This window comes from Rhipicephalus sanguineus, chromosome 5 (assembly GCF_013339695.2).
Source record: "Rhipicephalus sanguineus isolate Rsan-2018 chromosome 5, BIME_Rsan_1.4, whole genome shotgun sequence".
Taxonomy (NCBI): domain Eukaryota; kingdom Metazoa; phylum Arthropoda; class Arachnida; order Ixodida; family Ixodidae; genus Rhipicephalus; species Rhipicephalus sanguineus.
In genome coordinates, this window is record NC_051180.1 from 104,819,191 (window position 1) to 104,891,279 (window position 72,089).

The window sequence follows — 72,089 nt, forward strand, 5'->3', positions numbered from 1 at the left end:
AGCTACAAATGGCCAAGGAGCCAAGAAAGAGAACGAAAGAGAGTTACTTTCTCTATTACAGCGAAGCTGAATATGCCGAGGCAAAAGGGATGTCCGTATGCAGGGTGTGCCTAGCGCAGATGTGTACTACAGAAATTGGAAAGCCCCACAACCCACCACTGCTCCACTAAAGATGAAGAAATGTCGAGGGCAAGAACCTACGTGCCACAGTATTTGGGTAAATCCCACTACTCACCACTGGTTCACTAAAGCGTCGCGAATAGGAGAATGCGGCTAAACTATACGAATGCTGTTCAGATGGCTCCTCAATATCGTGCACGAAACGCCAGACGCACGTGGCAAGACAAACGAGACGACGCATGTCGCGGCAAAAAGACGCATGCTGCTCACGTGGAAAACTTTCAAGGAGCATACGTCACGTTCAAAAGTGAATTTCCGTACCGTTCCTTACCTCTCATGAAGGTTATGTGCCTTCATCAAAATTCAGTTACGCCGGCAGAATTCTCTGTTTTAACGCGATAGCGTTAAAGAGCTCGTACCGCAGAAATTGCGCTGTCGGCGTCGGGGCCGTTGGTTGTGAGCGAAAAATCATCATCATGTCCGTGACCGAAAAATCGAAAAAGCTGCAAATAAAATAAGTAATAAAAATGTTGGGTCCGAATGAGAATCGAACCCAGGCCGTCTGCGTGGCAAGCAGGTGTTCTACCACAGAGCCACGCCTCTGCTTGGAGCTGCACTGAAAGTAACTTTCATGCTTCCCAAAAATACGCGTCCTGTATACAGGTGTCACAGTACGAGATGTAATATGGCAGTAATATTGCGTGGTACAAGTGTACATTGCCATAGGGCGTCACACCATGCCAATATCATAACGACTTCGTGGTTTAAAGACAGCCACCCATTACAAAAGGCGCACACATTAGTGCGCGTATTCCCTTAAGACCACGTAGTGGGTGCATCGCAACTTCGAAGAAGTTTCTCGCGCATAATTGCTCCTGGTTTAAAGCATGCTACCCATTACATAAGGCACACGCCTTAGTGGGCGCATTCTGTTAAACCCTCGTAGTGTTCGAACTGCGCAGTAGGAACAGAATATCGCTATCGCGTTCAGCTCTTAAAGGCGAAGCTTAAGCGTCCCCCAATTTTTAATGCAATAGCAGCTATATGCACACTCCCGGCTGATTTTTTCCGTCGCCGTCATGCCCCGGATATGTATATGTATTTATATATAAATAAAACCAACAAAGAAAATTAAATCAGAAGAAAAAATTTGCGAAGTACGCCACCGGGATTCGAATCTGCGACCCCTCGCTCGGCCACGCGCCACCAGTTGTACAGAATAATAACGGTGAGCTATTTATATATACCGTTTAACTCTGGCGGTATTCAGATCTCAGGGGCGCTTCCGCGTGTGCAGTGTCACCCGCGAGATTGCCCGCAGGGTGCGCTTTAAAGCAATGATAGATTTTTGCTTCTGTTTGAAAACTGCCCTTGAGAGTCGCAATAAAAAGTGACCCATTTCTGTACCCACATGTGATGTGCAACGTCTGGTAAACAATGCGTCGAACGCCACCCCGCGGCAGGAGAGTCGGAAGGGCCACTCCACGCGCCGCAGTTTTCAAGAAAACAAAATCACACCATCTCCGCTAAAGGGGACCATGAGGCGATGCGAAGCAGCGTTTCGGCATGTCGAGCCCGCGTTTCAGAGGGGAAGAGAAGAGGGGGAGGAGAGAGGGAAGGGGAGAGGGGAAGGGAAGTGGTGAGGAAGAAAGTGGAAGAGGGGAAGGACAGAGGGGAGAGGGGAAGTAGAGAGGGGAAGGGGTAGAGGGGGAAAGTGGGAGAGGAGGTGTGTGGAGAGGGTTCACGCATGCGCAGTAGGGGTGGTCACGCCGCACACCACCACCGGATTGAACCCCGCCATAAGATGCTTCGCATCTAAAAAATATCTAACAGAGTTGGGTTGTAGCGCGCCGCTCAAAGACGAATAAGTAACTGGGACAGTTGTTCGCGCTCGTCTTGTGTATACCTGTGCGTTCTCTTCAAGCGTCCTTCGTTGTGTTTAGCAGCGCAGCACGCTCCAAGTGTCGAGCTGTTACCGTTGTTAGTTCGTGGTCATCCTGTGCGTGTTCTTTTCGTGAGTGGTTTGCTGTGGATGGGCGTAATGCCAGTATCGAGCTACTTGGTGTTCTTCTTGTGACTTTGTAATTTGTTGCTATCGAATTCATTGCTTCGCCTTTGCGTCGAAACTGTGACTTTTTCATTAAAGAGCTTTTCTCTCTCCCTCTTTTCACTGTCCCCTTCTGTGCCCTGTAGTCATCCACCTTCAAAGAGTGGAATGGCTCCGTGATAAAACCAGTGATGAACACCTTAGCCGCCCATTAGAGCTTCGCTGGTTGACCAATGACATCACTGGTAGGGCGTCAAATTGCTGTAGACAATGGTTATGGTAGTACTGATGCTGACGATATACTGAGAACCGCGAACCGCGGCACCGCGAGAACCGCGGCACCGCGGGGCAACTGGCCTCCCCAGTGACACGGACCAACCACTGACACTGGCAAAACAGTGATATATATACTTCGCGACGCGAGGCAGAACCTTTCCTCTTCATTCAAATTTTCGCGGTTTTATGACGTCACATGTGGTGTTTCTTCTCGCGTCACGTGACTATGCCGCATGTGACGGTAACCGGAAGTTCCGCTGCTGCGCTGTTCAGGATATGGAAACACGCCGCAATGCATGGTGCCTTCCGGTATGAAGTGCAAATTGATAAGATCCCCCCGCGTATTGTATGTTCTACCGCGGGTAAAAGCGCACGAGCGGGGGCGACAAACGCGGCCGAAGCAGAGATCAAACGAGCCGGCCCATTTCCGTCGTTCGCAGGGTGCATGCGATAACATCACCTCGCTCGGGAGGCCTGCCGTCGAAGCAGACAGGAAACTTCCCGCCCGTCTTTAACGACCACGAAAACACACGAGGTAGGGGGCAGGGGGGGGTGTCACGCGAGCAGCCACGTTGAACTTTGAATCTAAGGACGCGATTGCTGGCGCGCGCGCTATCTTGAAAGCCATCACAGCGGGTGGCTCGTACAGCCTTCTACGTGCTGCAAGCCTGTTTCACGTGCAGCGATTTTGCTCCAAGAGCGGAGCGGCTGCCGTCGCGGGAGCCCAAAAACAGGTTTTAAGGGCGACCAAAGAACGCTGCGATCTCCTTCGCTCCATATGGAAAAATTCGCTCGCGGCAGAGCGTCTAGAGCGTCTGCCCAAGGTCAACCAATGGGGGAGCAGCGACGCGGGGAGCACGTGACTGTAGGGATGGAGACGAGAGCAGCCGCACACGCCGGGGGGAACTCGCTCCGACTCGGTTTCCTAGCAGACGATATTCGCTGTGTAGAAAGCGCCGTTCTTTTCCTTGTTGTTCTCTACTGCGCTTCCATCAAAGCAGACAAATCGTTTGCACGTGTCATTTTGTTATTTTGTATTTTAGGGGCGAAGCTCCTTAAAGCGGCACCCGTTCGTCCCTCGTAGTCGTAGTGCGTAACCAGTCGTAACGCTAGTACCAGATCTTGACCTCCAAGGTGGAGCCGGTGGGAGATTTTTCCTGTGCGTTGTCGAACAATAAAAAATTCGCAGCGTGCGCGTTAACTAAAAGCCGAATACTTCTGTCTCTCATTCCCCATTAGCAGCCATTGGCATGTTCCAGTAGGAAACGTTAGTAGAAGTAGAAGTGTAAGTGTTAGCTAAAAGCCGACTTCTTCTGTCTCTCATTCCCATTAGCAGCCATTGTTTACCTCCAAGGTAGTGCCTGGTGAGATTTCTCCTGTGCGTGATTAAACAATAAAAATTTTGTTCATAACGCCGTTGATTGATGAAATAAACCAACGAAAGACGCCAGATGTTTTCTAAAAGCAATACGAAAGAACGCCAGATGTTTCTAAAGCAAAACGAGAAGACGCCAGCTGCTCAACGAAAGACGCCAGATGTTTTCTAAAGCAATTGTTTTCTAAACAATGAAAATTCACAGCGTACATGTAAAATTAAAGTGAGCTGCAAGTCGTCATAACTCATCGAACCTTCAGTATAAACGCGCCCGATCTCACGTCGGTGATGATGTACTGGGCAGAATTCACGGAAGATTCACGGTTTACCGATGAACCTCCGCAGCTTCGCCCACTCATCATCATTCACTCCGTGGATATGCTGTGATTTTTTTTCCTGTGCATTGTTGAACAATAAAACATTCGCAGCGTGCGCGTTAACTAAAAGCGAATTCTTCTGTCTCTCATTCCCCATTGGCAGCCATTGGCATGTTCCAGTAGGAAACGTTAGTAGAACTAGAAGTGTAAGTGTTAGCTAAAAGCCGACTTCTTCTGTCTGTCATTCCCATTAGCAGCCATTGTTTACCTCCAAGGTAGTGCCTGGTGAGATTTCTCCTGTGCGTGAATAAACAATAAAAATTTTGTTCAAAACGCCGTTGATTGATGAAATAAACCAACAAAAGACGCCAGATGTTTTCTAAAAGCAATACGAAAGAACGCCAGATCTTTCTAAAGCAAAACGAAAAGACGCCAGCTGCTTAACGAAAGACACCAGTTGTTTTCTAAAGCAATGGTTTTCTAAACAATGAAAATTCACAGCGTACATGTAAAATTAAAGTGAGCTGCAAGTCGTCATAACTCTCATCGAACCTTTAGTATAAACGCGCCCGATCTCACGTCGGTGATGATGTACTGGGCAGAATTCACGAAAGATTCACGGTTTACCGATGAACCTCCGCAGCTTCGCCCACTCATCATCATTCACTCCGTGGATATGCTGTGATTTTTTCAATCCTCCATGCCGGGAATTGGACCTTCACCCACGTGCATAGCAGCACCACACTCCTGTTGCTAGAGGCAATAACGGCGGCCATGCGTGAAACAATGAAATGCAACAGTGAATTCTAAAAATACAGGGCGTGCGAACACGGACACAAGACAAAAATCAGGAGACCACAAACGCCGACTAACAACTGAATAAATGCACAACGGCGGAAAAGAAAGAAGGCACGAAAACTTATCTGCGCACGCCCATGCAATAGGCGAACCTATCAATCCGGCACGCGTGGGGACCTACGCGAAAGATAAATGTTAAGGCATTTGATTTCATCTTTATGCAAGTTAATCGACGATTAATGATTGAGGCATGGCATATCGAGAATAGTGGTAGCGCATGCGTGAGCCAACCGTCGATTAACTTGCATAAAGATGAAATCAAATGCCTTAACAGTTATTTTCGCGTAGGCCCCCATGCGTGCCGGATTGATAGGTTCGCCTATTGCATGGGCATGCGCAGATAAGTTTTCGTGCCTTCTTTCTTTGCCGCCGTTGTGAATCTATTGAGTTGTTAGTTGGCGTTTCTGGTGTCCTGATTTCTTTCTTGTGTCCGTGTGTCCCTGTCATTTAAGAATGAATACTTACCAACTAGCTCAGCTCTCTGTTATTCTAAGCAACAGAGAAGAGTGGCAACGTCAGATAACGAGTGACATCGACAAATGATGAGATTGTCATATCAGAAACGGCTGACGGTTGACAAGCCGATGATCGAGAGAGTATCAATTATTGATTCGAAAACGGGCGCATACAAATGCGCGTGCGGCCGACGCATCTTCGTGGGCCGCATTTCTGTACACTCGCCGGCGCCGGGTTTTTCGAGTACGATGCCGCCGCCGGCGAAGTCTGTAACTCATAGAAGCTTCAATCCAATAGAACATACAGGCAGCTTAAATAAACCAGGAGAGACATCGTCAAGCTGTCGGTCTTGTTTATTCTTGTGGCCGTCGGGTAGCTCTTTTGGCTCCGGCATTTGACGCGACTCCTCGGCTGTTTCCGTGCGTCTTTTTACCTGCTTGCTTATCACTTTTTTGTGCCTCACCCTTTTGTGTCTCGCGCGTGTCAGTTATCGATCCAAGCCTTCCTGCTTCTCCGATGTCCACACTGCGTAAAGAAGGTCTCAGACAGTCGGGGAAGCAAACGGAAGCGGCAGTGTCACCGCCGGAAGAACCGTCTTGAGCAAGGTCGCGCATACTCGACCGGCGAAAGAGGGTCCCGGCGAGCCGCTGTCACATGCCATGATGGGCTTCGAAGCTGCATCGGACAGCGGGGTAAGCTGCAGGGAGAGCCTCGCACCGTCGTCGCTGCCTTGTTTGGCCGCGCAAATCGCTTTTGTCAACAGCAGCTGGCGTGTACGTGCGCGTTGACCTCGCAGCCTGAGCTTCTTGGTTTCAGCACAGCGTTGACCTACAGCGGTGGGCTCTATTCGGTCGCCTACTCGTGAGAACGTTGCGAACTTGTACATAAAAGTACTTAAGGAGCGTACACACGCCTTACTTTGTTACGGCTGTTCTTGCAGAGGAAGGTGCGACTGTCACTGTGCAGTAAATGTTCACTCTAGGGATACCCTTGGGCTGAGAATTCTAGATGTATGCATATATTTACCTGCGCTTTCACTCTATCGGTTAGTCTCAAAGATATCTGGGGAAAATTGTGTTTGAAATGTCAGCTTTTGGCGTAAGCTGGTCTTTGCGAGAAACCTCACTCCACATGCCTATCAGCTTTTATCTGGCTGCTCCTAAACTTATTCACGATTGAGAATCCATTAGACTTGACCTGAAAACATTATAGTCTACCTAAGTATTCTCACTGCAGCAAACATACGCCGCCAAGCAAAGTAAACAAAAAATAACCTTTCTTTCATCCTTACGCATTCGGTCGTTCGCTTACATTGATAATCAATGTCAGTAGTTTATTTAGAAGCGTCTCGTAGTGTAGCTGCGCACGTGCATAGTATTTCACGCCATGTGTTTGCATGTCGCTGTTGTGGGGTTTAACACAATTCGCATGAATTGCTTCGGCAGGCATAGGCAAAAAACGCCAGGCCTGCGCGGATAGCGCAGCACAGTCACAGCGAAAGCTGGAAGAGCGGCATTTCTAGAGCACATTAAAAATTCTCTTGTGGCTACTAATACAAGTACACTAGCAACGTAACCACTACGCCACAAATCATAATTTTTGTGAAGTTGGGAAGCACCCACCACGACATTATTCGTCATTCTGCGGAGAAGCGAGGTACCATCTCTCCCGCCACGCTTTATAACATACGTTAACGTGAAAAAGAGTGAGAGAGAGAGCGAATTAACTTTATTGAGACCCTGAGGAAATGGATCATGGGAGCCCTATGGGTTTCCTTGACAACCAATAGAAGTGCGCTGTGAGGAACCCACTACGCTATAAACCATCATAATGTTTGTGAAGAAGGGAAGCAGCCACTATGCAATTTTTTGTCATTCTGTGGAGAACCGTGGTACCCGCTAAATACCTGCAAGACATTATGTTCACTTTGTTGATACTGTGGCTGATGACGATGAAGAATTAATTGCAGATCCCTTTGTAATGGGTTGGAAGCATTCAACAACCATCTCGTTGCACAATTCGCGTTGTGTGACGCCTGGTTACAGAATTCGCGTTGTGCGACTCCTGGTTGTTATTTTACTCTTCTACCACACTACATTACATATGTTGAAGGGACACTAAAGAGAAACAATGAATTGGTTTATATTGATAAAGTGTGCTCGCAGAACTCTTGTGTAGTTTATTTCACCACCATAGGTTTATTATTTGAGGAGAAAACCAAGTTCAAAGTTTCATTTTTAAATTTCGCGCCGAACTTTGTAATTCGTGACTCAAAAGACTTCAAAGAGCATTTAACGTATTTTGGCGCCACTGGCTCGACGAAATTTCCACAAACTCGTTATGTCAAGTCTCTGGCCCCTCAGAGGACAATGTACTTCGATTTAACCGATTAGGAACTACTAGGCCCAAGCAGGCGCCGTCAAAAATATGTGACGTCACGGCAAATGGTGCGGGAATTCCGAGGTGGCGTCGCCACCTGTATTTTCTTTTTGCGCGTTTTCTCGCTTATTAAGCGTCTTCACGCAGAAAGCGTGGTGTTTTTGGTATCGTGGAAGACTACTTTACTAATGCGAGAAAAATCGTTTTGCTCTTTATTGTCCCTTTAATGGGGTTCCTTCCCGACATCAAGCCTGTGAAGGTTCTTTTTGCAATGCATTTTCAATCAGAGGCATGGCTCTGAGGTAGATAGAACACTGGGCTCCCACGCAGAGGGCGAAGGTTCGAACCTCCTTCCATCCCTGATATTTTTTGTGTTTCGTTTTTTTTTTTCTTATTTCGAGCGATAGTGGTTACGGACGCCGGCGGCGGCGGCGGACAACTGCGGCGCCAAAAACGGCCCTCGTTGTGATCTCATAACAGCTTTCGCTGTAAAACACAGGTACTGTGCTTTGGCTATGTCCGCACGCCTCCTGAGAGCACACCAGTATGCGCGAAGTGTGGTGAACTGAAACAGCTGTATGTTTGCGCCCTCTCTGTGCATTGGCCTGAGGTCAGTTCGAGGGAACTAATTATTGAGCCGTCGTACGATAATTAAGCGACGAGAAGACGGGAATGCGGAAGTGTGAGGTGAGGCAGCGTAGTTCGGGCAAGTGACTATAAGAGCGGTAAACAAACTCTCACTCGCCGTCGACTGAAGACGTTACGCGAGATAACCCTTGTCGAGTGCTGAGGAATAGCATTAGACGGGCGTCCTAACGAGCACCGAATGACAACGCCTGTTTTGGCTGCCTTCTCACACAGTCGGGTAATGGATGGTCTTCCCTCGTTGGTACGCGGCGGTGGATTGCGCGACACACGCACCTTGAAGCCCGTAATCGGCAAAACAGAGACGACGTGCAATTAGAAGCAACAAAGCTAATGAAATCAAAGATAAACACGAAAGCCACGACAGTGTGATAGAAAAAAAGATCGCTGATGAATTATAGACTAAGTCTTACGGTGTCCAGAATAACCACGTTGCCATGATTAGCGTTAGCTCAAGTTAAGAAGTGAGTCCCTTGTTTTCGCTATGTAACCATGGTATCAAATCCTTCAAGACGTGCTTATGGAAAAAGGTAGAAAATGAGCTGCAATCGATTTATCTGATAAGATATGGTGGGTGAAGCTACTTCTGAAATATTACGGCCTTTTAATCACAAGAGCTTTCTACGAGAAGATTGGAAGATTGACTGCGTGCTAATAACTTGCAGAAAAGGAGGTGTTTAGGAGCTGAATGTTAAAAGCTGATTCAGCTTTCGTATTCAATAAAGAAAATGAATCACACTAAGGCAACTGACCATAGAAAGGAGCCTACAGTCGAGCTGAACTAACTGGGAGGGTAGGCTGTCTCCAGAGAACTGTATGAAATAATCAATCGAATCCATGTGAACCACCATATAGGTGAAACGCAGCATGCAACTAAATATGGCCTTCAGCTTAGAGAAATGCGATCAATAGGCGCCAATAGTCATGGAGTCATTGTATCGTCAATAAGCAGAGCAAACGTGATTAAATATGTCCAGATATACACAGTGTTGCGTTCCGCTCCCAGGAACTCGGTCGGGACGGGCGCACTCGCTCCCCAGTGGCGGTGTTACGTGACACCAGCTTCGCGGGCTCCGTCCGAGATTTATCGGCGTTTCGGCCCGGGGTGCCTGCACGCCATTTCCTCGCACCCCGCGAGATTGAGACCGCCGCGTCGGTCGTGAAACTGACGGTGCAGACCACGGCTCTTTCTCCGAATGGTTACGGAGAAGTGTTTGCCTGTCCTCGCGCCTCTTCCTGTCGACCGAGTGCCGCTGTGTTCGGGCCCTTTGATCTCAGGGGCTGGCGTCTGGAAGCCGCAGCCTGGTCTCGTGGTCGTCATCGTCTTGGAGGGGGAGAGCGTCGACGAGACGAGGAGAGTCGACCTCCGGCAGCCAAGGAGAGAAGCTGCTCGGAAAATCGCTTGGATACTCAATCGGGCCTGGGGCCCTTTGTTTCTAATCGCGTAGTTTAATAAAGACCCTTATATAACCTTTAGCGGAGTCTGCAGTCTGATAAATCCCCAACAACAGATAATACATCGACGACAAGTATAACGAGCAGCCACAAGTTTGGACGTGTGCAAATGTTCGCTGTTGAATGTTCAAACATTTCGGCACCCATTCCGCTGAAATCTCGCGCATGTGTAGGATATTGGTGCCAATGAAACCGACATACACCCGGAAGATTCCCAGGAATTGAGCTATATCTTTTTCTGCAGGTATTCGCCTACCATCAAGAATCAGCTTTTAGACAGCATAGCTTGTTCCCGGATCCCTCGAGGTTGTTGGGCGGCCACTGCGTGGTTGAAATTCAATGGAAAAATGTCATGTCTTCAAAGGAGAGAGCCTGCTTTTGAGTGCGCTATAGGAAGAACACTTATCCCCCAATGTTTCTGACATTTCAGTGCGAATGTGGTGGTGGTGGTAACAACTTTATTCAGAACTCCGGCAAATTCGTGGCCTGGTCCATTGTAGACTTTTCTTGGAGAGGCAAAAATTTCATGTCGCCCGGTAACTCCACCTACAAGAAACCTGCTTATACATCTGCCATCTCACATTTCATCTGAAACTGAAGCTAGTTCTGAAGATCGCAGACATTCCAAACTTGCACAATTACTTAACGAGGCATCGAGCTTTCATATGGCTCCACGTTTATGATTCAGTTCTAAGCGAAACGTGACAAAGCCAGGAACTTTTCAGCACCAATGTACGTTTTATTTAATAAAAATCTGCGAATAAAAACCATGCCAATGTGACGGTCGCATAAAAGTGCTTCATGCGTCAATAAATCCGAAAACCGATCTTAAACGACATTACGACTTGCAGGAAAGAATGATGTATTGTCTGCAGCCGGCGAACGAAGCTTTCGGAGATTTGCGCGCAGCATTCATATTCCAAGAAGATGACTCACGTTTATCGTGCATTCTATCGCGGGTCTTTCCACGAATGTGACCTCTAAGCGGAGTTGGTACTCGGATGTGCGTCGCGTTGCGCATAAACTGGATGAGAATGTATGGGCTTAGATAAGGAATAAGCTGTATGCGCATAATATGGCCACTGCACGATGCACGATCGTCAAAAGCAAGCCGAGCATCACATAACATTTACGCGTAAGTAGAAGTGGAGCGCTCTAAGCCCGAAAGGCGATTTTCGTTGCGGGAATAGAAGCAAATTTAAAGCGCCGGAACGTTTGCGGTGCAGGCCTCTGCGAAGTGTCGTCGCAGAGAGGACAGCTCAAGACAAGCACCGATGTCCCGGATGAAGTTCTATGTGCAGTTTTGCACAGCTTGCTTCCACGACGCGTAAGCCTCGGCGTTTCTTAGGAGCTGCGAGCCAGAATTTAAAACTGTTGCTATAAATATTAATAAACTCTTTTCCGCGACGATCCCTTAACGGCAGATCGCGGCAGTCTCGAGCACCTCAAGCGCACGTGTAAGGTCAAACTAGGTGATAAGTATTTCTCCATGCGATTATTGGCCCACCTTGCTTGTTTGCAAGTTATCTGTATCGCGCCCTTTTTATCTATAGGCACAATCTTCGCCGGCATTGAGCAAAGCTTCTGTGCTCCGCCAGCGTTATGCTGAGCAGGTTTATGGAGATAGTGGGCACGCTGTTTCCTCCGTATTCCACTCACACGCCGAGCGACGCCCTCTACTTCAGCGACCATAATGCTCGGCATTTTGTGGGTGGATCGACGGCTTATTGGATGCAGAGCCTACTTATAGTGGTGCTTGCGGCGCCGTGGCGTTCTGCGTCAGAAATAAAGTGCCCAAATAGAGTGCCCGTCAGAAATAGAGTGCCGCTGTCAATATATTCTGGCGATGAGCGTGCCGCTTAAATATTATGGTCCATTGCTTTCAACCTTAAGCAAATATATCTTCGGGTTTAGGTAAGCTGGTTAAACTTTGAGGTGAAGTGAAGCGATAACACTTCATATTATTCGTACAACAATCAAAAGAGGTGCGGAAGCCACATGGAAAGTCGGTAGTTGTTCCCAAAATTAACTCAAGAACGAATTACAATTAAATTAATTTGTGGTGGAATTTTCTAGGGAAACAATCATCTCTGCGGAACGTTTTAATTTACAGAGGCGAAGGTGTGTTGTAACCACCGCACTTCGCAATCCGTAAATCTATCAAATTCTTTTGCTGCGCTCGAAGAAAAAATACTCATTTGCGTTGTTGGATTTAGGGTTTTCGTGATAGGAAGAAATCACTGATTGGTTCTATAGGAGGGCTAATCAGTGGCTAAATTTCACTGTCAGTGCACAATCGGTGTGTTTAAAAAACGCAGTGAATGCTGAGAACCCTGTCTGTCCACCACTATTTTTGTTTTTGCTGTCAGTAATTCGAGCTGCGCCGTGAAATCAGTGACACCCCTCATTCCTCATTGCCACGAAGAGTCTCGTTCATGTCAAGGTTAAAAAGTTGGCCACAGTTTCGCATCTGAAAATATTAAAAAAATCACTACGAGTATTGAAAAAAATAATAAAACCAGTATGAGCATGGAGGTCAAACAGAAACTAAAAGTGCGAACTAAACTGAAAGTTATTCTGCTTGACTTTCGGTAAGCATTTCTGGAAATGTTAAGGAGACAGAGAGGTGCACAGTGTTTCGCAAGCATGTTTTAACCTGGAAGTAAAAATGCCCAAAAGATAATTTCCAGTTACACATCACTTTGTTTTTAATGTTTAATTATAGCTGCACATTGCAGAATACTCTATTCAAGTCGAGAGATTGGACAAACTATAAGATGAGTTTGCTCTGTTTGACAAGTACATCTCTATACATTTCGCCAAAATATATCCAAACCCGCCACTGTTGTCTAATGGTTATGGCTCTCGACTGTTGACCCGCAGGTCGCGGGATTTAATCCCGGCCGCGGCGGCCGCGTTTTCGATGGAGGCGAAAATGCTTGAGGCCCGACTACTTAGATTTATGTGCACGTTAAAGGACTCCAAGTGGTCGAAATTTTCGGAGCCCTTCACTACGGCGTCTCTCATAATCATATCGTACTTTTGGGACGTTAAACCCCAACAATTATATTAAAATGTATTCAATGTCCTAGGATTTCTAATAAACATCATAAATTAACATCTACGTAAGTTATAAAGCTTAATAATGTATCTGTTTATGTTTTATTGCACAAAAATACAAACAGCTCGGCTTCGTATGGTCTTTCCTGAACCAGGATTTGAGGTTGATTTCTGCAACGTAATGGCTCATCGCAGTGTCGTGCGCCACTGCAAGTTTTGTCTTTCACAATGTTAGTATATGGGCATCGTAATGTACCGCTTGCTCGGCACAGTGCTTCGCTTGTGCACCACCGCATTACCGCCAGTGCTCCATCGTATACAGCTATAAAGAACAACAAAAATATAGCAGCATGTTTTACAGAAAAGAGCAAGCCTACTCGACGGCTGCACGCGTACTTCGTCGCCTTCAACTGCGACGTTAAAAAATCAGCAGCATCCAACTTCTTTCGTTTCTTTGTTTAAAGGCCTCTATGTGTATCTTTGAGCATCGCCGTATTCAATGTTTTTCTTTAGTATATTGCATTCGCGCTGTTTCTTACGATGCCGATACCAGCATGGACCCGGATATATCAATCAACTTTGGCGCAGTATATCGCTGCTGTATAAGTCCACGGTTCACAGCTCTGTTCGGGGGCAGCGGAGCACTGAGCCAGAGAAATCGGCGCAGCCATGCTCATTCATCACGCGCCTTCGAGACCGAAGCCGAAGTCGAAGCCAATTCAAGCCAAACATGGCAGACATGCTGAACCAAGGAGCGACCTACCCGCGGCTTCAGATTATTCCGTGGACGAGCGAACTGGGCAGCTTCCAGAGAGTTCGACTGAACTAGGCGTGCTTTTTTCAGCTGCCTTGTTTATTCAACGTATCTGTTTCATCTGTTTTAGCTATCCGTCTTTTTCTGTAGGCGAATGACCCAATCGTCTACGAGATTGCATCCTCGACATAGCATGATGCGTACCTTTTTTAGTTGAGTAGCCACTTGCAAGTTTGAACGAAGATAACCTTTCAGTTTTCCTGAAACATCTAGTAGCGGTGAATTAGCGAAAGCGAGCCTGTTCATATCTTTTGTGAGGGAAGATGAACTGCACATAATGAACTTTACGTGATGTCTGTAGTGTACTTCATGTATTTTTAATAAATCCAGTTGATAGCTTGAGCTCGTTGTCTTTTCTTCGTTGCGTGCGTCCTCCCTAACTTTGTGTACCCTGTAACCTTAGCGCAATTGGACAATTGCACGAAGGCAGAAGTTATTGTGCGACTTAACGAGACTAAATCGCAAGCCCTTTAATCTGAAGTATCAACGAGGTCCCATGCGCTCCTGGCTAAAACATACTTAACAAAGATGAGCACTATGGGGCATTAAGCGGAGTCCTAGAAGCTAGCTGCGTTGTCGGAACTGATCGAAAGTTGTGTTAATCACCTAATTAACACTTACTTCGAGGATATATTTAGAACTGACCTTGTCGAACTTAGTGTTACCATATTCCGTGTCCATGTGATTACTTTTTGTCAGACTTAGTATTTTGGTGTGATTGTATTTCCTGATTATATTATCTTTATGTCCCGATCGAAATGTTTATACAAGTTGCTTAGTGCAGCTCCGTGTCACTTGATGCCTGCTTAGAATTTACCGTGAAAAGGAGCAGTGGGCGCTATATATAGTTGAGAACACCTTCTAAACAACACGTTTCAATAAAGAACCGGCAACGTACCATTCATCTAAGTCAGAAAATAAGCAAATGTACACTCTACCGCATAGCGTCTCTCGGAAGAACCTCAGGACGCATATTTTTCAGGCTCATGTCTTAAACAATGCCATCACCTATCACTTTCTTTCTGTGGGAAAAAAAAAACATCAGCGCTGAAGGGAGTTTAGATGCTGAAATAAACTTCCGGCTCAAGCAAGAGCTAGCTACGCTATAAAACGCAATGACCCCTCCAGAAGAAAAACACGCAAGTGAGGCGTATAGAAAAAAAAAGGCGTCATGTTGGCGGATATCTACTACGCCCGCCTTCTAGACCGCGCTCGACGAGAAAAGCGATAGTCTTTCTGACATGGTGCGCAGAATTTTCAAGGCTTGGACGGGAAACTCTGATGCGTAAGAACATGACGAAAAGACATGAATAACGCAGTAATTCTGTGAGGAGGGACACACATAATGGGCGTGGTGAAGCAGCGGAAGCCGCGGGAGGATTTTTCTGCCGCTTAGGCAGAATATGAGCGACAGCTCTTTTCATATTCGGCGACAAACTTTGTAGCCGAGAAGCCGCGCCAGTGTGGCAGTTTGTCCCCGTAGCTTTGTCCTTCCTTTGACACAGTGCGAAACTGCCGTCGCGTTATAACGATCCGAGCGACTGCACCGACACAGCAATTTATTTTCTTCGGTTTCATGCTCAGGGTTTTTCGTTACAGTGTAATAGCAACCACTTAATATTATTATGAACATTATTACTAGTATTAATATTATTATCATTATTATTATTATTTTATTTCTTGTAGTTCTGGGTATCAGACATCGGCAAGCGTCGTACAAAAGATGTCAAAGGCTTCTGTTCGGTGTCACGGAAAGTTTCGACACATTTTCTGTTAATTTGCTTAGTTATTCAGTTTAAGTTTAATGAAAATCTTAAGATGAAAGTAGCATCAGTTTAGAGAATGTTCAACCATATCTTTTCGAGCAGAATGTGAATTTTTTTTCGAGGAACAATGAGATGAAAGTAGTTCCTCCCTCAGAGAATATTTTAGCGATGAGATTAGCGAATGCAACATTAGAAACTTCTCAAAACCAATGAAGTCTGCCAAGATAGAAATTTTATCAAATTCTTCTAAGTAAAAACATTCGGACCTTTCCACTCTTTTTATAATTCAAACATTTCATAAACGTGAGCGGCTGTATATTTTGTGGTTTTCCGCGCTTTCTGGACCAAAATCATTAATATAAACCTCTAGTGTGAGCTCACCCATGTAAAATCTAACTATTTCATCAAACTACCATCCCTGATATACCCTTGACTTTAAGCTCGCAAACAGAATAAACTTGCTTTGGTCATCAAAATTTTGTGAATAATTTGTGAAGAAAATAGATGAACCTTGTTTTATAAGATACTTATATTGCCTTACTGAAAACAAAAACAAGATGAAAATACGAAGACTTTCCGATACACGTGAGCAAGAAGCTGGCAGAGAAGCAATGGAACGCTGGGAAAACATGCCTCCCCACAAAATTTGTTACGGAACTCCCTAGCTTGCACGTCGTGGGGATTACTCGAAGCTTGGTGCTCGCGGTTTTGTGGTTTGAGTTTGCAGAATTTATCTCCGTTTGGCTGGCTTCGCCTGTGGCTTGGATTTCATGCTCGATCGCGTACGGATGATGAACGAGTTTAGTCACGCCGACGTTTCAGGCAGACTCGCTCGCTCGCCGTCGTAGCTCGCTGCGAGCAGTTGCGCAAACACAGACGGCAGCGATTGACTGCGCCATAGTCGATTGATTTATTCAGGCTGTACGCTGGAATCTCCCGGTATAAGAGCCAGCGTAACCTCAGAAGATAAATAGGCAGAAAAGCTCAACAAACGGGGCAGGCTTCTCGACGTGGCGCGAGTTGCAGATGAAAAGGAAACAGTATTTCCAGTGTATATAGAAACTTCTGTCAGTGCTGTTTTTGTTTTTTATTACCTTAGGTACGTTCTTTTTTTTTCAGCTTTGCGCTGGGAGCGGCATACGAACGCAAACAGTGTGAAAGGCGAATTCGCAATGCCGCTGAAAGTCTTGCGAAGCAACCAAAGTGGGTGTATTTCATAAATAAGAGAAGAGACACAACAACGCTTTATGGGGGGCCGAGATGACCATAGAAAGAAAATACGTTTGTCCAGTCGAAGGAATGCTTCGTGGATTGTCAGTTTTTATTTGTCTTTTTTTTTTTCTAGCGAACACATACATCAGTCTCAAGTACATCGAGGAACATTATTGCTGCGTCAGTGGCAACACTTAGGGGTTAGGGCCAAACAACGAAACGTTCCTTTCCTCAGTAAGGAAGCCTTCATTTTGGTGAGGCCGCCTTATGTCACTCTGAAAGCTTCCTCACTGAGGAGCCCTCGGTGAAGGCTTCCTTGGCGCTTCCTCAGCTTAAGGTTGCTTTGGGGCTACCTTCGTGCGCCCTTTAGGTCCGCTCCTGGCCCTGAACGAGCGCTTCACCTCACAGCTAGCCCACGTGATGAGCTAGCCCACGTGATGCTTGTTTCCGAGGCAACCCTTCCACCCCACATCTGCGGGGTGACGGGAGCGTGCGTGCACGGTGAAGCGCGTTTTAGACTGACAGCGTTTAAAGAGGCGGGCGTTTCAGTGTTGCTAGAACGCACCACGTTTTGCGCTCGACTACGGTGGCTTTTCACATTTGGTAATCGCAGTTGGAAGAAAGCGTACACGCGTCTCTATATTAACACTTCAATTTGGAAGTGATGTGGTGACCCAACTTTTTTTTACAGAATAAACGCTGTGAGCAAAGTTTGTATTCGATAATCTCGAACGCAGGAGCGCGACAACCATTCCTCCCGCGAGGACGGTGAAGGGAGCTTTCAGAGTACGCTTGCTTCCTCCGTCGGTACTTGGCTGTAAGGAGGCCTCACGTAAGGTGAGGACGCGGTCGAAGGAAAGGAACGTTTCGTTGTTTGGCCCTTACATGTCGTTCTGTTTAGGAACGCTGCATCGTGACCATTCTGAACTCTGGGTGTACTGCTTCAGATATTCACCCTGCAAGACCCTTGGATAACGCGCATCTTGAGAGGCTGTCGGTTTCAAAGTGGATGGAAGTGTTAAGTTGTCAGTGGTCGATACGAGCAAGGAACGTACTCAACATTGGTGACAAAATAAGCGGCGCCGAGTTTGCTAGAACTGTTCTCAAAGGCGTAGATAAAGGCACATTTCAAAAACAGAAGCTTGTTTGAGAAGAGGAATAACCAGGGTACTAGAGTGTAATATATGCCAGCAATACACGGTCGTAACGCACATGCCAGCCGACTACTGGTCACCGCCCCGTTCTGGATGAGATGCTAATAAATATCATCGTCATCATCATGCTCGAAGGACCTTCTCCCCTCCTACTGCTTCTTATCCCCTCAGTTTATGGCAATGCTTTTCGCCACCGTTAAGCTCAAAACAAAAGACGGAGAGTCGCATCATTCAGCTGGTAAAAAGTTGGCCGCGTATCTGCCTGCTTCGCTGCAAATGTCGTGTAAAGACGATAGAAGAGGCGCTGCGTGGCGAAGACCGGCGGTGACCAATGCGACCGGCGGGGACGCCAGCCAGCCCGAACACGCGGTTTGGCGCGAAGCGCCGAAGCAGAAGAAACGTCCGCACTCAACGAGTACTCTCCACACACTCTTTTATTTACACGTCGCCTGGGTAAAACAGGAATGCCAGAGCGGCGTCCCATGGCATTCGTACAGTGCAATTCTGAACCGAAACCGAAACACAACAATGAGCTCGTGCAGAGGGCACGGAGGAAGGCAAGTTTCAGCGCAGTCGAATTTTCAGCGCAGCTTAAGAAACTAGGGTCTCTAGAATTACGCATCTATGTATTTTCTATTAAAGGAACACACCACCTAATAATTACCTAGTGAAGTTGCGCCTCAGATATGCGTAATGTTTGCTTTTTGATCAGCAATGTACACAAGTATGAACCTAGTCCGCCGTTCAAGATGGCTGGCCCTTGGGCAAGTGGTTCAACTTTGGCCGGGTGGCTGAATCGAGTGACGTACCGACAAACAGAAAGACAGACAGACCAAAATTTTTGCGTTTAAGTTCCCCAAGAAAGACTATCGTCTTTCTTGACACCACAATGTAGAAGGGGTGAATAAAAGAAAACAGTTGAAAATGAGGTCGATATCAAGACGAATATAAGACCTCAAAATGGTGCGTACAGTACGCGCGTGCGTGTAAATGCCGGAGAGTAACAAAAAAAACAACTAAAAGCAGGAAGCGAAGGGTCGTGGGTGCTGCCACTAAAGATGTGTTTATGTGTGGCCGAGCCGAATCCTACACCTTTTCGATTTCCCGGTCTCTTGTGAGCATCGCCTGCGTGGTGCCTGTGGGGAGCCATTATAGGCATCGGGGTGAAACTGCTTCATCTGCCACTTGTCTTCTTTCTTTCTTTCTTTCTTTCTTTCTTTCTTTCTTTCTTTCTTTCTTTCTTTCTTTCTTTTCTAACGCTTTGTTCTTTCGAGCTGGAAATGCGAGTGTGTGACCGAGCGGGCAGCTATATATTCGTGCCGTATGCGGTCACGTTCTTTATGAAGAATGCCTCTGCCTCATTGGCCCAAAATGGGGTCGAGCCGTTAGGAATCTTCCCAATAGAATGGGCGACTGGCTTTTCTTGGACAGAACGTTAAGCGATGAGCAGGGTCGCTGGAAACAAATACGTTCAATCGAGCCTTTAGTCTTGACCTATTTCGGTGAGTTAGAAAGTGAGGAAGGATAAGCAGTATATCGGTGCCGTATGAAGTGACGTTTATCTTAACTACGCAGTTTCCACAAAGCCACTGCAAAATGTCTCGGCAAGCTTCAATCGTCCTTAATGCGTATATTGTTGTTTTCGCTAACTAGCTATGAATGACGCGCACAATTACACTGTTAATTATCTTGATTGGCTACATCGCAATACCCTAACGTCCTGTTTTCTTCTCAACTATACTGACGCTCATATTTGTTGCCATGCGTTTTCGTGTCATGATGCAGAAAATCATTAAGCCGCGTCTGCTTATTATGATTATAGGGGCTAAAAAATCAATGTAGCCATGGCCGGTACTGTACGCAGCCGACCTTGCGAGTTCTTTTTTTCTTTATTTATGATGGCAGACTGAATAAATGATAAGAAGGAGAGATTCTGCATTTGAATAATGATAAATATGCCCTTTTTATTCCCGAGATCAATTACACGCTTCACTTCTTTTCCGACGAAAGAACGGCTGCCCTCTGCCTTCTTTAGGGAGATTTTTTTCTTGTCATCGATAATTTTATTTGACGTGCTTCACTCCTCGTCTTTCACGGTACAGTGCCTTCCCACTTTTCTGAAAAGGCTCCCGGCTCGCTCCTGTTATCTTGAAAAGCACGAGGAAGTTTCTTGCTCCCGTTTCTTTATTATTGTTTTCTCACTGCGATTTCGCGACTCGTATACTTCAGGCTTTGAATATTGCTCAATCTACGACTTGTCTCAATCTTTTCAGAAGCTAATTTGTTTCCTGATACTAAAATACAAAATCATGCGCTAACTTATGCATTCGCCTAGGAGGACTCGAGGGCGAAAGCCAGCAGCGCTTTAGAAATCCAGAAATTAAGGTAAATGCGATACACAATTTCCCCCACCAGTGGCATTTTTCGGAAAACAAGTCCGATGACGCAGCAAGGCCTCAGTACAATTAACCAGAAGCACTCAAGCTACCCATGACAATGAACATATCGGTGCATTACAAAAGGGGATAAAATTCAACTAGTGCACTTCAGCCTGATTCATGCAAAAACTAACTTATCAACATAACCCTCACGAACGTAACGCCGGGCTGTGCTCCACTAAAGCGCTTTGCTCCGTTGCTTCGTCGCGCCGGCTGTCGGGCAGTAAAGCAAGTATAGGACGGGCCTGGATACGTCAGAAGGCCGTCCTCGGAGATCAGCAGTTTGAATTGAGCGAACGGTATGCGGACCACAAAACGCACCCGCCACGGTGGTCGAGTGGTTATGGTGCTCAACTGCTGACCCGAAGGCCACGGGATTGAATCCCGGCAGTGGCCGTCCCATTTCGATGAAAACGAAACACTCAAGGCCCGTGTACCTAGATGTCGGTGCACGTTAAAGAAAACCAGATGGTCAAAATTTCCGGAGCCCCACACTACGGCATCTCACACAATCATAATGTGGTTTTGGGACATAAAGCCCCAACAATGTGTAGCAGCGAAGCTGTTGAAGCTCGCCTTAATTTGTCTGTCGGAAACAGAAATGATCATCACCATGAACCGGCACGGTTCATGGTGATGATCACTGTGAAGTCATCACTGTCACTGTCATCACCCCAATGGTACAAAAGTGCTCGGCACAACGCTGGCCCAAGGTCGCTGGCCAACCTGGCCAACCTCGGCCATAGGTCAGCTGCCGAGGTCGGCCCACACTTGGGGATTGACACTGGCCTCACGTTGGCCGATGTTATGGCCACAGACGTAGGGCCGACCCCATTGGCCGACCTGGCCGAGTGCCAGCCTCCGTTGGGCCACGCTCGGCCCGGTCATAATTAGCACCTGGCCAGCTGGTGGCTTCCAGGGCGTAGCCCGGGGGGGGGGGGGGGTTCTGACCCCCCCTCCCTCCTGAATTTTTCTTCTGCTCATGTATATACGCATGCCAGGCCCGTATCCGGAGGGGGGGCGCCCCCCCCCCCGAAAAAAATTCCTGGCTACAGCCTGACGCATGCACGCGCAAACATGCATAAAGTATGACCCCCCCCCCCCCCCCGAAATAAGATTTCTGGTCACACCAGTGCTACTGTAGGTGTAGGCTTGGCCCAGCGATAAATAGCCCAATTTTAGACTACATTCTTTTAAAGCATACATATGCCAGCACATACGATAGAGGGAAACTGTTTTGAGCACACGAGCACAAAATGCTGCAAATGCTTTTCACCATTTATCAAAAGACATCAAAGCAAGACTAGCAGTGGTACATCAATGAAGTTCATGACACAGGTACATGGACCCAGAACTCTTATTACACGAATTCGTGCGAACGCTCATGGCGACTCATGGACGTTTTCTTCATGACGCCTCCGTGATCGGCCACCTTCCCTGTCTTGGGCGCCCACCAACCACCTTTTCACCACATTGCAGACGTCCTGCATCGATGCATTGGCATGGTTTACCATGACGCAGCCTGCAAATATAAGAAAAGTCACGATGAGATCAGCCAAGAAGGCTTTGAAGCACCACTCCAAGAAGATTCATTAGAAAAGAAGTTTACATGCTTCCAAGCTGGAAGTACGACAGAAGGGCAATAGTAGTTTGAGCGGCTCGTTTCTTTGTTACATTACCAATGAGAGATAGAGAGAGAGAGAAGTTTATTTACAGAAAGGCAGAGAGGTCTGCCTGAGCGATAGCATGCTCGACATTACCAATGGAACCACCAGACAATCCAGGCAAGCAAAACATAGGTGAAACTATTTAGTTTTTTTTTAATAGTAGTGTACAGATTACGACCTAAGCTGAAAGGAGCTGAGGTGGTTGAAAAATTGCACTTTCCGTCTGTGGGATCAGAACCAACCAGCCTTTGAAATGCATGTCTGATGCTTTACAAGCTATAAGCAACGGCGTCCTCAATTCAGTGACACAGCAGAAGCAGCAATATTTTCAGCCTAAAAATGATGGAAGCTGTTTTATAGCACTTAAAAAGGCCAAGTCATCACTCATTCAAAGGTAGTGTCCACATTCAGCTCTGGTGCAGTGGTACAAGTTTCGTAAACGCCGGCATGCTATTGTAGCCTGCTATAGCTTGACTAGTGGAGTACTGTACTCAGATACTGCAACACAAATACTGTGCTTCTCTTTAAAGCACCCCACGAGGTTGGTGTCAGTAATCAAACTGTTTCTGTATTCAGTCATAAATACCGCAAACATGGCAGTACCATGGAGGCTTCATGCTGTAGTTATTCTTACCAGTCACCAAAAAAATCTCAAACACTGCAAGGAAATATTTACCAAGCAGAAGGTCGTTGATGTTCTTGAGGTTGGCAAACGCCAGTTTCCTTCCTCCTGAGCCTTTCCAACTAAACTGCAGTGAAGCTTCCTTCGACAGGAAGCTTCTTAGCAGCCTGCGCAATGTGTCCCCAATGTCTGTTCCGCCGAACTTGGAGAAGTATGTAACCTGTACCACAATAAAAAAAGACTGACTCAACAACACTTAAAATACATGCTTGCAAGACGGACAAGTATTTTTTTAAAGGATTTCGGCTTTTAGCCCTGGACCGACACATTAATGCAGTAACGGGAAAAAAAGATTATCACTGTGTGCTTAGACAAGCATTAACATTACATAGTTAGTGAATGAATCATACTAGCACCAAATATACACTGGTAAATATTTCCACATGATTAAAGGGTCCTTGAAACTTTTTTTTGTAAACTTTTAGGCTCCAACATCCAATCATTCGCACCACAAATTAAGTGACGTATACCAATGCAGCTATGAGAAAGTATAATTATACCCTCTGTTTTGTCACTGCTTTGCCTCACTCATCGCACAGCCGGCCATCACAGGCGACCGAAGCACACTTAACAGATTGAGCTCCATCGTGTGCGCACTGTAGCATGCTGTCTGGCAACAAAGACAAAGCGCGCGGAATGGTCAAGATCTACTCCGCCAGCTTCCACCACAGTACCAGCCGTTCTTATTTCTCTGAAGCAATTGCATGTTAAAAGCTTCGTAATAAAACACACAGTTGATGCTGAGAGCTAAAATATGTCGGCAAACGATTCTTAGGACTTGTTTTACCAGTTCAATGCATTTACACCAAATCGTCAAAACCACTTCAGGGTCCATGTAAGTGGCATTGAATTACATGAGCGCCATCTACTGTGATGCAATGCAACTGTCCATTTAACTCTGTCTCCATTTGTCTTTGTGCTACTACACAGTCTTAGTCCAACAGCACAATTAATAACGGCTAAGCAAAAGCTGGACCATTACCAGTTTATGAGAATTCTCTTCATTCCCCAGGTAGTCTTCTAAATTGCGGACAGCTTCTCCAGTCGTAGCGGGCAGGGCAGGACAAGAATCTGGCAGCCGCAGATTTGGAGCTGCCTTTGAGTTGCTGTGTACGAGCGCCCTCAGACTTTTCAGTTCTGCCAATATTTTCATTTGATTGCTGAACACCGTGTGCTCGAACTCTGAAACAACACAATATAGCACCTTCTGACAGCGTTCTCATTTGGTATTTGCCGAAGACATTCGAGGAACAACAAGTTTGAATTTATGAAGATCGGCAAAAAAATTATGAGCTCAGCAACTGATCCAAATATGAATGCAAAATGTCGACCCAAATTTATATTTCAAATCAGTTTGAAAAAGCGGACAGCAAGTATTCCCTTACCAGAGAGTCGTTCACCCAGTAATTCTATTTTCCTTATCACACTTTTGGAGAAAGGAGACCCTTCTGAAAAAAGGAAAATAAGAAAAAGGTAAGAAATTGTGTCCTAATACAACATTTTTTATTTTTTTGAAGAAATAAGTAACCTGGAATTTACAAAGGGACAACTTATGCAAAATGCACTTTAGAGACATCCCAAAAAGGCCATATTTCAAGGCTGTTATGTGATGCAATTCATGGACAAATCATACGGAATGAACAGTGTCATTAGTTACCTGTATGAGTCCTTGTAGATTGCCGCAACAGCTGCGGCCTTGCATTCTGCCTTGCACGGCCGTGCGTAATGCCTTGACTTTGTTCCTCTGGGAAAAAAAAAACATTTCTCTACAGTTCGACGCATTCAATCTTACAATGAAGCAAGACCAGCATGTCCATTTTTCAAACAAAACCACGCTGCGCCATTATCTCGCATGTGTCGTGAAGGGGTACTTTGCAAGCCCATGTGCTGACCGCTTGCAACGACCCTTTCCACGCCAGGACATGCCATAAATATAAATTGTACACCAATAAATATAAATTCTACACCAATGCTAAAAATTGCACAGAAAAAGTTGTTAAGACCTGAACAGAAACCAACAGATATCTTGAGCTATGGAAACCATGACATTTTTGGATTCTTAGCAAGCAGTTGTGCCGTTACCTCGCATGTGTTGTGCAGGACTGCTTCGCAAGGCAGTCAGCCGACTCCCTTCTCCAGTGCTTTCCGTACCTGCATGTGCCATAAATATAAATTCTGCACCAGTGCTAAACATTGCACAGAAAAAATCGTTCAGGCCTGAACAGAAACCGACAAATATCTTGAGCTATGGAAACCATGACATTTTTGGATTCTTAGCAAGCAGTTGTGCCGTTACCTCGCATGTGCTGTGCAGGACTGCTTTGCAAGGCAGTCGGCTGACTCCCTTCTCCCGTGCTTTCCGTACCTGCATGTGCCATAAATATAAGTTCTGCACCAGTGCTAAACATTGCACAGAAAAAATCGTTAAGGCCTGAACATGAACTGACAGATACCTTAAGCTGTAGAAACCGTGACAATTTTGGATACTAAGCAAGCATTTAGGAGTCAGCCTGCCATTAAAGCACTAGTGAATGCATGGTACGATTATGTAAATGTGCTGTGCAACATAGTCACGTTAAAGAAGGTGCAAAACAAAAGGATACAGTAGAAAAGTTAAAGGTGACTGTTTTGCAGTACATCTACAAAATTCGGATTGAATCAACAAGCCAGCAAAAAAAATGCTTTTGATGAGACTGGCAAAAAAGGCAAAAATTTACCCCGACTGGATGAACTCTCTGAACTGCATGTGTCGTCATCGCTTTCAGAGAAATCTCTTCTCTTCCTCTTCCGGCGTCCTTTTTTCCGAGTGTCTGAATCTTCGGTGTCCATGTTTGACGTGTAACACGCTTGTGGCAAGAACTCCTTGGCTCGTTCATATGTGCCTGTATTTGAAATGGAGGGAAACAAAATTATGAGAATGAACTTCATTTTTAAGCCAATCACAATTTACAGCAAGTGTTACGCTTCTACATCGATCACCAAGCGCCGATATGTACACAAGGTTCCTGGTGCAAGAATAAATTTTTATCAGCACGAAGACCTTAGTATGGCAGTACATTACAAGCACGATATAGAATAACACAGTAAAACATTTTGTTGGGCAAACTGGTTCACGAATGGAGTGGGACAAAAAAAGCAGCACAACAATTGTTTGAAAAAATTTGGTGTTCTCATATCCTAATGAGGACGAGGCAAGAACACAGGATTGAAATGTTAGATCTGTGCTCTCATCCTTTTTCTTGTGTTAGCTTTTTTTACATTCTCATGTAGTAACAATTACAGTCAAACTGCCTTTACAGCTGGCTTCCCGCTATTTGTACTAGCCACTTCTTTCAAAACAGCTAACAAATTCACTGTAGACTATTTACACGAACTCAGAAATAAAGGTATTTTACGCTGAGGTTTACATGATGCCTATACCGGATGAGAGCATGCGTGACATCAGTGCAAAAAAAGTAAAGCGCATAACTCAACCAAACCACCTGTGTAACATTCTAGAAAAGTAACATGTACCACTTTTATGTGCCAAGGTGGTCACACCAAAGAGGCACACTTCAAGTGAAAATTTAAAGAACTACTATGCACAGACAATTTTTGCTTTTCGTTTACCATGATAACTCTTTTTAAAAATAAAGAGCACAGTGCAAGACAACATACCTTTAGTGCCAAGAATCCTGGCCTTGTACATTGGCCAGTCATCTTCTGCTGGAGTCATTGACCGCACCAAGCGATCCACTTCGCTTTGCAGGTCAGTTGGAGGCCAAAAGCACATCACATGTCGCTTTCTACGAGTCACCCAATTTGTGGGAACAACATATGTGCTCTTTTCACTTCGGAACTCGACAATGTGAAACCTGCAAAATAAAAGGCCAAAGTTTCGCCCGAAAGGCGAAACACTGAGTAATAGCAATTCATCTAACAGTTATAGGAACACCCGTAGTTTAGTCTGCCTGCTAAGGAAAAGTATTCAAACGAATGGATTGGTAAAATTCACAGGAAAATATCTGAGCAACAAGCATTCGCAGATGACTAAGTGCTTTTAAGTTATGATAGCAACAAACTAAAAAGTTATTGAAGACCTAAGTTGAGGATGTATTGCAGTAGTAGGGCTTAATATGAATATGTTGAAGACAACGATGATGCTCAATAGCCTGGCGAAAGACTTCATGGTTGGCAACCAACCTCAGGAGTTTGTATAAGAATGTGTATGACTAAGCCAATTGCTAACAGGGAAGCCTACTGATCAAATGGAACTTCATCAAATAACAAGGCTGGGTGGAAGTGCATACAGCAGGCATTCCCAAATAATGAGAGGCAATCTACTGCTGCCTCTAAAGTGAAAGGTATACAGTAAAAGCTTGTTAATTCGAGAAAATAGATCATTCGGACGCGCTCTCTGGTCTCGGCCAGCGGATGCATTGTTCGATGGCATCAAACTATCATTCGGACATATTTGGCCGCAACCTGGTTAATTCAGATGATTCTCTAAGCGCAGCAAACATGAGTGCCTCAGTTGTGCGACGCAAAGGAGCGAAAACGGCAGTCGCAGAAAACCGAAATGAGGTGGCGCAAGCTACATCGCTATTACAATCAGTGCGAGCTGTACAGTAACGACATTTTTGTTTAATTTTGGGTTAGCACGTTTAGCATTAGTTAAAGCAGGAAGGTCTTGAGCCGCGGTCACATTGTGAACAATGTTGCGAGAGGCGAAAATTGTGGCTTTTAAGCTGCTCTAATGCAAAGTAAGTGCGAGATTTATGTATTCATCAAGAAAATGGAAGTCTATTGACGTAGCAGACATTAGTTCATTGTTTTCTCGATACTTTCGATAATTCGGAATTCAGACAGATTTTCTGGTATCGTGAGATCCGAATTAACGATCTTTTACTGTGCAATAATTGCATACTCATAGTTGTAATACACGGGACTGAAACTTTGACGATAACAAGGAAACTCGAGGAAAAGTATCTTTCTCATATAAAAAAAGCTAGGCATCAAATGTGTAAAAACTGCAAAAATATATGTACTGCAAAACCTATAGCCAAGCAAACTGGTTCAAAGGAGATGGAACAGAGGAAAAAAGACATACTTTCTCTTGTATGGCAAAAGCTGGCCTTTACAAACAATGTCCTCGAAGGGAAATGAACCAAGTGATTCAGTACGAGTTGATACAACAAATATTGACAACAATGATGACCTGCATGGCTGAGTGTAAAGATCTCCTTCAATCTTGCACAAACTGGCAACAATAAGTACATTGGATCCATGTGCAAGGAAATTGGAAACGAGAACAATCCTGTTTCCAGAGAGCAGCAAACAGTTGTCAGGTGCACTGCTGCTGATCACACTGCTTTTCCACAGTGCTTTGTGACACTGCTTCGATCCAAAAAATGAAAGGGCAGGACCCCTTGAGTGACACGAGGCAGCCATGACCCCAAACTCTCCAGCTTGTGCGTTTGAGACCTTATTAGATTGGACAGCCTGCCGTTGTTCAATTATTCTGCTGCAGACCTGTTGCAAAGGCTTATTCCCTGACCTCACAAGAAACTTCAAATCCTTTAGGTAATTCTCAAATGGAAAACAACTAAAGGAGTCAAGGCAACCAAGCCGACGGGCATCATCACATAAGTGCACAAGACAATGCACATTATAAACCATAGACTCTTTCCCATAGATAGTTCTGCACTGCACAACAAACTTGCACAGCAGCTGTTCTGCAAAATCAACAAAATTGTCCATAGATGGAGAACAGAGAATGGAAATTCCAACATGTAGTAGCAAAAAGTGCTCATAAATGTGCTCCGGTAAAACCTTCCTCAAGGCTAAAGCTCCAGAGTACAAAAGGAAATGCCGCAATTCAGTGGCTTTCCACATCTCAAAGCTCTCAAGGGGTCGTGGCTTCCTAGCAAAATCTCGTGGTACACGTCTTTTGAATGCATGCAAGCGTTCAGACACTTGAGCAACTAAGCTGTGTGCAATGCGCACAGTCAATGGGCCTTTTAGCCAGTATGAAATTAATTTCTTTACAACTCCCAAGCAAACCAAGTGCATGTAATCTAGAGGGAAGGCTGTAACCATTGGGATACCAATAGTGGCAAATGGAGATACCCCTCTATGGTGCTCTTTCTGAGTCTGATTTTTGAAAGACTCATCCGAACGCAATAGGCTGTTAATGCCTTGATAAGTCATGCGTCCAAGATATTCTCCTTTCTCACAGCATTTGTCACATCCGAAATATCCAGAATACAATTTTGTAGCTTTGACATATGCTTTCGCTGGAGCATCGCAAAGTACAGCCCTGAGCTCAATACTGAACTGCCTGCCATTATGGAGAAATCCATGTGACAGGACATGCTGCAACTCTTCCAGAAAAAGCTGCAAGTAGTCTGAGAGAGAGGCTGGCTTTGATGTACCACAGTAAATTCCTACAGGGAATACTGAATCTAAGTTCTTACTGCAAGGATGGTGCAACTGGACAAGTATGGGCCAAAGCTGCTTGTGGCTGCTCTTGAACAGAGGCAGGCCATCAATGTTAACTGACAAAAACAGGACTGTTATCTTGTAACTCTGGCCATGAATCAACTGTCAGCTCAAGACCACTGTAAAGCCCCAAGTGCACATATTCTCCATTGCCCATGTCCGTGACTGGAATGTTACGAGGAGTGGAGAGCAAACCTTTGTGACTTTTAGGAAGATCAGGAAAATGTGGCTTCAATATGTTTAGCAGTGAGTCGATTGCTCTTCTCCGAATTTGATGCTCTGAAGCCCAGGCATTCAACTGACTACTCAAGTTCTTTGAATAAAACTGCTCTGTACATGGAGACTGAGGGTAAATGTTCGACTGATAAGAATTCAGTGTCATATCTCTGTCCTCAGACAACATTACTGATTCACCAGAATCGAATGTCAAATCTCTGTCCTCAGACAACATTACCGATTCACAAGAATTCAGTGTTAAATCTCTGTCTTCAGACAACATATCTGAAAATGCAGGTGAATTGTTCTCCAAGCTGCTTTCCATCGTTGCACTGGTTGAAGCATTCTGTTCAGTTGGAAATAACTGAGTTAGACGTCGGTTCTCTGCAGTTGACGCTGCATTCAAACGTTCTGTCACTTGCTGTGAACACTCAACAGCTGCTTTTCTTACAAGCCTCAGCTCTCGACGACGCTTTGCTTTCTGCAAATTTTCCATAACAAAACACTTACCCTGACATTCGTACAGCGCGAGTGCAGCAACAAAGTTCTGAAATGAAGCAAAAGATGCTAATTAGTAGAGACATGCAAGACCAAAACTTCTAGTTTCTGCGCAAGCCTACGGCCGTGATCATATGAACGTGTCATCACAGGTTCCACTTATATTTTGAAACAAGTGTCCAGTTGTCCTACTGTTCGGTTATTATCGGATGTTTTGCAACCCTTCAACACTGACAGCTAAACACAAAAAATGAAATCCATGACGGTGCTCCAATGCATCTTAAGAAATTAGTTACCTCTGGCCCCCTAATCTTTGCCGCATGATAGAAACGCGTTAGTATATTTGAGAATTGATCTTGTAATCTTCCAGATGAATTCGATGTTTCTTTTTAGTAAAAGTTTTTGTAGATGCAGAGTTAATTTACACAGAGCATAGTTAAACAGCGCGAACGAAGTGAGTGACGAAAGAACGAATGGGACAATTGGAAGTAAAATGATGTACGAATAAAGAAAACGCACGTTCACCAGAAAGGCCATGGAAACATTGCACTACCTTTCACAAAGGCAGTTGGCAGGCAGCGCCATGTCCTATCCATTTTAATCTGTCCCGTCATTCGCACTGTGTGGCTCTAATGTTATTTTTTATTGCCTCCTTAACCTACCTAAGACCTTCTGAAAAGTTCGTACGATTCTTTCACGCGCACAAAAAAAGCACCGCACGTTTTTCGATTAGGCCTCTTACGTCCTCTGCCTCAGATGGCACGTAAACAATTAGGCTGTTTAATACGTTCTGAGGAGGTGTCGTAACGGCCAGTGTAGCATTCTGATTAACACGACCCCAAATCATGATGGGTAAAAAAGGTATGTCACAGCTAAAAGACACAGTGCGATTCATTCACGCTAATACCAGGCGAAATAACAAATGGGTCTCAAACAGCTCCATTAGTACTATAATACAATGGTAACTTGAACTTCTTGGTTCACACGTTTATAAAAGAAAGAACGACACACATTGCGCCATGTGATCGCTACACGGGAGTGCGTACAAAGGCAGGCGGGAATGCCTCGGCAGTGCTTTTTACGGGATCACGGATACTTAAAACCGTCCAGAGAACACGATATTGCATTGCGCTTTCTGTGTCGTCTTAATGTTCCTTTTACGAACAATCAGGGCATATATACTTACCGAACTTGGAACCACGCTGTTCACAGGCTAGCGGGCTAGCTGCTGTCTCCTGTCAAATCAGTGGCCAAGTGGTTGCAGCCGCCACCACTATTCCACAGATGCGTATCTTCATCTAGGCCGCAGTTGCGTATTTTAAGAACGAAAAAAAAACTATATGGTTGTGAAACAATTATACTACCTTCTCTTGGTAAACTTCCCTGAAATTTATGTGTAAGAATAAATTTTTTGCTAGCATATATCGCACATTAGACTAACTTTTATGTGTGTGCACGTACGTGCACTGCAATTTACGCCGAAATTAAAGTAATGTCACGATGTCACTGCCTATATTTCAAGAAAAAAAGAAAAAGAACGCAACAGGGATGTGCGTTTCTGCTTACACGACGGGCAAATTGACGAGCGTGATCGCCCGCGCCATGCATATGTCACCGACCTAAAAAAGAGGTCGGCCCACGCTCCTATTCCGACCAAGCCGAAGTGGCGTTGGCAGAAGGTAAACCTACGACGTCGGGCCAAGCGCGCTGGCCGACCTACCGCCGACCTGGTCAATGGCCAGTCACGGGCCGACCACTTTTTTCGGTTGTGTCGCCGACTAAACTGGCCACCGACTGGTTGCCGACCCGTTGCCAACCGTCGGCCACTGGCCATGTCCCCTTGGGACTGTGAAGTCATCATTACGTCCCTATGACGTCATATGATATCATTGCTTTGTCAAAGATGGGGTGATCCCGGAGGTGGCGCAAAAGAAAGTGATGTGCAGAAAGCTTAGAAGTTTTTGATCAACCACTAAAACGTGATCTTCTTTCGAACTAAGCATTTGCGTGGCACGAAACAAGCATTGCATGGTTTCTGGAATGCTACTTAAACAATCCACGTGGACTTAATCTTTGCCTTTGGGGTTCCTTTAAGCGTTAAATAGAGCGTAACATGCTGCACAACTCACTTATAATGATGAATTAGATGAGGCCGTGCCTTACTATTTTTTTTTCCATCATTGATATATGCATACAACACAGCGCGAACGGCAAGAAGCACTGCGGAAGTACTACGGCAAGGAACTCTTTTCATAATTTAAGGGACGGAACCATCAGAACTTTAACATAGAAAATACAGTAACGTCCTTGTGTCATATCTGTGGAATTACTTTGTAGCGAAGCGTACGGTTCAGATCAAAACGAAAAGGATGAGGACACAAGAAGACGAACGAAGTTGACGGGCAATGCTAGAGATAACAATGCCCATTCGTTGTAAGCGCACACAATCCGTAGATGTCCGGGTTCGCGGACCCTTAAAATTTCCTGAAAGAAATCGGAAACGTTAAAAAGAAATAAAAGTTGAGCGGATGATACGACGGGGCCAGCAAACTGAAGTAGAGTAGGACTTTCACCACCACTGAGTTCTGGTCCAAGGATAAGTGTGATGACTCGGTGGCACAATGCGCTTTGTCAAGTCAAAAACAGCGAGCTCAAATCAGAAAAGAGGGAAACAGTTTTAGTTCCGCATTTAGTGACAATAAATAACAGCCTATAGATTGGCATGTAATAAACAATATAAGGCAGTGTATTGTTTATCATAGTATAGGGAGCTAGAATAAAAGCCATAAAGGTGCATGAAAAATTTTAAATCAAGTAGTTACTTGAATCCTGAAAAAGTCCACAATTTATACCCGCGTTGCTTTGCGCTAACTCAGTTTGTCACGTCTTCCCTCATAGTTCTCGGCAATTATTGACCAAATTTTCAATGTTCGCCGTCAAATTTCATTAAATTTCGCGCTTTCTTAGTAGCCAGATCAATGCATCACCAGAGTTACCAGTGTTTTTTGGTCGACTTCGACGGTAAGAATTAAACAAAATAAGAAAAGCGGTATGCTACGCCTCTCAGCACCCTTTTTTACACTTTGGTTTTTTTTACACTTTATGACTTTTGCACCTTAGTGCTGGTTATAGATATTGAAACCCCAGGGCTGTGCGGATTCTGCAGCACAGTCGCAGCATAAGCTGGAAAACATTTTTTTTTTTTGTTCAGGCGATTGCACGTAAGCGGACAATTCATGAAGCAGTACAATAATAATAATAATAATAATAATAATAACATTATTATTATCTGGGGTTTAACGTCCCAAAACCACGATATGATTATGAGAGACGCCGTAGTGGAGGGCTCCGGAAATTTCGACCACCTGGGGTTCTTTAACGTGCACCTAAATATAAGTACACGGGCCTCAAACATTTTCGCCTCCACCGAAAATGCAGCAGCCGTGGCCGGGATTCGATACCGCGACATTCGGGTCAGCAGCCGAGCGTCATAACCACTAGACCACCGTGGCGGGGGGTGTGAAGCAGTACAAGCTTTTCTTGAAAATGGTTCACGACCTAAAGTGCTACGTAGTCTGCTAAGGCAGAGCTGTACGCTGTCCCGAATACGAGCAGGAGCTTGAACACTGTCGACAGCTGCCACAGTGGCCTAATTGTTAGGGTGCTCCACTGCAGACCCGAAGGTCATGAGATCGAATCCCGCCCGCGGTGGCCTCATTTCAATGGATATGTGGCAGCACACTGCGCACAAACCGGCGCAGCCTCCGCCTCGTCACTATCTAGCCCGGCGTGACATGGCTTCATGCTACACCACGCCTCCGATAAGGGACAGCGCCACCGCAGCGTCACCGGAGGCTTACGTCACCGACGGTGGCTTTAAAACCAAGCTGCCAAGCTCGGAAGTGATCATTCCTTCGCTACCCGACTGAGCGCAGCGTCGGTATGCTCGCCCCGCTGCTACTCCGTTAATAAACAGTTATGTTTCATGTTGGGATGCGTCCTTCCATCGACACGGCATCCCACAGATATAATAATAATCATAATGCTATCTCGGGTTTTATGTGTCAAAACCACGATATGATTATGAGGCACGCCGAAGTGGCGGGCTTCGGAAATTTTGACCATCTGGGGCACTTCAACGTGCACTGACATCGCACAGTACACAGGCTTCTAGCATTTCTCCTCGATCGAAAAGCGACCGCCGCGGCCGGGATCGAGCCCGCGACCTTCGGGTCAGCAGCCGAGCACCGTGACTGCTACACCACCATGGCAGGCGTATTTCAGTGCAGGTGGAATACTAGAGACACGTGTGTTGAGATCTAGATACATAATCTAGAGATATATATAATGTATATATATACATAATATATATGTATATATATATATATATATATATAATCTAGATGTTAAATAACACCGGATGGTCAAAATTTTCGGAGTTCTCCACTGCGGCGTCCCTCCTAATCATATCGTGGTTTTGGGACGTAAAACCCCAACAATCATTAGTATTAATGATTTTGTGTTTAGCCGAAATATTTGATGATTCAGAGTAATATGAACTCTACTGTGGGGGGGGGGGCGGTAGCTGTCCCCTGAAAAGATAATTCTTCAGATGCGTGTAAATTCTACGGCGTTTCGCAGAACTACGGGTACAGGGCACTGCACACCGAGCAAATATGACAGGGAGCTGCAAACATGTTATCGTGAGAACTCCTCGTGCACTTTCTATTCAACTCAGTGATATTGTCAGTACATCCAATTATCGTTTGAAGAAAAATGCAGCACAAACATGTAGAGCGATGATATTTTCAGCTGCCCTCTTATCCTCTAGACCAGAGGTCGGCAACCTGCGGCCCGCGGGCCGAATTCGGTCGTGGGGCGGCACTATACGGCACCCCGCACGACGTCGAGAACCCTACACCCCCAAGTTACCGATGAAGACATCCCGACTAAGACATGAAGACCTCCGCGACATTCTGCGTCTGTCGGTGAGCAATCTTAATGCAGATATTTGCGTGTTATCACTAAACGTCTCATCGAAAACGCTTTTTGTGTATGTGTTTGTGCTTGCAACCTAATGACGTGCGTGCCAAAAACAAAACATGATTTCCATTGCACTTTTGTAGATTATTGTCAATTCGCTTATCTTTTTCTCTTTGCCTGCAACCCTCCCCCCTCCCGCCGATTTGCCGGGCGGCACCCGCCGTGTCGACTTCATCCAACTCGACCCTCCGCCTGAAAAGGTTGCCGACCCCTGTTCTAGAAAAAAACATCTCTTATCTTAAGATGATGTACCGCATGTTCCTGCGGAAGCTTCCGAAACTTTCAAGAAAGAGGACGTTCAAGGTAAAAACTGATTTTTGTTTCTATCGTACGGAACAATATTTACGGGGTATGCTTAGAATTTTGTAAGAATATGAAGACGAAAGGCCTAGTTGTACCCATAGCGTTGTGGAATGAAGTTCTGAGCCCACATAGGGACGTGTAAGCACCGTGCAATGGTGCTTTGAAAATGTGGCAGTAGCCCACAGCCTAGCGAACAGACGCAGCCGAATCGGTTCTGGCCACGGCTAGAGGCGAACGTGACTCGCGCGTCCCGCCCCCCCCCCCCCCCCCCCCCCCCCCATAGATGTAGCTATATAGTGAACATAGACTATATCAAACACGTAAAAGTGCTTGACGCCACGAAAATAAGCAAGTGTGATTGAACGCAGCGTCTATATAAACTCAAGTTGCGTGCGATAGTAGTGGCTGTGAGTGCAGATTATATTTCGACAGCAAAGCTATATTTGGCCATGAGGCGGGGCAATGAGGCGGTACGTGAGTTCGCAATTCAGAAACTATAAGGAAGTAGCAATGCTAGCATGCGCTACCTCGGAGGGTCTCCGCGCTTGCACTAGTTTCTCTGAAGGCTTCCTTAGCATATACAGCTATACCTGGCGACAATTTTCTGTGGCAGCACAGCCAAGGCTACGTGCGCGGAGCTTCTGCACATGTGTTACTACGCCAAGTAGTCCGTTTGCGGCCTATTTTGGTTTTGGTTTCTCAAGCGCATCGAACATGTTCGTTTTCGTACGAACATCGACAGCTAATTGGTTATTTGTTGGACAGCATTGTGAAATATTGGTTATATACAGCTGTAATCCAAAGCTACCACAAGCCTTGATATATTTATTGATGCAGCAATGAAGCAACAAAAGCCTTCAATCATTGCTGCAAATCACATTGTACAAAGATAATCTGCCAGTGGTTCAAATCCGTGTGTGACGCGAGCACCATATATTAGTGCTTACATTTTTTTTTTTTGAAAAGCATTAGAATATTCTGTGTTGTGAATTACCGCAGTAAGCAGCTTTACTGACGCGGTCGGCTTTATTTTTCAAAGAAACAAAACGGCATGGCCCAGTAGGAACTGCGCCTACGCAAAGGCAACAAACCATTTCCTAAGTTTCGGTGCATGCAGGGTCGACATCGTCGTTTTCCTTCTTTTGGAGACGCCAGAACTTTCTGGAGGTGCTCACGTTATTTTGTCAGGGGACGCGAAGGCATCGATGGGCAGGAAAAATCTTGGCCGCGGCTGGTCGTGGGCGGGAGTCTAACGTTTTTAATTCCAAGAGGATGAAACGCGCTCTTTACCCGCTGTAGTCAAGAACGCTGTTTTTCCACAGTCCACCGCATAATAGATATGAAAGCGTCTGTTGCCCAGGCGAAGCTTTGCAATGATAATTTTATCATCGTAAATAGCTCTCATCACAAAAGACCAAAAACATCCCCCCGCCGTAGACGCCGGCGGGCATGGCGTTACAGTGCGTGGTCTTCAGCTTGATCGTATCAGCTTAGTAGGCAACCAAAATCTCGACCATGTATTCAACGAAATTTATTAAATGGGTCATTTTCTTTACGTACTGTTTCCAATCGCAGTCTTGCTTTCGAGCAGCTGGTTTTGCCGAAGACTGGCAGGTCGCCGGCGTCACCTTCAAGGGTGTTATCGCGATGAGAGACCCTCTTGCGCTGATGGTATCACTTGCACCGAAATTTTCCGTTGATTGTATGTCGGCAATGAAATCTTTCACAACGCACCACTGTCGTCTATTCTTTCTGCTCGATGAACACAGATCACCTAACGAACACGCGCTCATGCTCGATTACAAGCTTCGATGTTCACCTGCTGCAACCGAGCGACGCCATCGTAGCTTACAGGGGCCGGAAAGCGTGAAACCAACGCCAGAAAACCAGAAAACTTGAAACAGCAAAAAACAAAAATCCTTCACGGGATGGACTTTCTTATTTGCAATCCAAGCAATCTTGAACGTAATGCATATTTATTTTATTTTTAAGTTTTCTTTTATGCTGCGTAGTCAACAAGAGTTAGCATTTGCGCACTACTTACACAAGCGTAGTAAAAAGTACGTGATTCGGCTCCGTAGACGTGGCTGTGCTGCCACAGAAAGTTGTCTCCAGGTATAGCTATAGGGTTGACAACCTCTACATTGTATTGTGCCATGGCCCTTGGGGGGAGCTACATGAAGCAGTCCCTGCGAGAAATGAAAAGCAACACGTTTATGTCGCTGAAAATGCCAAACATGATTGCAAATGTAGGCATTTGATATAAGACAAGGCCACCGTTGACGCTCTAGTCTCACGAAGGAAAAGTCTGCCAACATTGCACAAGGCTCCAGCCGCGGTGAACAATCACCTCCGAGGTTGCATCAAGGCATCTGCAGCTTATACTTTTTTATCTCGTATGTCTTTTGAGGCAGGACAATTTTCGCGCTAATAACGCATCTGTCCAGTAAATGTGAAAACAGTTCTCATTGGAAAGTAACAGTATAGTTTCCGTTGTTAAATGCTAGATGTAGCTTCTTTTAAACCTCCTTCGACGTAACCCGCTGATGGACGCAAATGGCGGAATCCAATGTAATCTTGAGAAAAACCTGTGTTACCGATGCTCGCGGGAATTTGAACTCAGTAAGCCAGCCATGGAGAAATGAAAAAGCTAAAATAGAAGACACTTCGATAGATTCCACCTTGTAATCAACAGAGGGGCCGCGTGTTTCAGCTTCGCTTATTAGAGGGATGCTAAGTGGTTTTACAAATCGGTAAAACTTTGTTGTTAACAAGGACCAGCATTGTTGTCGACGATGGCGTAATTTTTTTCGCTGTTGTGCTGGCAGGAGCTTTAAAATACGCGAAAGAAAAGTTCGTCTTGCTCCCCCCAAGCAAGCGCGCCAAAAGTGTGGGCGTGGAAATGAACTAACCGGAACTACGTCATAATCGGTAGTTTTGGCCACGGTGGTAGAATAACAGGTGGCCCGACGCGCCGCTCCGCCAATGCGCCGCGCGTGTCACGGAGGTGCTCGAGTTGCCGCCCCTTTTCCGCAAGGTGGCAGCAGGTGTACTCTGGGCCGATATCTCCACTACGGCGCATTTGAAAGCATGTGGCCAGCGTGCGTCGCGAGCATTTAAACTGCAATTTACATCTTTAACTTTTGAGAAAGAGATCCGCGGTGTATTTGTTACACCAGAGAGGCCTTAAGCAACACTGAAGAGTTGCCGTCGCTTAGAACGGACGCGCCACTAATGAAAAGCATGCAACGCAACCAGCGTTGCAGCGGCGTCTCTGCCTTTCTGCTTGGTCATCTTCGATAAATGCGGAGGCGTCCGTGGGTGCAAGCGTCCGAAGAGCAAGAGCGTCCCTATGCGTCGCAACCAGCGTCGCAAAGTCGCAATCGGCCTTCGAGTCATGATCACGGCCATTAGGTGATCCCACGGCTTGAGATCCGCTCTGATGCGTCGCGTTTGTTGCGCTCTGTCAAACCAACGCGCGCGACTGCATCGGTGTTTCCGCTCACTTTGTAAGCTGGAACCACGGCTGAAACCACGGTGGCTCGAACTGTGCCGCTGATGCGGTGGCCACCATGGGACGAAACTGCTTCGCTCCAAATTGCAAATCTGGCTATAAAACGTGCGAAGAAAAGCTGTGTATTTTCTTCGCGCCGAAAGACGAAAAGCGACGGCAGTTGTGGAGAAATGCAATTCCACGGAAAGACCGCCAGCTACAGTCCTCCGACATACATACGATAACGTGAAAACCAAATGTTTTTTTTTTACTCTGCACACTCGCCGATAGGAATTTTCACGCTTTCGAAAAAAAAAATACACGCGCGTCTCTTGCAATCGGCACCCTGTGGAAGTCATATCGGGACTACGCGCGCCGATTAAAAAATTTTAAGCTTCATAAAGCCTGGCGCTCTTACTTTTGCGGTCGAAGCTGGCAGACAGCCACTACAAGCTAGTAAAAGCACAAACAACCGTTTAAAGCCACAAAATTAGCTAGAGAAACCGGTTTTTACAGCACAGCGAGAGCTTGCGGTGCGCGTCTTTCGGCCCAAAAATTCGTCGCGAACCTAGCGGCGGCCGCGAGCAACTCGAGCAGTACGGCGACGCACTCGCGGCGCTCAATGGGCCACCTGTTTTATTCTACCACCGTGGTTTTGGCAGAGTCGTGGCCTCCGTGACTACTTCTGGCTGCGCGCGTTGGTGTAACTAATCGCGAAGGTCATGCTTTTACCAGAGTGCTTCAATGCTTTCCTGGTCACGAAACTCCGCCCGCGGTTTTATACAGGAACAGAGGCGGCCGCTAGGGTCGCCGCGGTCAACGCGGGGGCATTCGTGCGCGCGCGCTGCGCTCGGCTGAATGCTGTGCCGGTTCGAGGCAATCGTTTAACCTGCACCAAACCGCAATATTTCAACTACCACTCATACTTCACCTGACATACAATGTGTCAGTCGCATACGCATGTAAAAGCTTACTTTTGCGTTTATTTTTTTAAACGTCAAGGCTGCGATGCATACAGACGTGCCGACGCAGCAATATTACCTGTATATGTTGTTCCAGCGAGGTTTCTTGCCTCAGGCAGTGGAGCACGAGAGTATTTATTCAGGCACGCGATATTTACCTAGACTTGTGACGCTGCACAACCCTTACACACCCACCAACTCGCAAACTGAAGTCTCGTAGCGGGAGTTGAGCCAGCGCCGATCGCGCTATTTACAATCATGCCGTCTACGGTGCGGGAGTTTAACATGGCCGCATTACAAATTCCTACATTCCTGTGTTTGCAATTTATAAAAGCTAACTTCACTCCGCTGCAGCCCACCTCACAGAGCTTCGACAACACTTGAAATCGGGAGCGACGAAGCTTTCGCACGGTATAACGTCTGTGTGCCGCGTGAACACCAGCTGATCTCTAGGGCCTAACCTAGCCTTAACTCCGAGTTTGTAACCACGTTTTGTCCATTTGCTAGGAGTAACTTTGACAATTTCATGTTACGTGGACATTGCACGAGCGAAAGTGTGTCGCACTTTACATTGTGCAGCGTCGCAAAGGCACTCGGGTATTTCCAATATCCGCGCTCGTGGCACCTTCACAAATCACAACGTGCGTTTTTTTTTGACTGCTTAGATGGACTATGTCTGCACCGCGTCACGCAACGATTTTTTTTTTTAGTGAAGACTGAACAGGGGAGACTTGATTAACTGAAACGAAACCGCGTTTCGCTAATCTCGAGAAAATAAGCACGTGTTCACAGGCAGAACTCTGTTGCGCTTTCGAGTTATTCAGAACGCGGAAAACGTAACACGGGGCAAAATAACCAAAAACGTGTCAATGGTGGGGAAACACGAACGCCGTTTGCGTCCATACTTCACTATAATTGCTTATTTCAATGCACATGTTTGAGAATATCCCACTGTCAAGCCACTAATTTACAGTAAACAAAGCGGGAATGTTACGATTGAAAGAGAAAGATAGAAAAACTTTTATTGAAAAAATACCTCAGAAAACAGAAAGCTATGAGCGACAGTTTCCTAGCGTAGGGAAACTCTCTGCACGGCCAGTACATGGAAGGAGCAAGCTAATGCCAAAAAAGAAAACTGTGAAGTACAATATAAAAATTTTAAAAAATTAGCTTAGTTGACATTCAGTCAATACAAATTTTAAAAAACGCGTTTTTTAACAACGGCAAACAAGGAAACAATGCAAAGCATTTCATAAGCTGGAAAGAACCTAAAAACTGTTCTAAAAAGACAGGGCTTGCAAACACGGACACAAGAAAGAAGTCACGACACCACAAATGCCAACACAAACGGCGTATGTGGTGTCGTGACTTCTTTCTTGTGTCCTTGTTTGCACGTCGTGTCTTTTTAGAACGAATACTAACCAGCTAGCTCAGCTCTCTGCTGCTCTAAATAACTATCAAGCAGCGAAATAAACAGGGCCGGCCCGCAACTTTGCCTTCTCGCGTTGCAAAGACACATTTTTCCCTTTCACTATGAAATCGTCCGTTCGAATATGTGGCATCAAAATGTTTCTCGCGTACTTTAACGTGTTCAGAATCGAAGGTAAATCCGCAAGCTTCCTGTCACAGTATTGCACGTTTCTATTCATCCCTCTCGTCGCCGTCCCTCGGCAAACTAGACAACGACACCTTTCCGCTCGTACCTCTGTAGCCGGACCTACAACCCGGTACACAGCAAGTCTTCCGCATCGTCACTCACGCACACCATACGTGTCGTCGCACACATTTCTCACACCCGTCAGTCACACAAATTAAGAAACAACGAGGAAAACTGAACGCCGATGCCGCCGGATTTCTCGGGCCCCCAGCTCTCCCTAGGCAGCGAAGCTCTCCTCAATGCCCCCCGCTAGAGGGACTTTACCCCCCCGCGCGCTGCTAGCGCCGCCGCGCGGCCGCTGCGGCGACATAGCGAGCTCTCCCCATAGAGTTACGGAGGAGTTTCGTGACCAGAAAAGCATTGAAGGACTCTGCTTTTACAGAGCTGATGGCGCCGATGACGCGGCACAACGAAGTTGACGTCACCGCCTTCACTCAGCAGTTCAAGACGGCCTGCGGCTGCAGCCGCTGCTTTTTTGTCAAGAAATGTCGTTCACTTCTGTGAACTCTTACATTGATTTTCGAATTCAGCAAGGATCAAACTATGATTACACATTCCAAAGTCTTTTTTTTAAGTGCTTCAGCTTCCCTTTAAACATCCGTACAGAGTGCTTGGGCCTGTCGTCGTCTCATGTCCCGCGTTGGCATCGCGCAGGTCCCGCGCTTGGTTACACATAAGCCGCGCAGGCTGCAGTTTGGAAGGCCAGCGTTATTGAAGGGCTAATTCGTCTGTCCGAGCCAGCGAAGCGGCAGCGGAACGCCAGTGTCGGGGGTCAGACACAGATCTTTGGAAGTGAGAAGCCGACGCGAAACGTCAGCGCCGGGAGTTAGACGCGCCAATTTCAGAGCAGCAAACAGAAAAACAGTGAAAAAAGAGTCATAGGACAGAAAATACATAATAGCAAAACAAATAAGATAATCACAAGAAAAACAGAAAAGAACACATAAACACAAGATGAGCACAAGTTAAACACAAGCGAATCAATGCTCCGCAGTTCGTTCAGCTATCACCTGTGGTGGCACTGGCTTGCATGGAGGTGCTGGCTTAGAATTTTTTCTTAGGTTGTGACCGACTGTAGGACCATCTGCAAGGTCAAATTATATCGGTCGCGAAACTTCGAACGAAAAGTGGTCGAACACCTATTGCCGCAGACATCAATGCACGCCGTACGATTAAAGCGCGACTATAAAGGTGAGGACAAATAACGAAAACCAAAAACTCAATGAAATTTTTTTTCGAATACTCTTAATTCTATATATGTCAAAGTAAACAATAAATTTACTTTACGGTTTATCTGACAATTGGCTATATAGTTGATCGCCTTCTTTTTTTTTTTTTGGTAGAGCGCCGTAAACTGGGGCGTATGCAGGCAGTCTACTATGTGGGTTGTGCTTAGTTCGGCGTATTGTCGGGTCAACGAGACATCGCTCATATTTCGCGGTGGTTTCGTGCATACCTTACGTAGGTTATTTATTTGCTCATGCGTTGCTTGCTGGCGTGACAGTTTAACCCTTTTAGCCCTGGAATTTTTATTTTTGTGTGAGAACTTTATAGTACGTATTTTCCTAATAGTTAGGACCTCAGACGACAACAAGCAAAAAAATGAGTGCGTGGTGGATTTATGGATTTACAGACATGGCGTCAAATGAGGTCATCAGGGCTCAGTGGTCGAGAAATGGAAAAAAAATGGCTTCTTTATTGTTGCTACTCACTAGAGTACAAAGAATCTGAATCAACGTCGTATTTTGCAGCGTGAAAGTCCCTGAAGCAACTTCAGGACTTGGTCCCAAAAACGGCGCTTACCCGCGTCAGTTCGCCCGCTTCTGCGTCACCCATGACTTTGTTAAGCATCTTCTTCATTGCGGCTCCTAACTCCGCAGAAATGCCACAGTGGTGGTGTCACAAACGAGCGTGTTATAAAGCGCGCGCGCGGCCGCTTTCAAGCAGCTGCGAGACAGAACGGTGCGAGCCGCGCGCCCAACAAGCGCGAAAGACGAAAAAAACAAACATCAAAAGACGCCGGCGCGCCGCATCCTCCTCACCCACTGGAGCCAGAAGCAGACAACACGATCAACGCCCGGCAAAGCATGGATGTTTCTAGAAGGAAGTGGGGACGCAGCCACGCAGCACCGAGCGATGCCGCCGCGATTCGAACCTACGAGAAAGCTCTCGCCCTTTCTCTAGCCTCAGCTGTACTGCACGCCGAAGAACTCTCCCGACGCTTCTAGAAACCGGGGGAGAAGGGATAAAAGCGTGCAAACGAAGTCGGGAGGTCAGTGCAGACAGGAGACAGTCGGCGAAGGAGAGGGCGAGTCAGTCGGCCCGGATGGTGAAGTTACGCTAAGTGTGGCTCCGTTAGCCAAAGAAGACGTGTTTATGATGGTGTGCGGTCAGTCGATCGTCAATCTAGAAGAATTGGATGACGACGCCATGTGAGCCGTGACAAGTTGCGACGACGGTTGAGCTACGACGAACAACGTTGGAACTGGCGTGAGTGTTTCCTAGAAGAGAAGCATTCGATTACCGTCCAAGTATTGCGGACTGGATACGCCATTGTATATTCAGGACTTTAACGGTCATTGAATAGTTGTAATGCATGCGATTGCATTTGTAGCGTGTGATCTGTTTGTTTAGCTCCCGTTGTGTAAACACCATCTGAATTATATTTCGAAGTTGTAACTGGTCCCAGCCGAGTGTGCACGTGTTTATGTTATTTGTATTGCCTTAACTGAGAATATATTTCGTTTTCGTTTGTGTTATCGACTCTCGGCTCTGACTCGGTCTTTGGACCACAACCGGCGTTCGCTGGCGCACCAAAGGACCAACTCTAAATTGTCCGCGCTTTCGTGGTGCGTTTTCGGAGGGCCGTGACGCCTGCCCTTAGAATCCGCCCGGCGATTGCCAACCCGATTAACGGGACAAGTGACAGGTGGTGTCGATCGCGGTGGGGATCGTTGAAGAAATACTCCCCAAGAATTAGCATTTTGGTTTCGTTTCTAAGGTGCTAGGGGAAATTTTGTGTGGTGTCGTCAATTGACGACGCCACGGCCGAAAGGGTTAAGGAAGCTGAACTAGTTGACAGAATATGTAGATAACCGCTCCGGTGAATGCACACTGCTTTCGCTGGCGCACGGCCGCCGTGCGCTGATCTTTCGTGACTGTGAATACGCCCTGCTAAGAAGAAACGTTGTACTATAGTTGTACTGTAAGGCTTCCAAAGTGACACTTTCAAGGCTGCTGTCTCGCTCCAATGGTTTTCCTCGATTGGGCAACGTGAGTTTTCGGACTGTTGTGCTATATATGGCTTGCACTGACGTCACTGAAACAGCCACGTTGGAGTACCAACATGGTGGAACGCGAACTTTGTGATGTCACGTTAGTGTCATCAGCACATCGCATGCTGGTTCCTTCGGTATTCATGCCCAGAGGCCCCATAACATTCCAGCGACATCGCTATCACACTGAAGCAGGTTAATCGCCACAAGAACATATTGCTTAGACGTCATCAAAGCCGCCATATTGGAGCCATGTAGTGCGTCCATGACGCCACGTGCAAGCTGTCAATTGTGCTCGTGAGCCGTTGTATCATAATTACTTCATCTGCAAAGCATGTTGGTGCACAATACAAGTACACTATTTGGCTATTTGAAACAAGCTTGCTTCCCCAATATTTCTTGTTGATCTTCCTTTTCTCTCGCACACGCAATTCAGGAGCCATGAAGATGCAATAAAATCGCGTAGTTATCGAAAGCATGTAAAAGGGCAGCAATTTAAAAAATTCAATTTCGCGCGATGTAGTGCAAATGCGCGACGTCGCTACCGCTTATGGTTGTGACGTCATACTTTATTTTTTATTTTTTGCTTGCTGTTAGCTGTCCCCGCGGTATATAGATGTCGACGGTGGCAACGAGTGGCCAACTACTTGACACATGGGCTTCTACGGAAGCTTCGCTACCAGACTACATATTCCTTGTTGTCTGTGCTTGAGGCCTTCCCTGGAACGTTGTCGTCGGGCGAAATATAAATAATACTTGGGGTTTTATGTGCGAAAAACACGATTTGATTATGAGACGTGCCGTAGTGGAGGGCTCAGGAAATTCTGACCACCTGATGTTCTTTAACGTGCACTGACATCGCACAGTACACGGGCCTCCAGCACATCATCATCATCATCATCATCCTGTCTACGCCCACTGCAGGGCAAAGGCCTCTCCCATGTTCCGCCAATCAACCCGGACCATATCCATTTCTTCTTCTTGATTTCAACTATGATATCCTTCACCCCCGTTTGTACCATGACACACTCTGCTCTCTTCCTGTCTCTTAAGGTTACACCTATCATTTTCCTTTCCATCGCTCGCTGCGTCGTCCTCAATTTAAGTTCAACCCTCTTTCTAAGTCTCCAAGTTTCTGCTCCGTAGGTAAGTACCGGTAAGATGCAGCTGTTATATACCTTCCTCTTGGGGGATAGTGGTAGATCACCATTCATGATTTGATAATGCTTGCCGAATGAGCCCCATCCCATCCTTATTCTTCTAGTTATTTCACTCTCATGGTTCGGCTTCGCAGTTACTACCTGTCCAGCACACCGCCTACATCGAAATGCGGCCGCCGCGGCCGGGGTCAAATGCCTGACCTTCGGGTCAGCAACCGAGCACGGTAACCGCTACACCACCAAGGCGGTCGTCGGGCGCAGTAGTCATGGTATCTTTCATGTTCTTTCTAGTGTCAGGCGGCATTTGGAACGGCTCAGCGGTAGGCGCATCCCGCGATCAACGAAAGGCATTTATTGGCATTAAGTTTTCGCAAAGCCACAATTTTCCTGGTATGTATAATATCCTCCATGTCAGCTTTCTCTGCTGTGCTGGACACTCACAGCTCTTTCCCCACTGTAAAGATGAAAACCAGAGAAGCCAGCGGCACCGGCTTCACGTCGCTCCTTCCATTCTCGCTGTTCTTCATCCGAGCCAACGACACGCGTCCGTCCTTTAGCGAGTCCAAGGGGCAACTGCCGATAACAGTGCCAGCGCGACCTCTACGTCACGGGACAAAGGGGTACGACGATAGGCCGGAAGTAGAGCACTGCACGGGCCGTGATTTTCGACCTGAGCCCGGCCCGGGCCCGGTACTCGTTCAAGTTTACCCTCCAGAGCCCGGCCCGGTGATTCAATACGCGACCCGAGCCCGGCCCGAACCCGAGAAAAAATTTCGCCTACCCGGCCCGGCCCGGCCAGATGGCAGATCAGGCCCGACAGAGGCCCGAGCCAACAATGTAGGTGGTGTTGCCAGAACATAGAATCTACAGCAAAGTGTTTTAAGTAGCAAATATCTACGCTTTGTTGGCGAATATTTCGCTAACAATTCTACTTTGACCTACGGTAATTTCGTGTAAAAAGGTGCTCACGGTGGAAAGAGTTGAGTGTACATGGCTTCAGAACAGCGCAACAAGGAAGACGAAAAGACGAAAGATCACACGAACACAAGCGTCTTTGCTGCGCCGTTCTGAAGCCATGCATCTGTACCAACTCGCCCAATTGTCAGTGCTACTCAATTTAAGTGGACATACTGGGTACAATGAACGTTTGTTCGGCAATGGTATACTATAACTTTTTTTTTCTTTTTTGCTAGTGCAATTGGAATCATCAAGAGCGTTTTGTAGCAGATATTGCAGCAAGAAAAGTGATTTGCAGCATGAGTTCAGTTTCGATAGGAAGTGCAATAAAAACAGAGGAGACAGAGAACACAACGCTCTCATTGCGTTCTTTACTGAAACTTAAAACATTCGCTAACCACAAAGCCAATCATGCACTCTTCTGGATATGTAACACGTCTTCAGCATGGCAGTACCTTGCCACAGCAACATGGAGGAAGAAATTAGCCATGTTTATTACCTTGCTGTATGTACACTAACCTAGCAAAGATTTACAACGAATCGTGTGCCCCACGTATACTTTTAGAAATACGTATAGGCAGCCGAAAGGACGAAAAAAGTATTTGTGGTAGCATTCTTTTCAAATATCACACCACTGCTATTATATACGGTCCATAAGTCTTTTGTAGCATATTTTATAGTTTATTTCTTCACGTGTTATTGTGCGAAAAGTCAAATTATCTAGAAATTCCGGCTTTAAGCACGCCATCCACCGTTGTGTCACATGTCCTGCCACGCTAAAGTTTCTGTGAGCGCTGACTGTGCCGTTCATCATCTTCACTTGTGCATACAAATCATCATCATCATCATCGTGTTCGCTCGCCGGTGTTCGGTTTTTGGTTCGCGCGCCTTTGCTGTAAATATAAGTCGTACCTCACATCATCTCACACGTCTTCGTTGAAACGACGTTTATTCAGCTCAAGGCCTCGGAAGAGAACGGGCAGAGCGCGCACACACCCGATGATGATAATGACACACGGTGACGATGAGGACAGAGAGACAAACGGATGATGATGATTATGATAATGCACAGATGAGAAAGAAGCACATAACTAGTGCCCACACCCCGCAGGGGTGTACATCTGCCTTGCAAAATGTGAAGGCGTTGGCAGTCGTCGTTCTTAACTTCCACCACTGGAGCAAATTTAGGATGTCTTCGTGGACCTCTGCAGAATGAACGTGCTCTGCAGCTTATCCTTTCATTTCTATCGTTCCCGAACGTCGTGACACTCTTCAGTATCACCTATAAAACTCCTCTTTGAGGGCTTCTGCTTGCACTTTTCAGCAGTGTATCTTATGCACGGCTTGCACCGCGCTCTTCTTTTCTGCCGTATGATAATGCTCTATGCCTTCCTAACGATGTTGTACTGGTAGAAGGTGACCACTGCACTACGCGGGTAGGACTGGCAGGAGGTGGACGAAGCGATTTCTATCTATTTTTGGTGTTCGTTACAGTTTGGTAATAAAGGCGCGAATAAGCTTCCTGGCGCTTACTCATTGGATGCCTATGGTTCGAGGTAAAGGGACATCACCCGGCACGGAATTCGTCATTGTCTTTTTTTTTCAAGCCTGATATTTCGTCAAGCGAATATAATTTGCCTCACGCCTTATGCTGTTTGAACCTATGCTATTCCTGCACATTCCAACGGTGTTGTCGCAGTGTCATGTAACTCTCACACTATACCTGTATAGCGCAGGGGACCCAAACACGCGGCCCGTGGGCCTCTCCCTAAAGACCCGCGGCCCGCACATGACTTTCTTCGTCCCAATTTTTCATTTTCTTTATAAGTATGTTCTTAAGCTACACAGGCATGACAGATCTAAAGCTTTTTTGTCGTGAAGCATCCCCTGCGGCCACCATGTGTTGATACCTAACCATGAAACAAAACTATTTCAAAATCGGCGTCCTGATTTTAGTCATGTTGAAGATAGGTACCGATATTTTGTTGGAATCCTGCCGCTAAATACCCTTCAAACGACCCATATGTGACATATGGGAAAGCTCTTCTTTTAAATGGCGACGTTAGCTGACATTTGGTGCGACCTAGTCCAGCACACTCGGGAAAGCTTACATTGTTTCATACATTTCTTTCTTTACAGCGATTCGTCCTACGTGACAGAGGGACGGACGGAGATAAAGCTTTCTTGCTGAGTCTGCATGAAAATCCTTGTGCTTTTAAAATGCGACAGGTGCTTCACACTGTGAAAAGGAAAAACGGTGGAGGATAAGAGATAAATGAATAGAGGAAGAGAGTACAGAATCATCAGCGAGTTCACAAAATATGCGCAACATCAAAAACAGGCGGAATGTGCAAGCGCTATGCCTGTTGTTATTATTATTATTATTATTATTATTATTATTATTATTATTATTATTATTATTATTATTATTATTATTATTATTATTATTATTATCATTATTATTATTTATTATTATTATTATGAACAAATGCAGCGTATTGTTAGATTTTCTCGCTTTTAATTCCCTACAGCAGCACAATAGAATTGCCAATTACTGTGGTGACGTCTTAGATCTGTGTATTTCTAATAATCAACCTATCGAAGTATCACTCTCTCACATCTCTCTTGTTCGTCCTGACAAATTTCACCCACCACTCAAACTAACACTCTGTATTTCACCAGAAAAACCAAGCTTTCCCAGAAAAATCGACAAAACGCCCAGATTTGCCTTCAAGCGAGGTGACTACGTTGGCTTGTACCATGACTTGTCCACCACAGATTGGTCACTGGTAACTGACAAACCCAATGTTGATGATCAAGTCGATCAGTTTACGGAACTTATCGTGACAAGCATGCGCAAGTTCATTCCCCAGTATACACCTATAATAATAATAATATCTGGGGTTTAACGTCCCAAGACCACGATATGATTATGAGAGACGCCGTAGTGGAGGGCTCCGGAAATTTCGACCACCTGGGGTTCTTTAACGTGCACCTAAATCTAAGTACACGGGCCTCAAACATTTTCGCCTCCATCGAAAATGCAGCCGCCGCGGCCGGGATTCGATCCCGCGACCTTCGGGTCAGCAGTCGAGAGCCATAACCACTAGACCAGCCCCAGTATACACCTAATCATTGTAAATATCCCTCCTGGTTCTCACCAGAACTTATAAGTGCACTGAAATATAAAGATCGTGCACACAGGAAGTATAAATGTCATTTGAAGGAAGAATTCTGTCGTTTTCGTGCTCTTTGTAAACGCCTTTATAAACGGGATCACAATCTATATATTTCATTGTTAGAAAAAAAACATGGCTGATCCCTCCGTCATAGGAATCGGTATAACACGAAAGTGAAACGTATCTTCACAGAAGTAGTGCTTATTGTGTAGTGATATATGAGAGCTTGTACAATGTCTATTCGTCTTTGGCAGCTATAGCACCGTTTGACGAGGATGCACCCATGTTGACAGCATGTCTCTATCGTGACGACTAACGCCCATGATCATGATTAAACCGTTGTGGTAGCTGACGGTGTGAACATATATTTGGACACAGCGAATCGTGAATCCCGCGTAAGGATGATATCAACAAGCTCATAATCAACACTGGTACTCGGTATGCACTTCTTCAAAGCGTCGTCAGTTACGGAGAGAAACGGCACGGTGTGCTCTTTCTAGTAATGGGTAGCCGACGCCTGTGCTCATGCATACATAACACACACTGCGCTTCAGCAACACGGGAGGTAGAGGTTCGTAGCCTGAGCCGCAAACGCGTGCGTCCCGCTGGCCTCTGTCTCGCGGGAGCTGCTCTCGCTCCACTAAGGCACTACATTCGCCCGTCGAAATCGCGTCCTTTCTGCAACGCATATTGCAGCAGTTTTGTTAGTCGGTGCTCTGGCAATTGAAGTAGTCGGCGGCGGAGAAATCCCGTTGGTGCACGTGGAAGCGACGCACGCTAACACGAAGCCAAAGGCAAAGAACGTAACTGCGTCAAGGGTGCCTTGGAGACGCCAGCACGGCCAGTCTACCTCTCTGGTATCGAAACGCTTTAACCATGACCTCCGATATCGCGTGCAATCTCGGAGTAAGCGCTAGTAAGTGTCGATCGTGAAGCATTACTTCTTTTCACATCTCACAGGCGGCGGCACCGCCCCGCTCCGCCCGCCGCGAAAGAGAATGTGTGCAAGATATAAGGTGCGTTCGCGCCGTGTCTAGCACCTCCCGAGTTAGCTTATTTGGTAGGGCGTCGGGCGCTTGCCGTCGCGGCCGCAACGTCGTGGGTTCGATTCCCAGCGGGGTATCTTTTTCTTGGTTTTTTTCTTTCTCACCCGTTGGCATCCATCTTATGAACGTCATATCCGTGACGGATGTACTTGGTGGACCCCAGCATAAAACACTTTCGTGTTAAAAAGCGCGTCTGACAGGCCGGCTGAGTTTTGGAAGTATGTGCGCAAACGGTCGAGCAAAAGTGGCGAGTCCTTCAAGACACTGGACCCAAATGTAGTAGAAGTTCAAGCCGTTGCTGACTGTTTTGCCATGCATTTCTCATCTGTTTATAGGTCTCCAGCCTCTGTAGCTAGTAACGGTCGACAGGTTAAGGCAGTTGGCACAGCTGATGCTGTGTCGCTAGATGAAGATTCCATTTCAGAATGCATTAAGCGCCTGAAACCATCCTTTTCAGCTGGCCCAGATGGCATCCCCTCTGCCATACTAAAAGCCTATGAGCCTATGGCAATATACTTGTACCAGTATCGACTACCATGTTTAATAAATGTCTGCATACTTCAACTTTTCCTAGCATGTGGAAAACTGCTCGTGTTTTCCCAGTATTTAAGTCTGGCTGTAAAAGTGACGTCTCGAACTACCGCCCTATTTCCCTTCTTTGTGCCGCATCCAAAGTCTTTGAGCTTGCTCTTCACAAAATATTGTCTTTTGATGTAAAAAATTAATTGATTGTGAATCAGCATGGGTTTCTCGCTGGCCGCTCAACCGTCACTAATCTTGCCAGTTTCATGATGCAAGTCTCCACGCCTATTTCGCAGAGAGGACAGGTTGACGCTATTTACTGTAACCTCAGCAAAGCTTTTGACGTTGTCAGCCATTCGCTGCTTGTGGATAAACTTGCACACTTTGATGTTGATTCTTCAATTGTGAATCTCCTCCATAGCTATCTTCTTGATAGATCATGTTATGTTGCCGTTAATGGCCAAACGTCCTCTTTGTACAAAGCTACTAGTGGGGTTCCTCAAGGGTCGGTACTGGGCCCACTCCTCTTTTTAATTTATGTTAATGATGTTTCTTCTGTCATTCTGAATTCTTCTTTCCTTTTGTATGCCGATGACATAAATATATTTAAGGAAATTCATTCAGTTCTCGATTGTCGCTTGCTGCAATCTGATCTGTGTTCTTTTTCTGAATGGTACAGGAAATAACCTCTCCCTAAATATTTCAAAAACCAAGGTAATGAGTTTCACTCGAAAAACATCTAGTGTGCCATTTTTATATTCTGTCGATTCTGTGTCGTTGTGTAAGGTATGTGAGATCAATGATCTAGGTGTTCTTTTTGATAGCACCTTACACTTTTCTGCTCACGCTAAGCGTGTTGCTTTGCGGGGTCTTCGCACCCTAGGCTGTGTTTGCAGAATGTCTAGAGAATTTCGTTCTCCTATGCCCTTCCGAAAATTGTACACCGCGCTATGTCTTCCTCAACTTGAGTATGCATCTGTGATCTGGAATGGCATTCCTAATTCCAGCAGCAACGCCATTGAGCGAGTCCAGAAAAAATTCCTAAGCATTTACAACCATCGTTTCGCTAGAAATGACTCTGGATCTCGTTCTAACGCTGCTGGATTATTATCATGGCCATCACTTTGCTGCCGACGAAACCGCGCTGATCTGTTATTTCTTTACAAGCTTGTGCATGGTATCATATCCTGCCCTGTACTGCTCAACTGTCTTAATTTCCGAATTCCACGTAAGCTGACCAGAGAGAATAGACCTTTTCATGTAACCGCCTGCCTCTGTGAACATTCGACCATTGGCAGGATACAACGTCTTTACAATACTTACTTTTTGGAGCTAGATGTTTTTCACAGCTCCCAGTCGTTGTTCTGCTCCGAGCTTTGCACTGTACTTACTTAGCCTCGTACACTGTTGACCTTTTTTTTCCTGCGCATAGCTGTATATGTGCAATTTTATAACGTTTTTTATCCCTGATATTTTATTATGAATGTTGGCCTTTGTTTGTTTGTTTTGCTTTTTTTTCGTGCGCCAGTACAAAGCCCTTATGGTTGTTCCTCGGCACGTTAAATAAACGTTTGATTTGATTGATTGATTATTATTGCCGTTGTTGTTGTTGTTGATGTCCGAAAACAGCGCTTTATCTTCCGTGCTGTGAGTCGGCGATACCATGTATTGATATTGCAGGCACGAAATCAGCGTAGTTTATCGAGGGTTCCTCTGTTCCTCAGTTTTTTACAGCGAAAGCTGTTATGAGATCACAACAAGGGCCGTTTTTGGCGCCGTAGTTGTCCGCCGCCGCCGCCGGTGTCCGCAACCACTATCGCGCGAAATAGGGAAAAAAACTAAATAAGAAAAAATAGCTGGGATGAAACGAGGTTCCAACCTAGGCCCTCTGCGTGGGAGCCCAGTACCATACCTGCCAAGTTTGGAGGAACGGAATCCGGGAGATCTACTCAACGAGGGGGGGGGGGGGGTACTGCGATAGCAATTATATGAACACTGTCAGCGGGATTTCGCGGTCGCCGCTGATCTGTACAGAGTCCAAACCGATAACATTGCTTACGCATCGTCTGCTTCACGTGCGAGTAAAAGCGCGCTAGCGCTAGGGACAAACGCGGTTGAAGCAGAGATGAAACGACCCGGCCGTCACCGTCGCGCGAAGGGCACATGCGATAACATCGCTCCGCGTGCGAGGCCTTTCGTCGCTTGCTTACCCGTTATTTCGTCGGGCAAGGGACCATAAGGGGCAACGTTGAGACGGCGACGGTCGCGAGCGCTGGCGAACGCGCTATCTCGACAGACATCGGCTACCCTTTTAAGTGCTGGACTGCGGCGCAAAGTGCACAGCTACTTCATGCGCAATGAAACTGAGTTGAACCTTTCTACCATCGTTAAAAAAAAGAAGAAGGGTCCTTTCTACTAAGTGGCCAGACAACCTTGCTCATGTGGCCTGACAAAGCACTGGACGCACGGGGCAAAACTGGATTTCCGGGAGATTTTCCTATGACCCGTACAACCGGGAGAAACGTTCGAAATCCGGTAGTCTCCCGGGTAATCCGGGAGACTTGGCAGGTATGCAGTACTCTACCTCAGAGCCATGCCGGTGCTTGAAACTGCTTTGCAAAAAGACCCCATACAGGCTTCATGTCGGGAAGGAAACACATTAAGATATGTAATGTAGTGTCACAGAAGAGTAAAATAACAACCAGGCGTCACACAACGCGAATTCTGTAACCAGGCGTCACAAAATGCGAATTGCGCAACGAGTGAGTTGTTAAATGCTTCCAACCCATTACAAAGGGTTCTGCCATAATTCTTCATCGTCATCGGCCACAGCATCAACAGGGTGCACATAATGCCTTGCGGGTGTTTCGCGGGTACCACGGTTCTCCGCATAATGACGAAAAATTGCATAGTGGCTGCTTCCATACTTTACAAAAATTATGATGATGTATAGCGTAGTGGGTTCCTCGCAAGTTCACTTCTATTGGTCGCCAAGGAAGCCCGTAAGGCTCTTTTTTTTTTTTTTAATGTCGAGAGTTTGCCCAACGGCATACATAGTTAAATAAGGCTCCCATGATCCATTTCCTCAAGGTCTCAGTATAGTTAAACCCCTCTCTCTCTCTCTCTCTCTCTCTCTTTCTTACGTTAACGCATGTTATAAAGCGCAGTTGGAGAGTTAAATAACGACCGGGCGCCACACAATGCGAATTACGTAACTAGTGGGCAGTTTAAAGCTTCCAATCCATTACAAAAGGCTCAGCCATAATTCTTCGTCATCAACCGTCGCCTCAACAAAGTGCACATAATGCCTTACAGATGGTACCTCGCTTCTCTGCAGAATGACGAATAATGTCGTGATGGATGCTTCCCAACTTCCCAACTTCACAAAAATTATAATTTGTGACGTAGTGGACACGTTGCTGGTGTACTTGTATTAGGAGCCACAAGAGGGTTTATAACGGGCTCTAGAAATGCCGCTCTTCCAGCTTTCGCTGTGACTGTACTGCGCTTTCCGCGCAGGCCTGGCGTTTTTGTAGCGTTAGCTACACTGGCCTAGCCGACCCAGTTTCGCGTGGCTCTTCAAGAGCTGTGCTGCGCATGCGCGAGGATCAGTGATGTCACACAGCTGGCGCATCGGAGCCGGCACCTCCCGCGCATTCCGCCGCTGCCGCGCGCGACTCGCTGCCGCTAAAGCCGCCCCCGGTCTGCGCTTTCCAGAGGAGTGACGTCGTAGCCGAGGTAGACGTACTGCGCCGGCGCGCGCGCAGCTATTCGCCTTCGCTGTGCAGTCGCCGTCTGACACTGCGCTGGAGCCGCTTGATAGCGCCTCTGACTGGCGTTTGCCAGTGTGGTTTAGCCATGGAGAAGGAGAGCGCAAATGCTGCTCAACGGCGCAGAAGAGCGGAGAAGCTTAACTCATCGGATCCCGAAGTAGTTGCCTAGCAAAATAAATATATATGCGCCACATAATTGTATACCATGTGTGTGTCATTGGAGCAGCAGTAAGCATGATAATCAAGCTAATCTTAGACAATCAGGAAAGCTAAGAACAATCAGCTGAACCTTTGCTAACGCTACGTTATCCTGGCATAGCTGAGCTAAGCCACTGCAACATTTTTCTTTTCTTATTTCGCGCGATAGTGCTTACGGACACCGGCAGCGACGGTGGCGGACAACTACGGTGCCAAAAACGGCCCTCGTTGTGATCTCATAACAGCTTTCGCTGTAGTATGTATCAGCCATAACCGTGGAGATACACCGTTATTCAATGCGGTTTCTACCAAGAGAGAAGAGTACTCACGAATGAAATACCTTAGTGAAGCATTCATTGCATATGGAACCCCTTTCACACCAAAAGTATGAAAGTCTACGTATAAGTATTAGAGGGGCGAAACGTCGAGTGTTTCCGAGATTTGCTCCGGTGCGATATTATAAAAAAATCCCAACGCTTTTCATATACGTTGACCTTCATTTGCATGCGTATAAGAGTGAAGGCGCACCCCAAAAAATTCCTTATTTACTTGAACTTCCCCGAGAAATTTGGTGCCCATCCGACGACCAAGATTGTGACAACGACTAGGGGTAGTGGCCTTTCTACACAGGACTGACTCGACTATGACCGAAGTATATATCGCTATACATCCGCAATCATTGAACTAGTGATGTAGTGCACGCCTAAAGACTGTAATCCCACGTACTGACAGTAACCTCCACTGACTCAGGCGTCACCAGCACAAGACCGAACGAAGACGCGGGTATGTGACTGTTCGACGCCTCTCTACCACATGTTACTCTCGCTACTTAGTCCCGGCGCAAGACTTGGCTTCCACAGTCGGATACAACTTTAGAAGTCCGCGGCATTTCCTCCTCAAAGACGGATGCGCACAAGCCTGCACCAACGGGTGCGCACTCCGGACTGACGTCGTGACACGGACGGCCACACCCCGTATTAGGAGAACATTGCCGGATGCATGAGAAGAACTATTTCTTTCGTCGCGGAGGGGCCTCTACAGACTTGTTATGGTGTATCCGACTATCGTGAGCGGAATGCGGACGTTTTGTATTCACATAAACATTATCATGTATTATAACTCTGAAGTTCTGAGAAGTGCCCAGAAAGTGACACTTTTCTCTCCAGTCTGTTTTGTTGCGCTTTATGTTTACAGCACGAGCAACAAAGTAGTAAAGTGACGGATTTTCGAGCTCCTTGATTTAATTTATACAATCCGAATGCATCGACCACTACGGGAAGTACAAGCTAATTCATTCGTTTCCTATTTCTAGTCAGTCGGTCGGTCGGTTCGTAGAAGAATGTCTCAAACCAGCCTGAGGGATCGCCCATGAATAGTGCTGCAGTAGAATTAGAGGGAAAAAAGAGAAAATGCTGAAAATATAATTTGTAAGAAAGCAAGAATATTAGTGCTGTTTCTGATTTCTTTACTGAATGCTAGTAAAAGAAAGAGGTAAATATTACAATTAAATAAATAAGTCAATACAAGAGAGATAAATAACTAAATAAATAAAATAATAATAAATATACACTTATAATATTAGCATAGAAGTATCTTTGATTGCTTCAGTACGACTGCGCAACAAAAAAACACGGACAACAAATAAGACACACCCAGTGCAAGTATCTTCTCTCTTATCCGTGTTTTTCGTTGCGAAGTCGTACTGAAGTTATGAATTACCAACTTGGTGCTCAAAACTTGCTACAAAAAGCTGCTTTCTTTGATTACCTTGTGTAATTAAATGCGGCATCTTTAATGCCCCTGTTGCAGTGAGCTGGTGCAGACGTACCCAGGGAGAGTAATGCCAATACGGAAATCTCAATCCCAAGTTGTTGTTGTTGTTGTTGTTGTTTCTTAGACACTTGGCGCAATCCACTTTTCAAAAAGGTGGATACTGGGTGCAGAAATGCACTACCTCCTGTTCTACAGTAGCTTGCATTGCGGTACGTGCTGTAGGGCCATGTAAGAGCACATACATTTTTAAATAGCGCCGCTGACACTATGAAATGCTTCCGGCTTTAATATTTTTTATTGAGCTCTCTATAAGTGTGGCAATTTCCTAAGCAAATATGATGCATCTCTTGCTTTAATTTTCACTAGCACACCGAGGATGCGCGGTTGCGCGTGCGATAGCAGTGCGGGAAGCAGAGGCAGAAGAAGAAGAAGCGGTCGTTGAGACAGGAAGCTGTGGTCGACGAGATGTCCTCCGAGGAGAACAAGGAAGGCGGCGGCAGCAAGGAGGAAGAAGGTGAGAACGAGGGCGAGGAAGGGAACTCCGCGGGAGAGAACGCAGACGGCGACGAGAAGAAGGAGTCCAGCGAGGAGAACCAGGATGACGACAAGGACGAGAAGAAAGAAGGCGACGAAGGAGGCGGCGATGCCGGTGGCGCCGAAGCCGGCGCGGCCGGGTCGGCACCGAGTGCCCCCGCCACAGGCACGGGGAACGAAGCAGCCGGCAAGGGCTACCGAGTGCTCGCCCTGGTCGGCGTCGCGGCGGCCATCGCCGGACTCGCCATTCTCATCATCGCCCTGGTGGTGCTCGGACATCATGAAACCGAAGCCGACGAGAAGTCGTCCAACACGTCTAACTTGACGCTATTCGAAGAAGCGTTGTCTGGGGGCGATTATCAGGAGGACTCGTGACGCTGAGGCTGCCTCCTCCATGGTCTGTTAGTGCCGCACCTCATCTTCACCCTCTTCAAATCTGTGGTGCCTATCTTATCAGATGCAGACGTAGACATTCTTCCACCGGATGCGTCAATCCCAATCACCTGGCCGGCATCTAATTTCACGCAAACAGAGGAATATGCTGGCCAGCGATTCCGTCGACCAAGTGATTTGGTGACTCGTAACGAATTCTCTGACGAATGAAGAACGTAGTGTTTTATTACGTATCGTTTTAAGCGTCAATTAGAACACAACTTTATATTCTGGCAAGTGTGCTGTTCGCGTCGTCTCTACTAACGTATGTAGCGCCCCGCCACACGGTACATGGTAGCGCCCCATCACACGGTCATCGGTTTCATGCGAAGCGATGAGAAAGTAGTTGTCTATGCTGCATTTCTTTTTTTTTTTTGGCTTAGAGCCAAGCGTTACGAGGTCAATCGACGTGCTTTCGTAAGCGTAGTAGTTGTGTTCACGTCGTGGCTTTACGAGGTACGTCGACTACACTGGCGTTTGAAGGGTAACTTATGGTCTGACGTAACGTCAGCACTCACTTTAGAGCACAGACCTCAGTATTAACGAAACAAAGCGCACTTTACGGGGCGATGATGTGAATATAATACGTAACCTTCGTTAGCGTATTCCACCCGCATCGAGCAATGCCTGAATATCCCTTGCTGCATCATAGGAATACAAATGTAATAATTATTAGGCTTCTATGAAAGCGGAGCCAACACTGGATGGAACCACAATTTATGTTAACCGGCATGATGCCTGTACCAAGGAGAACATAAGTAATGTGTATTGCTTTGTTATCAAATTAGATAGCCAGCACAGCAGCCACAATTGACTTTGCACCGACAGTACGCCTGCAAAGGTCCTTTTCAAAAGCAGTTTCAAGACGTGGCGTGGCTGTGTGGTAGAACAACTCACTACCACGCAGAATGCTTGGGTGCGATTCCTGCTGGGATCCTGATTTTCATTATTTGCGTTATTCGGGTCAACGCTGCCGATGTCGGTTTTTCTTTACGCTGTCGCATTTAAATTATCAATGTCTATTCTCGCCGACCCTGGAAGGATATGAACTGTCAATCACCTGTGGCACATACCCGCTTACCCTGGACTGTGGTATACGGGTATCTGCCATACATGTCTGAAGGAAAAGGTTTAACGAAGTGCGCGACAGAATTGTCACGTTATTCATGCCATGATGGCAGTCATCTTCATCAAACCCTCCTACCCTCCCTTGCCGATTTTGGTCTACACCAAGTTAAGGAGGCGATCACGAGAGCACCCAGACGTAGACCCCAAGACAGATAGATATATACGTGGATAGAAATCACACCATCTCCCGCTAAAGGGGACCATGAGGCGACGCGAAGCAGTGTTTCGGCATGTAGAGCCCGCGTTGCAGAGGTGGAGTGGTGAGGGGGAAAGGGAAGAGGGGAAGTGGAGAGAGGGAGTGGAGAGGGGAAGTGGAGAAGGTTTGCGCATGCGCAGTAAGGGTGGTCACGCCGCACCCCACCACCACCACCACCGGATTGAACTCCGCTATAAGATGGTTCACATCTAAAAAGCTCAAAGTACCTCGGTTTCGCTAATAAATGCTTCACATTTAATACTGACGCAAAGCACTGAACCCAGTGCTTTGCGTCAACTTGAAGTAAGGTTGTTTCCTGAAGGCAGCTGCTATTACGCCGGTTTCCTATTCTCCTCTTGTACGGAAGTTGCTGTAGTTATCGGGCCCACTGTCTGTAGTATGTTTCAATGAACGGAGAGTGCTTACATTTTTTAAATGCGAAGCATTTCTTAGCCAACCTTTTGCACCTTGAGCGTTTCTATCTATCTAGTCACCTACGTGTGGGTGCTCTGATCATCGCCTCCATAACTTGGTGTAGATCAAAATTGGCATGGGAGGGTAGGAGGATTTGACGAATATGACTTTCGGGTCACGACATGAATAACGTGAAAATCCTGTCGCTACGTCGTCAAACCCTTTCCTCCAGACACGTGTGGCACATACCCGTTTACCGCGGGCCGTGGTGTATGCGGGTATGCGGCAGAGGTGAGAGACAGTTTATATCTAATCAGGAACGGCGAGAACAGACATTGGTTTTTTAAATGCGATAGCGCTGAGAAAAACCGACATCGGCAGCGTTGACCCGACGAATGCAAAGAATCAAAATGAGGATCCCAGCAGGAATCGAACACAAAGATTCCGCGTGGCAGTCAGGTATTCTACCACAGAGCCACGCCAGGTCTAGAAACTGCTTTGGAAAAAGACCCTATGCAGGCGTAATGTCGGTGCAACGTCAATTGTGGTTGTGGTGCTGGCTATATAATTTTACAAGAAAGCAATAAACACTATGTGCGTACTCCTACGATACAGGCCTCAGTTCATATTAACGTCTGTGGTTGTAGTGCTGGCTCCGCTTTTGAAGCAGTCTAATAAACACTATATTTTTATTCCTATGATTCAACAAGCTATATTCAAGAGCTGCTCGACCCCGGAAAAATACATTAACGAAAATTACGTATGATATACACATGATGGCACCATAAAGTGCACTATGTACTCTAACGTGAGGGCTGACGTTACGTCGCACCATAACTTACCCTCTAAACGCCAGTGGTGTCGACGTGCCTGGTAAGCCCACGATGGCTACTACACTTACAAAAAGACGTCGATCCACCTCGTAAAGCTTGGCTCAATGCTATGAAATGCAGCATAGAAGTACACGCTGACTGCTTCGCATGAAACCGATTCCCACAACGCGTCGGATCAGCCAAATTTTAGGGGCGAAGCTCCATAAAGCGGCGCCCGTTTGTCTCCGTCGTAGCAGGCTAGTGAAAGAAACCCACGTGACCGGTATGGCAAATTGAGGCGCCATCCATTGACTGGGATCAGAGTTAAAATCTGCGTTCCGTCTCTTTCCTCCCAACTCTCTTCAACCCCCTCGCTGGTGGGATCAACTCCCTTTCCTGCGGGAGGCGCGCTCTCCGCCGCCTTGCTGGCGCCGCCGACTTTGAAATCCGTTAGAAAGTTTCGTGTCTGGCGTTGGTAAGGCATGTGTTAGCCGTCGCGCGTCCGTTTCATGGTGCTCGCTCGCTGTGTGCTTGTGCAACGCGATGTTTTACGACTCGCGCTGTTCGTGCATAGTGCTTTGTTGCTCGAATACTTCCAGAACAAGTCCCGGAATATATGTGCCGGCCCCCAAAAGAACGACAGGTGAGCGTGCCCTTTGAGTCGCGGTCTTCATTGTGTCAATTTGAATTCACGTCCATACCGAGTAGCTGTTCTCTGCAGTGGGGCTTCAGTTAATGTTTTCAAAAATGACTGATTTGAAAAGGGCACGATGCTGCGTTTTAATCGTTATACGAACAAGCAGCGGACATGAAGCCCATGCGACGTAACTGTAGTTACAGGTTTGCAACTCTCACAAAACCGCGTGTTTGAGTGTGTGCTTTGCATTTGTCTCCGATTAATTACTCGCCATCGCCTATAACCACGTTTGTGAGACATTAGGTAGATGTATGAAAACTTGTGCTGCTCTGAGACGAACAAACGAGTTCACTTTTGCACGAGTCGACGGCGCTCTTTATCTGATTGAAACTTGCCCTTTTCTTCAGGGTGCATTTCGGAACGCAACACAGCTGATCGGTGCGCCCAGAGAAAAGCTGAAGAATTGCAGAATCGGCGCACTTCAAGAAGAGATGCCATGAATCATCCGATATCAGTCGTTCATTTTCTCCGCGTTTATCATCACTAGTTATATGAAAATCAACGTTTTTGGAAATGTAGTCAATAAAGTGCGGCCAATATTAGTTGTGTTATATGTGGAGTTCATTTTGACATCTTTAAAATGATATTTACAATATTATTCTATTTTTAGGTATTTCAACTGCTTTCATTGTTTTTGCATTCCAGGAATGTTCAATTTTGTTAGTTATGATAATTTTGTGCAGTATCGTGCGCATATATCAGAAGCTGTTCTGCACTTTTGTCAGTATAAAAATTGTCTTTTTGAATATGTGCCCTAGTGTTATGTTCTGTTTTTTATTCCACTGTTCTTTAAGTTCTTAACTTTGCCGAGAACTTTCGTGTTGTTTAGTGATCATGAACACGTGTATGTTAATCTCCTGTTGATAACTTCTGTTAATCTCCTGAGCCTGTATCGCACCACATTTGATGAAAATGTTGATTTTCGGAAACGAGGACAATAAAACGATACCAAAGATATTTTGTGTTGTGAGTGCAATTCATTCTTTTGCGTTCTGGCACATGCTGCACGGTTGCAGTGTTTGCAGAATGCCTGATTGCAAATTGCGCACATTCAAACGAGCAACGAACGCGCGGCGCAGTACGCGCAGCGGATGCAAAAAAAAAAAAAAAGCGCCCGGCGCGCTGCACGGCGCAGCACGCGGACGAGGGGGTCATAAAAGAAAGGGAGAGGGAGCCCGCGCACGCAAACAAAACAAAAGAAAAAAAACCCGGCGCGCGCGAGGGAGCTAGGAGAGGAGGCGCAGCTGGTGTTAGTGTTGCCATGACGACGCATACCGTGTGCGCCGCCATTCTGCCGTTCGAGTCTCTGAATCCCAGCCACCAGGCAGGATAGTAACTGAAGGGACGTTTGGCGCTGCCAGCGCTGACGTCATGAATTAAGGCGTCCTATGGGAGGTATCCGCGATGCGCAGCGCCTATAGGGGCGCCACTGAAAGCCGCGTAGCGGCGGCCGTTGGAACCGCTCGCGGGTCGCGTAGCAGACGCCTCATTTGCGCGCGTGCGATTCGCCGGTTGTGCGCGTCCCAGATAATTACTTTTGCGGCAACAGTGGGCGCAAAGGAGCCGCACTTTATAATAGTGGACATGTGTCCGATGTCACAGCTGTGTGGGACGACAATGTCCCCATACGCGACAAGTGTTTGTCACAGACAATCGACAACAAACTTCTCCTACGAAGTGGAGCTCATCGTAAGTACACCGCTTTCTTTATAACGTCCCGATCACTAACGCCTGCATGCGTTGACGCGTACGTGAGCCAATGTTTTTTCTCGACACAGTAGCTTCGTTTACGTGCCATGTGCTGATATAGTAGATTTTGAGGGAGCGCTGTCGCACCGACGTATAGATTTCACAGGGTCGGCCACGTGAAGGGTCAGCGTTGGTAAAACTTTGAAACCAGCACGATAAACTTGTGAAAAAATAAACGATAAGCTTGTCATCATCGGTGCAGAAGCGCACAGCGAACATTCTGCACCGATGATCGCATTCCAGTGCCATCAATAGGTAGAATGCAGCCGATTTCGTACAGCACACGTGTGATTCCACGGCGCTTTTTTAAAGGAGCCGTCACCTGCCCTACATTCTCTCGCATTGCGCTTCGCGCTATTCGTTTTTCAAGTGAGCCAAGGTATCGCGTCTTATCAGTAATAACAACCTCATGTGAACTGTAGTGTCTACAATGCAGGCGAGGCGACCAAGTGTAAACGTAGTAGCGTTCGCTGAAAACGTAGCGACAAAAAAGAAGAAATACAAACACGGTAATCGTTCTAACACTGCTGTAAACAAAGCGCGATTGCTTAGCTTCTACGTCGTACAGCCGCAATCCACCGCCGCCGTCGCTTTCGCTCATGAAATAGCACCGGAAACCTGTAGATGTGCGTTCCTGGCGATTTTTTGTGTGTGTTTGAGCAGCCGACAACGCAGCAGGTATTTTTCGACATCGCTGAGGCCCGCCAGAATCGTTAAACCACGATGAAAAACACATCCATCCGTGCACTCGCGTATAGACGCTCGCGGGAACACTGCCCGCCGGCCCCGCGAGCGCTTCCGAGCCATGGCGGCAGATGGCGTCGTCGGCGCTTTGCGCATCGCCTATACGGAGTAACCTCCCCCTGGTCATAGTGCGTAACCAGTCTTAACGCTAGTACCAGATCTTGACCTCCAAGGTGGTGCCGGTGGGAGATTTCTCCTGTGCGTTGTTGAACAATAAAAAATTCGCAGCGTGCGCGTTAACTAAAAGCCGAATTCTTCTGTCTCTCATTCCCCATTAGCAGCCATTGGCATGTTCCAGTAGGAAACGTTAGTAGAAGTAGAAGTGTAAGTGTTAACTAAAAGCCGACTTCTTCTGTCTCTCATTCCCATTAGCAGCCATTGTTTACCTCCAAGGTAGTGCCTGGTCAGATTTCTCCTGTGCGTGATTAAACAATAAAAATTTTGTTCAAAACGCCGTTGATTGATGAAATAAACCAACGAAAGACGCCAGATGTTTTCTAAAAGCAAAACGAAAAGACGCCAGATGTTTCTAAAGCAAAACGAAAAGACGCCAGCTGCTTAACGAAAGACGCCAGATGTTTTCTAAAGCAATGGTTTTCTAAACAATGAAAATTCACAGCGTACATGTAAAATTAAAGTGAGCTGCAAGTCGCCATAACTCCCATCTAACCTTTAGTATAAACGCGCCCGATCTCACGTCGGCGATGATGTACTGGGCAGAATTCACGGAAGATTCACGGTTTACCGATGAACCTCCGCAGCTTCGCCCACTCATCATCATTCACTCCGTGGATATGCTGTGATTTTTTTGCTTAAGCAGGCGCTCGGGAATGATAATGTCGTTTTTAAAGCGAAAGCTGTAACGCGCTGTCACCGAAGGTGATTCTTCGCGTCTCCATGACCTTGAGCCGCCGGAGCTCTTGCGGCAGGCATGGCGTCACGCCACATCATTCGCTGCGGAGAGGCGTCGCAGCTGCGCTGGCTCGGAGCCTTGCCGCTGCGGTACCACGTGATCAGGCGAATGTTCACATGGCCCTTAAACCACACAGGGTCGAAATTTAGTTGTGGCGTTGCAGCTGGTGCACAAGTCTACAGCGAACGCTACCGGAGTTGCACGCGTTTCATAATCGAAGCGCGGCCCTTGCACGTTTCAAGGTCGATTCAAATAGGTCGCGAAGCTTCGGGCGAAAAGCGGTTCAGAACCTATTGCCAACGACGCCAGCAAGGAGAATTATGGGTGCTGCGATTGAAGCGCGACTATGTTTGGAGGGAACAAACACTAATACCGAAAAGCCAAGTTTTATTTAAGGGCGAAGCAATCTTTATGTTTTACAAATTACATTTATTTTCTGAACAATATTATGTAGGTGCAATGTGCCAACAATGTATGATAGTGTTTAATTATTACGAAAAAACTTTTTCTTAGCGCCCCCTTCGCTACGCTAGGTTCGTTGGCTCGTATCTCCACTTCTCCGAGTGCTCCTCCTCGCCACCTGCTAGCAGCCAAACAGGTTCTCGTTCGCCCACTCGACAGCGTCTGTTGCTCGCGACGTTACCAATCCGGACAGGTGACGCCACGATGACCGCTTTGGATAGCGGAAAGGCACTGAGCAGAGCACGCAAGCGTCTGTTGGTGGTTAGGGGCCCTTTAATAAAACACACTGTGTGCACGGTCTTCGCAAAACCAAGCCAAACATACCATTCACCCTAGGTAACTAGGTTTGTAAAAGTTATACTACAGGAAATTATTTTATCAACGGTATCTGAAGTTGACATCGTTTTTCCACAAAGTTTTGAATGTATTAAGCAAATTACAATCTCAATTACTCTCATTTTCTCCTGCATACATTTTACTGTCTTTTTTTCTTTTTTTGACGCCCACATAGCAATCACCAATAAACTTTCGTGGACATTTATAACTTATGATGATGTCAGTCCCTCTACTCCGCCAAATGAATTATGTTTATTTTTCTCATACAGCGTAATTACAGTAAGGAGCGGGTGGAAACCACAGTCATTTAGGCAGCTTGATTAAGCCACAGCCACCCTCATTGGCGATCACGGCAGTGATATAACGGCGCATCAACATAATAAAAGAATAGATATTACGACGACTTTACAGGAGCACACAAAGTGCTGTCTCGTGTTACATAAAAATACACTCCTTTGCGAAGATGCGCAAAAAGCACAATATATATAGCGTTGTACAAATAATCTTACTCTATGCAGAGCAAGAACGAAGCACAAAGCTTATCGTGGAAACACACCAGGTTTTTTTAATCAAGGAACCTCATCTGTTTCTATAGCTCAAAATACCTGCGAAAGGCTTTTCAGGTCATGATCTCCAATTGAAGTCATTCGCTGTTTAATATTTCTAACAATCTTGCTGGGTTATCTCCAAATGTTATTTAGAAGGGAAGGCTGATTGCCCAAAATAAATTTTACAAGACGACCCCTTCTTCTTCACCTAAAGGTCCGCTTTCCTCTAGTACCTTGATTGTAAACAAAAGAGTTACAACTGCGCTACATGCAAGAGCATACATTCGAGAAAAAAAATCATGTGCGGCGATGTTGTAAGCCGCAACAGAAAGCAAAAAAAAAAAACCTATTCCGCCTAGAAACGGCCTATTTGTAAGCGATGAGATAAAACTTGCTCACTTTTCGCAATGCTGAGATGTCGCCCTTTGATACAGTAACTCTACGGTATGCAGGCTCAAGGCACCATCTCTCGGATAGCCTTAGAGTTGTACGAGGTACAGCGCGAAATCTGAAGCATTTGTCGGCGTCATAAGGCTCCACGGTAGAACAGAGGAGCTCGCATAGAGTCTGGAAAAATTCCCCCGCTACGAAGACAGCTGTGGCCACTATTACCTCCAACACCCACGAATACACAAAAGTAAATACCCTGTAAGCTGTTACTACGCGTTCACTATCCAAGTTATCCCGTTAAAAAAAATTGTGAAAGTTACCCGATTTTCCGTTTTTGTCTTGTTCCAACAAGTAATTTCGCGCTATATGGGAGTCAGAAAAACATTACGTGCGTACGATTTATCTTTCTGTTATGGCGCTAGAACCTAGCAATAATACGTCCCTTGCGGAGCACCGCGGATTCACCACCGAATAGGTGTCGTTAAAAAAAAAATAAGAGAACGACCGCAAACAATTACCAGAATTGGCATGGAAGGGTACGACTCAAATACTAACATGGCTGATAGATCGTGATACCAGTAACGTGACACGAGTTACACGAGTACAGTTACATAGCGATTAACGATAATACCCTTTTCGGATATGCGTTTATGAGCCAGGGAAGGGAACCAAATGCTCGAGGCTCGCGCATTTAAAGACACTTAAATGGAACAATAAGATCGCCTAAATTCTATTATTTCATTACTTAAAGGACTCCTCAACGGAGGCAAGTATTAACTGATACTTGAATGTAAATTGAAGACATACACTGTGAACTTCTGCAATCAAACTGTACATTGCCAGGTTATTTTAACTTGTGTGAGTGTGCTGTACGTTTTTTTTTATTATTTTTTTGCTTTAGTTGCTGAATTTTTATTTTGGGTAACCATCTTTTTTTCTTTTTTTCACTTCAGAACTTATAGAAATGGAGAAGTCGAGGTAAGATAAACCTGAACCTCTCCACAGCAAGCCAGTAAAAACAGAAACAGAAACTGTTGTTTGAAAAAAAAGTTACGTTTGACCGTAATTGCCTAAATATAAAAACCGGAGTTATTGAAAACAGGGAATGATATGTTCTAATACAAAACCCCGAATGCGTGATTAATCTAAGTTGTAATTTTGGAAGCAATGCAGAAAAAATTGTGGCGTAGATAGCTCGATCGCTAAAGACGCTACAGCTACATAGATACAAACTGCCTATACGAGAACCCCTTGGCATTCGTATTTCGAGGGTCCGGACAGTTGATTTTACTAAGCATTTATTTTTATATTTCAATAACTGCGTCCCGATCTAAGTCACCCTGCTATAAAAGTTGGAATGTGAATGAATTCAAATTGTTCAACATACTTTAATTCGAGGGCCATATTATATTTTAAGAAACACGACATAGTCACTTCCCATTTTGATTTTCCCAGCGGCAAAATCATCACATCGCTCCGAATAAATGAGTGATATTGGCCTCGAGGGCCACCACAGGACAGAACGGCACTGCTATCGCTATGAAGCGTTAAACGACATCACGTGACTCGCCTTTGCCGCCGAAAGACACGCCAATTCTGCTCGCTGCATCTCACCCCCGAGGTTGAAGTTCTGCTTTTTGCTTCAATATGGTTTATTGCCCTGTGCCGCAGTGCCGAACGTATTTGACCGAGCCTTGTGTGAGTTTCCATGCATACCACAAAGCCAAGAAGCAGCGAGATGCATGGTTGATGAAGTTGAGATTGGGCAAGCAACTCACCCTTCATTATCGTTTGTGTAGCAAGCACTTTCGCGAAGAAGATTTTGTGTAGTGTGTTGGAACTAAAATGTTCGGTAAGTACGACGTGGGACTTTCCGGGACTGTACACAGAGGAATTTATTACGTTTATTTACGCCAGGCTGGAAGGCTTATTCCAGTTGTTCGCCACACAAGGGCGGCGAGAGTGATGTTGTCCTGATGCTGTTCTTTTGCATTGCTATTCGAACGTGATCGGCCTCATACACTTTATATCTTTCTGTTAGCAGCCGCGATGTGCTGAGCTGCTAGTCCATGAATTGCAGAAACCGCCAGAGTCACTGAAAACGAGATGCGGTAATTGTAATTAATAGTCGAGCAAGCGGTACGCACAGGGATTGCAATGTGCTCGCATGATATCACATCATTCAATACACCCCGCGCGGAGAAGCACATATAGCGCATGAGTGGATTAAGGAGACAAGAATATAACGCGGTGGAAGTTTCACTTATTAAAATATATCTGTTATAAATCACCGAGCGGAAATAACGCTAGCGAAAGTTGCAAACCGCACAAACCACGGTTGTTGTGAACAGTACTGTTATTGCGGCAAAAGATCCCATGCCTAACTTTATGAAAGGTCAGGTGAACTTAATAATCAATGTCAAAGCATTGTTTGCACTCGGCGATTTGATTACGCCCTGAAAATTAGGGCTATGTGGTGCCGTGAATCGCACGCGCAGTTCACGCAGATCGAAACGTTACCTCTCGGCCACGCACCTTCCGCGCAAAAGCAAGAGACAGGTCCGCGAAGTCGCGCTTGCCTCAGTAAACATAAATTTACGCGAGATGTGAGAATGCTTCAAGTTACAGATTACTAGGTGAATTTCATAACTCACCTTTTACCAGAGTGCCTCTTCACGTTCGGCGCCGCACGCACGCACTCCGTCGAAAGTGCAAGATGCGACGATGACCGCACGTTGGCTCGCTAAAAACCTTTGTTGGCAAACACTCTTCACAACGCATTCAACGCTTGCAAAGCGAGAAAAGCCGTGGGTGAACAGCCTGAATCACTGGAGACGTCAAACACTTCGCGCAGTCAGTACCACGTGATGTCGTTTTACTCGTCACAGAGAGATTCCGGCAGACGGCGTGACGGTATGTCCGCGCCGCCAATTTTCTGGTTTTTTTTTTTCTGAAGTGCAACCTGAATGCCCTTCGTAGGCTATGCTGGTGCTGCAAGATCCAGGTCTAAGATTTGGCTAACCTCCCTGTCTTTCGGCTTGTTTCTTCCTTCTTTCCTTCCTTCCGACAACCAGCTACGTTTGGTCATCAGGGCTCGGGAGGCGGCGGCGATCCATGGCGAGGTGGAGCGAAGGAGCCACCCAACTTCGGGCTCAATTGAAAGGGTCTAGCCAATCAATAACATTTATTTATTGATTGATTTCTTTGTTTTGTTTGTTTGCTTGCTAATTTATTTTTTATCTCTACAATGCAAATGAACGAGATGAAAGAAAAGTAGCAGAAGATAGGTTTCGCTTACGAGTCGTCTTATGCAAATGCATGAGGGACCGCAGCGTTGAACCCCACAGCGTTCAAAGAAAAAAAAAAACGTAAGTGCTCAAAGTCCTGCCGCGCTCTCACGTACGGACGTATAGCTTATTGTCCCCTTGTTATACCCCCCCCCCCCTGTTCTGTAGCTTCCAGCGCACTCGCTGGGACCAAAGAAGAGAGAAAGTGCTTGAACCGTGTGACGAAACCCCGTAGCTCGGCTTGTGTTTGACGGATTCTAAAAATACTTGCGGCAGTCGATTCGTGAGTCAATAAACTCCGATCATTCGATGAATACTCGCCATTTTCTCGATAAGGTTAAGAAAAATCAAGCAGAAACAAAAAATGACCACCACCTGCCTGCCTGCTTACAAACATACGCAGGCGTTAAATATCAACAACGTTGAGGCTTCGCTGCGTAGCACACACGCTGCTCACAGTTATCCTGTCGACGCGTGTGAACTCACGCGGCTGCCGAAGGGGCCTTTGCCACTGAATACTTGCCGGCCCGCTTCGCTGCGTCGCTAGCACATGGAAAAGCGACTGCCTGGTAAAGAAATTACATCGCTGCCAATAAACCCACACCCGTGATTATATCCTTGTATACTTCTGGGTCCCTGCACTGGTGCGCTAATGAATACCCGGCGAATGGAGGCGACAGCGATAGCTGTATGGGTGCGGCCAAAGGAACAAAGGCCAGGTATAATGTTTCGATGGACCAAACACTCGACAAATGAAGCGAAACAGCGGCACACCGACAGACTGGTCGAATTTTACTCGAGATGAAGGCGCTTTTTGTAAACGAGGCTCCAGAAGAGTGGAATATATATGAAATCATTGCCCCATCCGTGGGGTCAGCCTCATAAAAAATATGGGAGAAAAAAAAAACAAGAGCCAAGGCGCGAAGATTGCAGGTCATGATGAATAGCTGAATAAGCAAAAAAGCATCGAATAAATCAGATGTTTAATTAGCAAGCGGTCACACTATATATTAGCTGGGCTTTCTGACGGAGATAATGATGGATTCCGAAACAAGAATATGAGGACACAAAAATAGAGCAGCTTTGCTGGCCAATAGCTCCACTAATGTTCGCCTCGTCCCTGTCTTCCTCGCGCTACATTGTAGCGCTCGCGAAAATATTCCTCGCAACACTATGGTCCAAACAGGGAAGTTCTCTCGCGAGAGTGTCTTTTATGCAGATATTACGCGTCATTGCTAGAGCTACTTCAGGCATGACGACTAACGTATGTTAGGAAATTAAAGCGAAGTAACTCGCTGCCGTTGAGGTCTCAACAGTAAAAAAGCCGGCAGATCCCACGCATTGTGGGAATCGATGTAATACGAAGCAGCCAGCAAAGAGCTGTATAGATCGTCTTGTATGTCACTGAGGAAAATGCGTGTCATGGTTTTCATGTTAACTCCTATTATTTATGTTCGTCACACAGTAACGTCGCGCAATACCAACTTCGGGGTCGATCAAGCTAGAGAAACGGCCGCCAGCGCACCATGAGCGTGGCACGTAAGTCATGCTGTACATGACATGTGTGTCATGACTTTCATGTTAACTCGTGTTATTTATGTTCGTCACACAGTCACGTCGCAAGATACCAATTTCGGTGTGAAACGGCCGCCAGCGCACCATGAGCGTGGGACGTAAGTCATGCTGTACATGACATGCGTGTCATGATTTTCATGATAACTCGTGTTATTTACGTTCGTCACACGGTGACGTCGCAAGATACCAATTTTAGTGTATATCAAGCTAGCGAAACGGCCGCCAGCGCCCCATGAGTGTGGCACGTAAGTCATGCTGTACAAGACATGCGTGTCATTATTTTCATATTAACTCCTGTTATTTATGTTCTTCACACAGTCACGTCGCAAGATACCAATTTTGGTGTATATCAAGCTAGCGAAACGGCCGCCAGCGCCCCATGAGCGTGGCACGTAAGTCATGCTGTACATGACATGCGTGTCATTATTTTCATGTTAACTCGCGTTATTTATGTTCGGTACACAGTCACGTCGCAAGATAGCAATTTTGGTGTATATAAAGCTAGCGAAAGGGCCGCCAGCGCACCATGAGCGTGGCACGTAAGTCATGCTGTACATGACATGCGTGTCATGATTTTCTTGTTAACTCGCGTTATTTATGTTCGTCACACAGTCAC

At 46.2% G+C, this 72,089-nt stretch overlaps 2 protein-coding genes and 1 long non-coding RNA gene across 3 annotated transcripts; all 3 read right to left on the reverse strand.

The window, feature by feature from the left end:
• Positions 1–21,725: 21,725 nt before the first annotated feature.
• LOC119394066 (uncharacterized) lies at positions 21,726–24,427 on the reverse strand. Its single transcript, XM_037661286.1, has 5 exons — positions 24,379–24,427; positions 24,107–24,169; positions 23,704–23,903; positions 22,716–22,881; positions 21,726–21,894 (listed from the first exon to the last, which is right to left on the reverse strand). Exons 3-5 carry the CDS (start codon positions 23,872–23,874, stop codon positions 21,755–21,757), a joined length of 477 nt encoding a protein of 158 aa, XP_037517214.1. The 5' UTR covers positions 23,875–23,903; positions 24,107–24,169; positions 24,379–24,427; the 3' UTR covers positions 21,726–21,754.
• Positions 24,428–24,439: 12 nt separating this feature from the next.
• On the reverse strand, positions 24,440–25,087 carry LOC119394068 (uncharacterized). Its single transcript, XR_005184048.1, has 3 exons — positions 25,018–25,087; positions 24,804–24,872; positions 24,440–24,465 (listed from the first exon to the last, which is right to left on the reverse strand). It is a non-coding gene; the product is annotated as an uncharacterized LOC119394068 (long non-coding RNA).
• A 291-nt stretch (positions 25,088–25,378) lies between these two features.
• Positions 25,379–29,977, reverse strand: LOC119394067 (uncharacterized). The gene is made up of 3 exons (XM_049415612.1): positions 29,928–29,977; positions 26,379–26,575; positions 25,379–25,603 (listed from the first exon to the last, which is right to left on the reverse strand). The coding sequence occupies exons 1-3, from the start codon at positions 29,933–29,935 to the stop codon at positions 25,380–25,382; spliced, it is 429 nt and encodes a 142-aa protein (XP_049271569.1). The 5' UTR covers positions 29,936–29,977; the 3' UTR covers position 25,379.
• Positions 29,978–72,089: the final 42,112 nt, after the last annotated feature.

Coding starts and splice junctions, on each gene's coding strand:
- LOC119394066 (XM_037661286.1), bottom strand. CDS start 23,874: ATGAAAATATTGGCAGAACTGAAAAGTCTGAGGGCGCTCGTACACAGC. Junction 22,882..23,703: donor AAGAGAATTCTCATAAACTG/GTAATGGTCCAG, acceptor ATTGTGGTACAG/GTTACATACTTCTCCAAGTT. Junction 21,895..22,715: donor CATCAACGACCTTCTGCTTG/GTAAATATTTCC, acceptor TTATATTTGCAG/GCTGCGTCATGGTAAACCAT.
- LOC119394067 (XM_049415612.1), bottom strand. Junction 25,604..26,378: donor CAGGATTCTTGGCACTAAAG/GTATGTTGTCTT, acceptor TTTCAAATACAG/GCACATATGAACGAGCCAAG.